The sequence below is a fragment of the Triturus cristatus genome, chromosome 7 (genome assembly GCF_964204655.1).
Source record: "Triturus cristatus chromosome 7, aTriCri1.1, whole genome shotgun sequence".
NCBI lineage: Eukaryota > Metazoa > Chordata > Amphibia > Caudata > Salamandridae > Triturus > Triturus cristatus.
Genome location: NC_140590.1, coordinates 838998102 through 839070190, shown reverse-complemented (window position 1 = coordinate 839070190; position 72089 = coordinate 838998102).

Genomic DNA, 72089 nt, shown 5'->3' with positions numbered 1-72089 from the left:
ATAAAGCAGGTGCCCGAGTTGAAGGACACTTTCAGTAACGCATTAATCAACACACAGTGGAGGCTAGGCAGGTGTGCTTTCTCCCCATATCTACCGTCAGCAATTTGCTGTAATCATTGATGGAGGTCTGTGCATCCATGGGTTTCTCGAGCACAATCCCTGTGTAGTTCCTGACACCAGGAGGTTCTTTCTCCTCATCTGCTGCTCTGGTCGGTCTCTGACCCTTTATAAACAAGAGGCATGTGAACTGCATAGAAGCCCCACACACTGGCGGTGTGCAACATCTTCCCGCCCTTTCCTCATTATGATGGACAGCTCACTCAAGGGACCCCGGCGCCCATCGGCGCGGTGGCAAAGTTACAGACACACATGGTCGCTGGAGACAACTCTTCTGGCCCTTTACGCAGCTGTAGTGTAGGAAAAGCACTATACATTTACCCAATGAGGTAGCACTTACTGATTAGCCAGTAGAAAGTACTCCAGTTGAGTAGAGGTATTGCACAAAACGGTGGCATCTTCTTGGATAAATATGCAGGGCAGGATTCATTCTGGCACGATGCTCCTGGCACAAAAGTTAAACCCCAACAGGAAGCACTTATAGTATTTGACCTTCAACTCGGGCACCTGCTTTATTTATATCTGTAAGTCTAACAGATATAAATAAAGCAGGTGCCCGAGTTGAAGGTCCAATTCAGTAACGCATTAATCAGCACAAAATCTCCGCGATCACGCAAAATTTCGCGTGATCGCGGAATTTTTTGCCGTTTCGTGATATTTTGCGAAAGGCACTTTCGCATATTCCGCCCACCCTTAGCAAGCACACAGAGGGGCAGCAATCTGATCATGGCGAGCAGGCCATCATCGAAAGGGTCATCACAATAGACTATGAAGGGCAGGAGGGAGAGGCAGGGGTATGGTCATGGAGAGTGGAGCACAGGAGGTGGGAGCGGGTAGTGAGATGACCATGGAGGGCAGGGGTAGTTAAATGGACCATAGAGGGCAGGCGAGAGGGGGTAGAGGCCTGCAAATGGAGAACTGAGAGCAGTTGGGTTAGGGGGCAGGGGCAGCAAGCTGACCATAGAGGGCAGACAGGAGGGGCCAAGGAATGCAGACAGAAAATAGATGGCAGGAAACAGAGTGTGTATGTTCAGCAATCACCAAGGAGGCCAGGAGGTGGAGGCAGGGTTATGCCGATGGAGAACAGAGAACAAGAAGGAGGGGAGATGGGGCAAATGAAGCAAGCTGAACACGGAGTGCAGGCTCCAGTGGGTTGGCAACTAGCAGGGGCTTGGCCTGTGCCAACCCCTTTATACGAAAGGCTGTTGACTGTGCACAGTAGAAGTATTGGCTGAATATATATTTGTTAAACTCTAGAAATTTATGAAAAAAATAAAAGATAAATAGACATTATAGTCAGGTATTGTAATACAATCTTCCCTAATATTTTTTAAAATAAAAAAAGCAGAAATGAATTGAAAATACAATGGCTAAATATAATTAAAGTAGGTATTGTAATAGGATCTTTGCTTACTTTTAAAAAAACAGGGAAATTCACTGCAAAAATCAAAGGTTAATGAAACTATAGCTTCAAGTGTTGAAAGGAGATAAAAATGGATGCTTAACAAAATAGAAAACACTGTAATTAGCCACTCATAGTTCAGTAAACTAACTATAACTTGCACACTCCAATACAACTCTTTTGACTGCACATATTACATCACTCATGACATGTTCAATGATATCCATTCCTTGCTGACATCATTCAACCTACTGCTGTTCAATTCAAGGTTCCAACTAGTACAGCCTTTCAAGTATGTAAATAACTGTTAGATGGCACAAAATCATGAAAATCATAAATTATATGAAAATAAGTGCCTTTGTAAAATAATTACACTGAAGCCCACTCCCTCTAAGCACAAGCGCCATTACATAGAAAGCCCCTATTCTGCTTCTCCTTCACCCTGTGCAGAGCTGTATATGAAGGGTCCACTCTATCTGCATACAAAAGCATCATTAGATCTCCATGCCTCTACTATGCACAGGTTGTACCATGTGCACAACTATTCGTGGAGGGATCACTACCTTCAGTTACACACCCCAATAGATGCCTAGGTACACAAGCTCTATTAGGTGGCTAAGCTCTACTATGCAGAGACTTTTCCCTGTGCACACCTCTTTACGGAGATGTCACTACCTTCAGCCACACACCCCAAAATATGCCTAAACCCCTTATACACACAGCCTTTGCTCTGTACACAGCTCTTTCTAGAGATTCTACTCCCATCAAACACCCAAGTCCCATTAGGTGACTATGTCCCTACTCTGCCCAGCTATTACCCTGCACACAGCACTTGATGGAAAGGCTACTGTTTCCAGCCAACCAAGGCCCATTAGATGGGCAAGACCCTACTATGCATTGCTTTCACCCTGTGCAAAAGTATTCGCAGAGAGCTCATTCTCTTCAGACAGCCAACACCACTAAGTGGCCAAACCTGTAGTACACACAGACTTCACTCCATGCAGAGCTCTATAAGAAACACCACACTCTTCAAAAACATAAACCTTTTTAGGACGTCAAACATGTTGGAACAAGCATTGGCATAGCCAATAGGTCTCGCCTTTGGGACCTTATAAGTGTTTAGCCATGCAACAGTTGCATAACTAAATACTTATAAGGTCCCAAAAGCGAGACCTATTGGCTATGCCAAGCGGACATGCGGCAGCGAAAGTGATCGCGATCGTGATCAAACGTCAAAGCGGTCACAAAAGTGAAAGTAATTGTGGTCATGCACTGTAGCTCTAGGCTGGCCTGGTAGCACTTTTTGGAGCCCTCTCAAAAAGTCTCGCCAGGCCAGCGCATGCGCTGGGTCAGGCGAGACCTAAAAAGGACAATTATTAGCAGTACAAAAGGCACAGATAATTTGCTGTAGATGAAGCATCTAAATACATTTCAGTGTGATAATTATATAGCAAACTCTCACACTCATGTGATGATGTCATCAGAGATGGTATCACTGATGCCATCAATGATGTTACTTCAAATGCCATTAGTGTTGTCATCAATTATGTCATGGAACAAGTGATGTAATATGTGAGATCATTAGCAGTGCATGGCGGGTGCACAGGGTAGCTCACTGAACTATTGTTGGCTTCTTTTATTTTTTGTTGTTTTTAAGGGCTAATTTTTAACTCATTTCAACACCTACCTGTAATGTCATTTTAACCTTTTTTTTATGAAAAAAATACAGAAATATTTTTTTAAACCTTTGAAATTCACTGAAAAATACAAAGGCTACAGAAAACTTTAGGTGAAAATTTCAGTTGAAACATATTGTTTTAGATCAACAAACCAGAATTTCTAGAGTTTTTTCAAGGTAAAGTAAGATGTCCTGCTCCTAACCTCTGGTGGGTGCCAATCCTCCACAGCACCTTTGGCCATGCGCATCATGGAGTTGGGCACAGGGCATGGCCTACGGCAAGGCCCTGCACCCAATCCCCCACAGCCCTACTCCCGAAAGCCACTCACAACGGGGGGTTGGGCGCCGGACCTGGCCAACCCCATGAGTGTGCACAGGTGACTATATGATGTAAAAATATAAAGGGTGTAATTTTATGTAAGTCAGACCTACCAGTTTTGTCAAAGGGTGAGAACACCAAAATATCAAAAGGAGGTTAATGAGCTCTATTAAGTGGTCAGCAACACATATGAACCAGACCTCTTGTCTTGGTAAAATTGTCATCAATAACCATAATCAAATGTATATTTTATAAATTTGCAAGAAGCACTGTTTTATAATATATTTTCAATAAAATATATATTTTTTAAACATAAACATGTTTTTGAGTTTTTTGTAAACATTTTTCAGGTCACAAAATGCAGCCATAGAACCGACCACAAGACGTTCCTGCACTCCATGTGAAGAGCTTGCAGTTTCAGCTTGGACTACTTAAAATGAATATGGTAAGCTCTCCTGAGATCATAGATTCAATGACTCAGAAAACTTACTGTGTTTTTATTGCTGCTAGGGACTGCTGCACTCCATGCAGACCTCTGCAACATTACAAAAATGCTTTTTGGTGCCCCTTTCTGTTCCAGGGGCCTCACCAGCATCAAATAAGTCTCTGGGACCTCTGGAATCTCTGGAGGGAGGCGCATGACCCCCAAAGAATGTATTGCGCCATCCCCCGTGCCCAGGCCTGCCCCAAGGTTTTGTTTCTTTTTCAAAAGAGGACATGAATCCATTTTTTCAAACGTTTTACTGTGAATCTGCAAGTTTGCAGTAAAATTTCAAAGTAAAAATATGTTTTTGTCCTGGGGGTCTCTTAGATGTCCCCTCCAGGCCTAGGGTGCCAGGGTGTCCCTACCCTGCCCCTATATGTTTTCAGGACTGTGGACTGAGTCTCTGGGTCCTAAAATGGCTTCCCTTCCATCATTGTTGATGTGGTGGCAGCCAATCAGATCTTATCTTAAGATCTGTCTGATTCGCAAATCTACATACATTTTGAACCTTAATTTCTCAAAGACTCCTTAATGGATTTACAACAAATCACAAAAGGAACACTTTCTGGGCCAAGATCTAGGTTTCTGCCAAATTAGGTACAATTCCATTTAGCTGTTTTGGCTGTAGCTGTGTCTAATTTTCCTATAGGCAATATGACTACTGACCTGCGAAATGAATCAGCATTCCTGAGCTGTTCATACCAATAAAAGGCTTGAAGCTTTGTGCTGGCTAATGAGTGCTTATTGCCGAATGGGCACCTTGGAGCAGAATGTATGGCCGGCAGCCCCGCCGCCGAAAAAAGCACCACCCCGTTACCCCTGAGGGCCACAGTGTTTGGGATACACCTGAATGACATTTGTGGCTCTGCCAGCTGGATTGAGAGCGGTGACGACATCCTGGGGCCCATCCCAGGGCTTATAATTTTATCAGCAGTAACATTTGCGCACCGTTCTGACTATGAGGCCCAGCATGCACAGTACTCAATCGAGCAGCCCACCCATGGGCATGAAATTAGTATAAAAGGGCGTGGCCAGAACGCGCACCCATTTCATTGTCAGAAGCCTCTGAGGAAGAAAACTTGAAACGTGTCAGGCAATATGACTATTGAGCTGCGAAATGAATCGGCATGCCTGAGCTGTTCATACCAATGAAAGGCTTGAAGCTTTGTGCTGGCTAATGAGTGCTTAACGCCGAATGGGAACCTTGGAGCAGAATGTATGTGCGGCAGCACCGCCGCCGAAAAAAGCACCACCCCCTTATCCCTGGGGGTCACAGTGTTTGGGATTCACCTGAATGACGTTTGTGGATCTGCCAGCTGGATTGAGAACGGCGACGGCATCCTGAGGCCCATCCGAGGGCTTGTAATTTTATCAGCAGTAACATTTGTGCACCGTTCTGACTATGAGGCCCAGCATGCACAGGACTCAATCGAGCAACCCACCCATGGGCGTGTAATTAGTATAAAAGGGCGTGCCAAGAACGTGCATACATTTCATTGTCAGAAGCCTCTGAGGAAGGAAATTTGAAACGCGTCAGGCAATATGACTATTGAGCTGCGAAATGAATTGGCATGACCGAGCTGTTCATACCAATAAAAGGCTTGAAGCTTTGTGTTGGCTAATGAGTGCTTATCGCCGAATGGGCACCTTGGAGCAGAATGTATGGGCGGCAGCCCCGCGGCCGAAAAAAGCACCACCCCGTTATCCTTGGGGGCCACAGTGTTTGGGATTCACCTGAATGACGTTTGTGGATCTGCCAGCTGGATTGAGAACGGCGACGGCATCCTGAGGCCCATCCGAGGGCTTATAATTTTATCAGCAGTAACATTTGCGCACCGTTCTGACTACGAGGCCCAGCATGCACAGGACTCAATCGAGCAGCCCACCCATGGGCGTGTAATTAGTATAAAAGGGCGTGGCCAGAACACGCACACATTTCATTGTCAGAAGCCTCTGAGGTAGGGGGCGTGGCTTGGAAGCCAAAGAAGATGGCCGCCGGATCGCGGAGCTCCTTACTGACGTGAAGACCGGACCTTCCACCAGGCTTCTTTTCTCTATCTTTGGGACGATGCTGACGCTGGCAAGAGGATATGAAACATAGCGCTTTCATTTGAGCCCATTTTCGACCTTCAGGGTGAGCTGTTTCACCCTCTTTCAGCGCATTTTCGTTCGCGCTCGTTTCTGTGGCCGCCATTTTGTTTTTTACCTCGGCGCAGAATGCTATCTCCTCAGTTTTGGCTTGAGGTCATGACTTTTGTGCTTTCTACCTATGCAAGGTCGCTCTTGTTGTTTTTCTGAAGACTTGTTGTTTATAAAGAACCTGTGCAGCATATTTTTCTAAATGCTTTTTGCCTCATCTCTTTCCTTTTTTCACTGACTTTCGTCATTTTTGGCTGGACTTCTGCGTTTAATCATTTGCGTATCCACGTTCCTCCACACGTTTTATATCTTATTGTGTGGTTTACTATGGCAAAAGCCCGTGCACTCCGTACTGGCTCTACTCTGGGTGACAGCACTATGATGAGTGATCCTAACCCTTTCAGTGTATTACAAGACAATACGGAAGACCCTGAAACTACACGCCTCAATGCCACTACTACTCAGTCTAATTTACCTCGTGGTAATCCTAAACAGTTACCTAAAAATTCATCTACCACTTCTACAAAACGTGTCAAAAAAGACCCGCCGTCTCCAACAGGCTCTACAACGACGTTATCCATGGAACTTCTTCTTCAAGAAATTCGCGCACTTAAACCTCATATGGAAGAGACCAACATTCGGCTCCAGAATCTTGAAGATAAATGGTTTCAAATGGAGCAACAGTCCTCACTGCTTTCTCAACGCGTTGATTCCATTCAGTCTGTCACGTCTCAAATACCTCCATTACAGTTAGAGGTCGCTCATCTCAAGTCTCAGATTGAGAATTTGGAAAATCGAAATAGGCGCAACAATCTACGCATCTATGGCCTTGTGGAAGGAATTGAGGGCTCCGATGCGCCTTCTTTCTTTCAGTCATTTCTACCAACCCTGCTGGACATTCCTGAATCTCCAAAACTGAACATTCAAAGAGCTCATCGACTAGGCCAAAACTCTAAGTTTGCTTCCTCTACTTCCAAGCCTCATGGTGTCATTCTTTATTTTTTAGAATACACAGACTTACTTAAAGTTCTCCATGCAGCCAAAAGTAAAGGGAGAGTGTCTTGGCAAGGTAATAATTTATTTTTTGCTCAGGATTATGCGAAAGCAACGGCTGACCGACGGAAACAATTTTTAGATATGAGGCCTGCACTAAAGAATCTCAATGCTCGTTATGGCTTGTTTCATCCTTGTCTTATGAAAGTCACCCCTAACAACAAAACTACGACTTATGAAGACCCAGCACGCCTACAAGCCTTTCTTGACTCTTGTATTGAAGACAGCATGGAAATTCCTCGTACTTCAAAGGCCTGAGGATACTTAAGACTTATAACCTATATCTTATAGCTAAACGAATGCTTTATCTATTCTAAATGTTGTTGGTTTATATTTAATTTTGTTCTTCTGTTTTTCGTCATTGTATGTGATCATAAGTTTCGTATATCCTTTGTAATTGGTCTTCCTTTCCCCTTTTCTTTATTTTAGAAACAGCAATTTATCGTCGTCCTTCCGTGATCATATCTCCACTGCCTGGATGGTGTCTTCGTTTTCCGTTTTGTATCGGAGTACCCCGCGTTTGGTGTGCTGTTTTCCTCATGGGCTTCCACCGTCCCCATTTGTCCATGTCTTTTTGTGGTATGTGCTTTATTTATTCTTTCATCTTGTTCTTCTCTACTTCTATCCTCCTTGTCTTTCCCCCTTTCTCTATTGTTTTTGCCCTCGCTTCCCTATCCTATTTCCTATGTTGGGCTTTCTGTTATTTCTCTCATATCTTGTACTTCTTACCTCAGTCTTGCCTCTTCTTCCCCTTTCTTTTTTCTACTTCAATTCTTGTAATAATTTATAACTTCTTTTCTTGTTCTTCCTTTCCTCATTATGCTCTATTTCCTAGCTTCTCAGTTTCTGTCTTATACCTTTACTTCTCTCTTTGGTGCTATATTTCCTCTTTAATTTGTTTAAATATGTCTACCTTTTCTCAAAGATTTTTTATGATACTTCCTTCTGGTACTAATTTAACGTGCACTGTACAGTTAGTAAACATTACATATGACTGTTTCTACGATAGTTGAAGAGTTAGTATTTATATTTAGATGACTTTAAATATTGTATCGTGGAATGTCAAAGGCTTGGGTTCTCCCATTAAACGCCAAAGGGTTTTATCTCATATTGCTAATTTAAAAGGAGATATTGCGTTATTGCAGGAAACTCATGTAACTGAATGTGAATTAACTAAATTGCGTCGTCAATGGGTAGGCCATGTCTATGCTTCGCCTGGTTCAGGGAAACGAAATGGTGTGACAATACTATGTCACAAACGTTTAGACATTCAACTTGTGAAGCAAGAAAATGATTCTGAGGGCAGGTGGGTTGTTGTATCATTACTGATTAACAAAATCCCCTTAACCATTTTCAATATTTATGCTCCCACAACTTTAGACAAAACGTTTGGCCTCATCTTCTTTCTTCTTTAATGGGCGGAGATTGTAATATGATTTTAGACCCCTTTTTAGACAGGCGATCCAAAGCCCGATTTTCTCCTTCTTCCATGCACAACCAGTTCACTTCCACTATTCAACAAAGATCTCTGGTAGACTCCTGGAGACTTTGTCACCCTACAATTCAGGAATACACATACTTTTCCCCGGCACATTCCTCCCAATCCCGAATTGATTATATTTTTATTTCCAAACCTCTCACACAACATATCTCCCATTCAGACATAGGATCCATTCTAATTTCAGACCATGCTCCAGTTACTTTAAGTTTAGATTTACTTCCCCCCAACAAAGGCACTAAACGTTGGAGATTTAATAACTCTCTATTATTAGATCCCAAATTTTCATCATCATTTCTGGAATTTGCAACCTTATTTTTTGCTGAAAATGACACTTCCCATATATCCCCCCAACTCATTTGGGATACTTTTAAAGCTGCCTCAAGAGACTTCATTATTTCATTCGTGGCCCGTAAACGTCGAACATCTATGCAGTCTATTCAAACACTTAATTCACAAATTAAGAAATTGGAACATTCTTATTATATAACAGAAAACCAATCTACGCTGAATGATCTTATTAAAGCCAAACTCTCTTTTAATAAACTCTCTACGGAATTTGCAAACCTAATTCTTTTAAAGTCCAGTGCTAAATACTATAACGCTCAGAATAAATCTGGCAATTTACTTGCCAAGTATCTTAAGGTTAAAAAAGAACGCACAAAGATCGATTCTATTGTAACGTCTAATAACACAACTGCTCATATAGATAAGGATATTCTCTCAGAATTTGTTAATTTCTATCAAACGCTCTATACTCCCGAGTTTTCGCCCTCCTTGGCTGACATTTCCCATTACTTATCCTCTATTCCCTCCCCGTCTCCCCCGGATGTTGATTTCTCCTCTTTGGACTCAGATATACTCCCTAATGACATTCTTAAAGCTATTCATTCACTCAAAAAGGGCAAAGCTCCTGGGCCAGATGGCTTTACCATGGAATTCTACGCACACTTTGCCTCTTTCCTGGTGCCTAAATTACACCAACTGTTTTTATCTTTCATTTCGTCTGAAAAATCTGAAGGCTCGTTTCAAGAGGCTCTAATATGTCTTCTTCCTAAGGACAACAAAGACCCTACTCTGTGTAAAAACTATAGACCCATTTCTTTGATTAATTTGGATTATAAAATTTTTGCAAAAATCCTAGCTCTTCGCCTAGATAATATCTTACCACGGTTAATTGGCAGAGAACAATCTGGTTTTATTAAAGGTCGCTATTTATCAGACAATACTCGTCTCTTTTTTAATGTTCTTAGTAAGTCCCATTCTCACCCAGGTTCTTTAGCGGCCATTGCATTAGACGCTGAAAAAGCTTTTGACAGAGTCAACTGGCAGTTTATTTTTTCCACACTCCGTTGGTTTGGTTTTGGTCCCAAATTTATTGCATATATCTCATTATTATATTCTTTTCCTAGATCGTTTATTTTAGCCAATGGCCTTATATCCTCGTCTTTTCCTCTCCATAGAGGGGTTCGTCAGGGTTGTCCCCTTTCTCCACTTTTATTTATTTTAGCGTTAGAACCCTTTTTAACAAAAATTCGTTTGAATTCTAACATTACCGGCTTCCCTTATGCAGACAGCAGTTTAAAACTTTCAGCGTATGCTGATGACATTCTTTTATTCATTTCAAATCCTCAATCATCCATTCCAGCCTTTTTATCAGAAGTCTCTGCTTTTGCTCTAGTCTCAGGATACAAACTCAACATTGACAAATGCGAAATTCTCCCTCTAAACAAATATTGTTTTCACGCTGATTTTGTAGATTCTTCCTTTCACTGGAACACTTCTAAAATTAAGTATCTGGGTCTATGGTTCACTCCCTCCCTTAAAGATACTGTGGCTCTAAACTTAAAAAACTTACAGCTCACTTTGAGTAACTCTACATCAAGATGGCATCCTTTATTCTTATCTTGGTGGGGCAGATTAGATTCGATTAAAATGATGTTAGTTCCGATAATCTTATTTTACTTAGCCAATCTCCCTGTTAATATTCCTAAATCTTGCTTCAAAAAAATCTATGGTATCTTATCAAAATTTTGATGGCAAAATAAACATCCTCGGATGTCCCTCTCCAAACTTAAACAGCCTAAACATATGGGTGGAGTCAATTTCCCTGACTTTTCTTCTTATCACACATCGTTTTTTCTCAAACACTCTTCGTTTCTACTATCTACAGATCTGGACACTTTTAATCCTCGTCCCTTGTGGGTAGAGTTAGAATCTTCATTTTTCCATCCATTCTCCTTTGAGGAATTTTTGTCCTTAACTCACATCCCATTGAAAATGTCACTTCCCATTCTTAAGAATGCCCGAAAAAATTTTCAGCCTCTTTTGTTTGGAGGTCTTGATGATCGTACCCGTTTTCTAAACTCCCCAATTTGGTATAATAAGCATATTAAAATCAAAAATAGGACCCTTTTTTGGAAAGATTGGCTAGCACTTGACCTTAAGTGGACCCATCAACTATTTCAAGAAGATGCTTGTATTCCCTTCTCTGTACTTCGCACCCGCTTTTCTCTTCCCTCTTCCTATCTATCGAAATACCGATTATTGACTTCTACTGCTTTAAATTCTTTTAATACCTTATCCTCAGTCCATATTCATACAACATCTTCTCCTCTCACACTTTCTTCTCTACGTACCCCAGCCTCGGCATCCTCTATTTATAAAAAATTAAGATCTACATCTCTTTCCCGTACCAAGTCTACAACGGAATGCAGTTGGGAGGTGGATTTGGGCATATCTTTTTCCGTTTTAATATGGGAAAAGATCTGGAATAAAATAAGGAAGTCGTCAAGAGCAGCTAATATCACACAAACTTTATTTTTTCTTTACAATAGACTCCTAATTACTCCGGCCAAACTACACCGTATAGACCCAACTATTCCTTCTACTTGCTGGTCATGCCCTGCCCCTAATGCAGATCTTTACCACATGCTCTTTACCTGCCCTCCTGTTCACGCTTTTTGGATCAAAGTTTGGCAGCAAATTAACAAAATTTTTCACACACATATCCCTTTTTCTTATGCTCATATTTTCCTAGGTAGTATCTCAGAGGTATGGTCTTCTCTCAGATCTTCCTCCTCTATTGTGGACTTACTTTTAGCCGTTGCATTTCAACAAATTACAAAATCGTGGAAAAATGCCTCTAACATTTCATTCCAAGCCTGGTGGTATGGCGTCTGCTATAATCACAGATTAGACCGAGCATATGTTTATCCAATTGCTTTGGCCATTAAACGAGACCTGTTGTGGTTACCAGTCACTAATTTCCTAAATGCCTCTGCTCGTGCTATACCTTTACATACTCCTTGTAATGAAGAAGTATCCAAGCCTCTGTGAATTCAATAGGAAAATTTAATTTATCTATTGTTAATATTTTAGTGTATAATGCACGTTTGTTATTCATACTATTTTTATCTTTCGCCGAAATGTTTATATACTGTATTCTAGTTATGATACCGCTGTATATCTTTTGATCTTCCCTCTCTTTCCCACTTCTCCCTTTCTATTTTTCTCTTCTTTCTTTCCTTTTCTTTCTTTCATTTCTCCTGTTCTATAATCAATTTTGGATTTATATTACGTTATATGATGTATTTTGAATTGTTATATTTCTTTTTTATATCCAATAAACTTTTTCTTTAAAACTAAAAAAAAGAAGCCTCTGAGGTAGGAAACTTGAAACACGTCAGGCAGTATGACTATTGAGCTGCGAAATGAGTCGGCATGACTGAGCTGTTCATACCAATAAAAGGCTTGAAGCTTTGTGCTGGCTAATGAATGCTTATCGCTGAATGGGCACCTTGGAGTAGAATATATATCTATATATATATATTCACTGAAAAAACCATAGGTTTCAGGGACGTTATAGTTAGGAATTAGCATTTAAAAAACCTTTGAAATTCACTGAAAAAAACCTAGGTTTCAGAGACTATAGTTAGTTGGACATTTGACTTATATAAAACCAGAGAAATTCGCCCGTTATAGTTAGTTGAGCTAACTATAACTCGCGCGCCCGCAATGCAATGGTGATGACGTCACATATTACATCACTCATGACATGGTCAGTGACATCACTCATGACATCACTGATGACATCTCAAATGACATCACTGATGACATCACTGATGACATCATCCAGTGAATGTGTGTTTCGGTAAAGTTTAAATATTTTTCATATATATCTATGCCAAGGTCTGTTGAAGAATGAGTGGATGTACAAGTGCCTGAATAGATTATTTAGTAGATGCATGACTGACTGTATAAGTCACTGATTGAACGTATGTTACTGAATGCATGGGTTAGTGACTAAACTGTGTGAATGTCTATATTAGTCTCTCAGTAGGTGTGTAAGCAGGTGCATGGGTTGGTGAGTAGCTACATCAGTGTCTATATGGATTATTGATTGATTGTATGAGTATCTGTATGGGTGTCTGAGTGTCCATGTGGGTGGGTGGGGGTGTCTGACTCTGTGCATACATGTCTGAATAGCTGATTCACTGGTTGTATACATTCAAAAGTGCATCTCGGAAGGGCTGTATGGGTAGCTGACTGTGTGTACAGGTGTGTTGATTAGTGAATTGACGTCTCAGTTGTATATATGTGACTAACTATATATGTTTTTAGACAGTATATGTGAGTGTTGGGGTGTATAATTGACTGAGAGACTTGAGAGAGAGTGATTGCAAGAGTGTCTACATACATGAATGTGTACTTGTATTAGTGATTGTATAACAGAGTAAGTATGTGTTAGTATATATAAATAAGGAGGTTGGTGTGTGTGTATATAAGTCAGGTGGTGTGTATATATCTGTATAGGTGAGTACATGGGTGTGATTGATTTTTGGCATGACTGAGTAGATGTGTGAGTAACTGTATGGATCAGTAGCACTGTGTGAATGTATGTATGAGTGGATATTATACTGATGTAATGATGAGTGACAGCACGTATGATTGACTCTATGAGTGTATGTCTAGCTTACAATATATAGATAGGAATCAGTGGATGGGTATCTAGTATTAGGTATTGGTGTGTCTATGTTTTCGAAAAGGGTAGTCTGTATTTTAGAGTATGTGTATCAAAGGTTATATTAGAGTGTGAGGAGGTGTGTCAGGCTATCACGTGGATGATGTCATCAGTGATGTCATCAGTGATATCATTTGAGATGTCATCAGTGAGGTCATCAGTGATGTCACTGACCATGTCATGAGTGATGTAATATGTGACATAATCACCATTGCATTGTGGGCATGCGAGTTATAGTTAGCTCAACTAACTATAACGGGTGAATTTCTCTGGTTTTATATAAGTCAAATGTCCAACTAACTATAACGTCTCTGAAACCTATGGTTTTTTTCAGTGAATTTCTAAGGTTTTTTAAATGCTAATTCCTAACTATAACGTCCTTGAAACCTATGTTTTTTTCAGTGAATTTCTAAGGTTTTTTAAATGCTAATTCCTAACTATAACGTCTGTAAAACCTATGGTTTTTTCACTGCATTTCAAAGGTTTTTTAAATATCGAACTACTATTGTGCTATTTGTCATTAGTACTGTTTTTTCTAACTTTTCAACTACATAAAATAAACTGCAAAACTGCTATGTAATGTAATAGATTTCACAAATTACTGTCAGTTTTTAAATGATACAAAATAATTTAACATTCAGAAAACAATTTTTCTCCCTTTTTTGCTGTCATCAGCTTCTACTTAACTTCACTAGTCACAGTGATGTCAATGTAGATTCATCATAAACAGCAGGGGGAAAAAACTATCAATTAGATTGTTAAAAAGAAACAAATCCCTAATTCTCACAAATATAATACAAAATCAACACAAATAACACATCCAATACTATTTCCAATCTTCAAATCTTACCTTTAATTTGTAGTTTCTGTTCACATTTTGCAATATGCCAAATAATGTATCAAAAATGTCGCTTTGAAATCATCCAGTATGAATTCCTTAAAGTTTCTTTACACCTTCCCACTAGGCCGAATTATGTATCTAAAATCTTTGTTTCAGAAATATCAAGTATGAGTTGGGTAATTCACAAGGCAATCTCGGTTTCATTTCCAAGTGTGTATCGTTGCAATGACTCCAACCATTATTACACTTTAAATAAACTTTATAATGTCCACTTGTGGTAGTACTTCCAGCATGGAAAACAATAGCAACTGTTGCAAAAGTTCTTCCAGAAATAGATACTTCACTAGCAACAAAATGTTTAATTTTGGTTTCCACTTTTCTTCCATTTGGTCTATAGCGTTGCAGCATTATAATCAAATATTTTCCGTATCTTTGTAGGCATAATGTAGATAGCATTGTTTATTTGTAACGAGAACAGATCATCTCGTGATCAGCTTCTTTTACTAATTTGGAAAATGGTACAGATTTGCAGTCAGGTATTGTCAAATATAGAAATTGTTCTCTGTCAACTATAGTGCTTGAAGTTAATGAACACTGTTCACATTTATGTTCCCATTTGTAAATGAGTCGAAATAAACTCTCAATCTGAATTCCTTCATCTTCTAGTACTCCAAGCATAACCATCAGAAATTATTGTGCATCTTGTTGTATATTAGCACTGAACGTTAAAGATCCAGTACATGTATCCAACAGTTGGCGAATACCAGAAGCAGAATGGATCTTACTTCTATCAGTTCTCGATTCTTCAAATAAAGTATAAAGTGCCGAACATAATCTTTTTTCCTGACTTTCCATAATTTCACCATAAACATCTTCAAGATAAAATATAACGTTTAGAATAACATTACCATAGCAGTTGACACCAGAAGCATTTTCTAATTGGTATCCGACAACATCATCACTTGTTTGTATTTTCTGTTTCTTTACATCTTTTTTTTTCTCTTGATTTTGTTTCTGCTTTCCAACCATAGTTGATTCTTCAACATGTTTGCGTTTTGAACACACAACACGTTTCTCATAAATAGGATATTCACCTAAACTTGGAGCATAAAGCCTTCTCAAATGATTATATTTTCTTACACAATTAACATCAGCACTAACCTTGTTCTAATCAAAATCAATTAAATACAAACCAGACAACGTTCTAACGCGAGACAATGCAATATATACCATTCCCTCTTTAAACACAGTTCTTCCTACATTTACCAAAGCATTATCTACACTTAAACCTTGAGATTTATGAATAGTTATTGCATATGCTAAACAGTAGGGAAACTGCTTTCTACAAACATACAAGTCTTTTACAAGCAAAAAACGAACAGCACAACGCGCAATCTGTCTTACCTCTGTAATCTGATCAAATTTAACTTTCAAGAATTCAATTCCATTTCTATTTTGATATTTCACAAATTCAACAACTTTCCCCATTGCTCCATTCACTAAACCTTCTTCTACATTCAGATTACGCCTCAAAATTACCCGACAGTTTAAACATACATCTAAAAAAATTTATAAGCCAGCAGTTTTTGATACAGACTTTTCCAGAGAATCCAATTTAGTATGTAGTTTTTCTGAAAGAAGAATTGGTATTCCTTGATGTTCGATTTTATAAATAGCTTCAATGTGAACAACTATTTCTTGATTTTCTAATTTCATAAGCTCTCTATTAAATGTATAACACTCTTCCACTGTAGGCATTAAGCAAACTACAGACTTTTTTTCTTTCATTTTCTTGTACATTAATTCTGCTGGTGTGTTTTCATTTGTAAACAAGTTCTTTAGTAGACGACTTTGAAAAGATTCTTTGCCATGTTTGCTTAGAATACTAATTCTTACATCTCTTAGAATGTTTGCATAATCTTCATCTCTTGCTTGTCGCATATTCTGAGTGAGTTCTTTATATTCAAAATTTAACCACAGAATCTCATTTCCAATACTTTCCAGAGATTTCTTTGTGTCTTCATGTAGAAGAGTTTTAAACACTGGTTCCCCTTTTACAGGGTTTAGTTGTAGCAGATCTCCAAATACAATTAAATGTTTTCCTCCAAAGAGAACGTCGTAATCTGTTTTTAATACTTGTTGCAATCTTATGTGTACAAAAACAAGCATTAAGTTTGAGACCATGCTCACCTCATCAATAATTAATAGTTTCATTTTCTTCAGCACTCTTGACACTTCATGAGAAGCTTCTCCAGACAAGTTCTGAAATTTTAATTTATTATCATGCTCAACTGGTAACATCAGTAATCTATGCAAAGTAACTCCTTTAACATTGTGTGCAGCTAATCCAGTTGGAGCTGTTACCACAGAACATAAATGTGAACCAGTAGTTTTTTGAAGATAACTGGTCAAAACTTTAATTAAAAAACTTTTACCTGTCCCGGCTTGACCACTGATGTACATCAGAAGAGGTTTAAAAGATGAACACACACATTTTTTTTTTCATGCACCAAACCATGTTCTATCTGTTCTCTCACTTGTACGTAAATATCTTTCTGTTCAACATTGACTTATTCTTCTAACTTTTCCAATGTAATATTCTCCTCGTGTGCTTGTTGCATTGCAATTTCGACTTCATGCATAGCAATCGCGGCTTCATTTTCCAATATTGGTTGTCCAAGAGGATCTTGACTACATTGACCACTACTTTGACCATCTTGAGAACTTTTTTAGCTATTTCAGCTGTAATAGCCTTTTCCTGTTCAACTTCAGCATTCAACATTTTTAAACATTTAGGGAGAATTGTACATGCAATGCTATCTTTACATGCATTAAAAGAATCTTCGTAGCAGTCAAAGTCTCCAAGTAATTCACTTTCGCTACACCATGGTTTAATGAGTTGGAGAAGTGCTAAATAGTAAAATTCTCTCTTATCTGGAGTGTCACAATTGAGTGTCCAACATATTAGTTTTAAGAATGTCTGTACTGTCTGGTTCATTTGCTGCTAAGTATTCAATTTCTTCTAATGATTTCAACACTCTATTCCGTGAGCAGGCAAGACCTAAACTTACCGGTACAAAAGGAGGTGGTGATGGACGGAGCATCAGAACCAATCAAACACTCACACCCAGTCAACAGATCTGGGTTTGATCCATCACCGTTCTTTAGCCCACTCTGCCACCCCAGTTCAGACATGGCCATATGCAAATCAGTCTGACCCTGTGCCTCATGGGAACAGTCCAGCCCGAACTGCCAAGCCATGTCTTCCCTGGACCCGAAACAAGCTTCCTAGGACCGGTTTCTGGCATTTCAGCCGTCTTCAGCCAGGCTTGCTTGAATCCAGTTGCAAAGGGAGCAAGGGACTCACGTCTGAGCATACCCTGCCAACTTGTGGCGAAAAAGCGGTACAAAAGGAGGTGGTGATGGACGGAGCATCAGAACCAATCAAACACTCACACCCAGTCAACAGATCTGGGTTTGATCCATCACCGTTCTTTAGCCCACTCTGCCACCCCAGTTCAGACATGGCAATATGCAAATCAGTCTGACCCTGTGCCTCATGGGAACAGTCCAGCCCGAACTGCCAAGCCATGTCTTCCCTGGACCGGAAACAAGCTTCCTAGGACCGGTTTCTGGCATTTCAGCCGTCTTCAGCCAGGCTTGCTTGAATCCAGTGGCAAAGTGAGCAAGGGACTCACGTCTGAGCATACCCTGCCAACTTATGGCGAACAAAGCGGTACAAAAGGAGGTGGTGATGGACGGAGCCTCAGAACCAATCAAACACTCACACCCAGTCAACAGATCTGGGTTTGATCCATCACTGTTCTTTAGCCCACTCTGCCACCCCAGTTCAGACATGGCCATATGCAAATCAGTCTGACCCTGTGCCTCATGGGAACAGTCCAGCCCGAACTGCCAAGCCATGTCTTCCCTGGACCGGAAACAAGCTTCCTAGGACCGGTTTCTGGCATTTCAGCTGTCTTCAGCCAGGCTTGCTTGAATCCAGTGGCAAAGTGAGCAAGGGACTCACGTCTGAGCATACCCTGCCAACTTTGGCCCAGATCTCTGTACTGGGGTGAATGTATGACATTGTTCTGCATTCTGTCCATCAATTGTTGTTTTTGCAAGACCATTCATAGCATTCATAGGATCCAATTTCTCGGTGGGAAAGCATTTTCAAAGTAAAGCTGTACAATTTTTTGCTAAGGCTTTTCTCTTGTGCTATTTCTTCCCACATTTGTTTCATCTCTGTTTTTTCTGATTTTGTTATGTACAATGTAACATAACGTGCAACAGCTATTGAGTTATCTGCAACATACTGGATGTCCATGTTCGCATTCCACATTTTTAAGATGACTGGATTGTAGTCATTGATATACTTTGACACTTCTGTTCTTTCTAAGTTGTAGGTATTCCTTGGAGATTTCCAAGTTATTGTGTGCCTTACAGAAGAAAAAAAAGAATTTACTTTTCCTTTACAAATGACTGGACGTGGAAAACCAAACCAACATTTGGTGTAAAATTTTTGTTTAGACTTGTATTTTCTTCTGCAGTACTTTCCACAACGCTGACTTTGGAAACGTAAAACTTGCTGTCTCAAGCTTCTATCTCCTTCTCTCAGAATCTCACATGTCACATACTGTTCAATGAAAGACAATACTGTTTCATCAGAATCAGTTCCAAATTTAGGTGCATCCTTGACCCATAGTAGCATATGTATATGAGGTGCACCTCTTACTTGATACTCCTTTCTCCAAAAGAAATCGGTAACTTCTCCAAGAGGTGGATTCTTTTTATTGCAGATAAAAGACATCATAGCTTGAAACCTATGATTAAAATATCTGCACACATTTACAGGATCCAATTAACACAGTTCACCAGGAGTCTTTATTTCAAAAAAATTTATATTGGAATTCACTTATCTTAGAAACTCAAGCAAATCTTCCCATGCATACTCTGCACAGCTAAGTGTGACAAACCATGTTGGTGTACCTAAGTTCCATAACATACACTTGAGTTCTCCATGACGACGATACCAATACTCATTTGTTCCACGTTGACATGCCATCAAATTGATTAACTGTGCTTCTAAATTTTCATCTGTTTCTTGAACTTTCTCCACAAATACTTTCACAGAAAGAAGTGATTGATGAACTCCGGTTTTAAGTATGTGGTTCACTGCATACGACAGAGAAGATAGATCACTTTCAAACAAAAGGTGAAATATGTATGGAATGCACTGTTGAAATCAAGGATCTTCAGAATATAATCTTGTTGACCGATATTCTGAAGCTGGAATCCTTACAGGTCAGTCATCATATCGTCCACCTTCTCCAGTAGGAAACAGCTGTGGAAAACAACGAGCTACCAAGCTCTGCTCCCATACACTCATTGGAGTTCCCTGTGCTTTTTTAATTTGAAATAACTCAATTCTGCTTCCTATTACTTCTTTTGAATGCAAAGGACATATTGTGTAATGTTCATAAATCTCTTCAGTCCTTGACTTGTCCACTTTCACTATTTGACCACTTGAAATTTCACATTCATCTTCTAAACTTATCACCTGTTCATCCACATTTACAGTTTTGTAATAAATATTGTTCTCTATAAGTTATAAGGTAGCCTCTTCAACTTTATTAACATCCACAAATTCTTGCCATATTTTCCGACCATTGGTTGGTACACCATTTACTAGAATTACTACTGCCTCATTTTCCTCTTTCTCTCCAGCAATAGTTTCAATATTTTTCTTAAAATCCAAAGGTAAGTACACCACTCTTCCTTTCAGCCCTCTTTGCAAGTATGTTGGTGGCAGTTTACCTGTTTTAGGCTCCTTCCGAATTATAGTTTGAAAAGGATGAACAGGTTGAATTAGAATTAGGCCTGGGCGGTAAATTCCGTTCCGCTCGCGGAATTTGCGGAATTTCGCGTTCCGCAGAGAACGCAAAATTGCCCAAAATTCTGCTTTCCGCGACTTTCGCAGAATTTTTTCTTGTTCGCGTTCTCAAAATGCGTGTTCGCGAGATATTTCTCCCCGAGCACGCAAACAGCAACTGTGAACAGGAAAAAAGCATCGCGAACAAGCAATTCCGCGCATTCGCGGAATTTCTGCATGTTCGCGGAGATTTTTTACCGTTTCGCGGAGATTTGGGTAACGCGATTACGCAAATTCCACCCACCCCTAATTAGAACTGACTCATATGGATTCAATTCTGCCAGTTCCTCCGGAATAGCGACTGATTCTAAGTTATTATGTACTGCTCTAGCAGGCATTTTCTTCTCAAATCGACTTTCCAACAACAAGTACGTTGCAAATTCTTCCCACTTACTATTGTTCTCCTTTTCACTTTTCAAATACAAATCAACATTCCTAGTTTGACTTTTATAATGAGTACGTCGATAACAAACACAAACATAGTTTGGTATTTCAGAGCACACTACATTAAACTTTCCAATTTCTTCTTCAAACTGATCAGTACTATTCACTTTCCCCTCTCCTTCAACATTTGTAATTGTCAAACTTTCACTTTCTATGGACTGCTCTTCTGAACCAAAATATCGCATTTCAATATCATCACACTTTTTTTGAACATCTGATAAAGAGCCATGTAAAAGACCTGTATTCAGTTCACTTAAACATAATGCAGGACTGTTTACATAGTACAGTTTCCTTACAAACCTCTGCAATTCTTAATGGTGTTCTGCTAACATCCTCAAGTGATAAAAAACACTTTTACACACTTTTCTTGAAAGATAAGACAGAGAATGCCCATGCTTCTCAGTATATTTTCTTACATTACATGGATCTAGTCCTTGCAACAACTTAATCTTCTGTTTAATACTTTTCTGTGTACATTCTCATAGCAAATTTCGCATTATATCAATAGATTCCTGTTGAATACTACAAATACTGCTACAACCCCACTTATACACAGGAGCTTGTGTACGTTTCCCTTGCACTTCTTCAGCTATTAACTCTTTTGCACTTTTACCAACCAATTCCTCTTTTGGAAGGGGACAACCATCCTGAACTTCGTAGCAACAACCTCCAATATCAACTGTATTTTTCTGGAAGTAACTTTCCTCATTAAAAAAAGGCTCACTAGTAGAAGTATGTTTCCAATGTCCACTAAAGATTTTGCAAAAGTTGGTTCTGTTCACAAGTCTTTTTCTTCTACTTTTCTCTTTCAACACTTTGATTACTTTATCCAACACTTTGATCCTCTTCAAAATCACAATGAATAACTTCTGTTTTAAAGTGAAAGCAGTATCCACTATACTTTCAAAACGCTGCTTTTGTTTGAATTGCAGCACTTTCTTTTTATATTTGCAGCATGTTTTCATTAAATTCTGAATCACTCCAGTTCGAAAAAGTCTCTGACGAATGTCTTGAAATTGTTTTTGTCTCCGGGTAACAGGCACTGTTTCTTTATCATGTTTTCTTTTCCTGGTATTTGAAATTGAAGTCTCCTTCTCCTTGCTTGAAAAATTCTTCTTTTTCCTTTGTGTGATGTTATTTTCATTAAATGTTCGTAATATTTTTTAGAAATTGTCTAGTGTTTTTACCAGAAGAAACTGTTTGTGTAGTACTCTCATTTTTTTCTAATTGAAAATCTTTCCTTTTCTTCAAATATATATATTTTTTTTCTTGTCTTTTTTTTCAGGTTTTTCTAGGCATTTTCAAATTTTAATCCAAACGAAATAATTTTCTGGAGAAAAAAAAAAGATTCAATTATTTTTTACATCAGTTCAATATATTAAAATAATAACATACAATTACATAAGTTCTACTGACGGCTTCCAGAGGCAGTGCTGCAAGGTGATGGAGCAGGGCAGGGGAGCAGTAGGATGACGGGTAGTGCCATAGAACATACAGCAAGTATTTATTTAATTATTTACATACACCTTTATAATTTACATGTAACTCCACTACCTAGTACTTTTCACCTCTCCACCGCACCCCACCACCCCACAGCACTCCCTCTACAACCCACCGCAGACAACTTTATAGATAGTATTTTTAAAAATTGTAATCTATGTACTTAGGATGATATTATCAACCAAACGGCACACAGAAAAGTTACCATTATTAGCCTAACAATTTTATCTACAACTTCGCAAACATAACACTGCACCCAAAGCTTCAAGTGGGGGGGGGGGGGGGGGGGTCTGTGGGGGTCTGAGCACCGGCAGTTTATTTTTAGGGGCCTCGAAGCGGATCTATATGGGGCTCTATTTTCGGGCCTCGCAAAGGTAGTCCGTTGTTTTTTTTGTTTTTTTATTGGACTGTAGTAAGACAGTGAGAGCATGCACATTGCTCACTACTGAGAAGTGGAGACATCATGCCAGGTGAGTCGCGTTGTAGGAGAAAAGAAATCCTTTAAAGAGAGCCATTTTCTCTCACGATTTCCATTCTCTTTTTGCAGCGCAGGAGCAACATCATCGTGGCGTGATTAGCAGAGAGACCACCAGGCTCGCAACACCCATTGCCCCGGACTTCCTGAGACAGCTTCCCAATCGCACAGACAGAGCCGCACCCGAGTACTTCACAGCTCTTCAAAAGACCATTTGCTTGTAAATGATGCTCTGTTCTTTTTCACGGCTTTTTAGAGCCCCTACAACCCCACTCTGCCTATTGCTGAAAGAATTTTGCTCTGGTTGCGCCTTTGGAGACGACCACACGCAGCCAACTCCAGCACAACTTTGCTGCCACCTTTCACAGTGTCTTGTTGTAGTGCTACGAAAACACACGCTTTGCTGGCTCACTTAGGGGCATATTATCAAGAACAACGTTAAAATTATTGCCACTTTAGCGGCAGGAAACTGCCGCTAAAGCAGCAATAATGAGCTTGATAATATGCTCTTGTGAATTCCCATAGGAGCCCAGCTTCACACCAGAATTCACAAGGGCATATTCTCAAGCCCATTATCACCGCTTTAGCGGCAGTTTCCTGCCACTAAAGCAGCAATAATTTTAACGCCGTTCTTGATAATGTGCCCCGTTATGTTTCTAAATTAACGTCTTACACTGAAAAGCTACTTTACATTTCATTCGCTGGATCAACCTTTGTTTAAAACACCACCAGAGAAGGGTGGTGAACTATGGTCCACCAAGAGCAACTCAAAGCTTTCTTGTTCTTTATCAGAAACATCTGCCTGTCAATGATTATCGCCAGCCTTTTCGGCCCCTTAAGAGGCTGGGTGGAAGAGTATAATACGCGGTATTTAGGATCAGGGCGGAGGGTGCACGGAAATAAAGATGGATAGTTGAATCAAGTGCGAGTGGATGGATGGCCAGATGGATGAATGGATAGCTAGATGGATGGATGTATGGATGTATGAATGGATGGAAGGATGAATAGATGCATGGACCAGTACTTAGGATAGACGGGATAGATGTGTAGGATTGGTTCTGGGACAGATGTATGTATGGATATATGGGCGTATGACTGGATGGATGGCACAGTGCTTACCATAGGCGAGTGGGCTAATAGATGCTTAGGATAAGCGCAGGGACAGATGTATGTATGTATGTAGGTAGGAATGTATGAATGAATTGAAAGATGGTTGGATGGCACAGTGCTGAGGATGGATGGATGGAGGGCTTTAAGTGGGCTGGCTCTGAGCACTGGAAGTTATTTTCAGAAGGCCTCAAAACGGGTCTCTATCGGGCTCTATTTTCGGCCCTTACAAAGGTAGTCAGTTTTCATTTTTTTTTTTATTGGACTTGTTAGACCTGTCAGCCCTGGGGTGGTCTTTCCCTGTATTTTTGCCCTTGCCTAATTTTTTTCACCCTCTTTTTCGTTGGCCTTAGGTCTCCGAGCACCTTTCCACTGCTAATCAGTGTTAAGGTGCAGGTGCTCTCTTCCCCCAATATGGATGCCACAGGCCCCTGCTACTGCTGAGTGGCCTTTATAGTAGCACCCTAGTTGCCAGGAGCTGGCTGGGACCCTACAACATTGTTGCGACACCAGCCCGCCTTTTTGTCCTATAGCTAGAGTGGGGAAGGTCCTGGAACTTGCTAGAACTTTCTAGAAGAAGGGTGGGGTTTACTTTTGCCGCCTTAGAGGGTGGTCACCTGACCTAGGGATACTTAAGGAAAGGAGGGAACATTGTTAGTCAGTTGGGGCGACGCAGACCTGGGGGAACCTACGCAGGAGTTTTAGGCGGTAGGGCCTAGTCAGGGACCTATGCCACTGAAAGTGACAGGGCTTAGGTGCTGCCTTTTAAGTTGAGTGAGGGATCCTGCACTAGCCCACTGATCTGGCCCAGCGGGAGGGGAACCCAGGGACAACCTACCAAGCCTGACTGGGAACTCCCTTCAGTCACCAACTCAACCTACCCCTCCCCCACCCCCCCAAGGAAAAAAACTGCTAAGGGCGCCAGATCCAACAGGCGCCAAAAGGACAACAGAAACTTACCACAGAAACTTACCACAGAAACTTACCACAGAAACTTACCACAGAACTGCTGGGGGATCGACCAGGTACCTGCGCTGTGCCACTTCTGCGCTCCCTGATGTCACCTGGGCCCCTCTCTCTAGCTTGTTCTGCCACTGGCGTGTGGCCTGCCACCTCCCAGCCTACCTGCCCTGAGCTAGGGCGTCATTGTGGGAGTAAGGGGGCGCTGGGCGCCGAATAAATCGCCACCCCCCAGGCTACAGGCCAACCTTTAATTTCAGCCACCCCCGCCAGGGATACCAAGAAGGAACAGCTCACCGCTGCAGCCCTGGGCCGAGTAGATTATCCCCTAACCTCCACGGGGCCCGCGGGGAAGACCGGGGGCCCGCCACGACTAAAGACGTCCGCGCGGCGCCGCCCGTAACGGGGAGAGGGCCGCCGTAGGGTAAAGAAGGCCGCGCTCGGCCTGGAAGCCAGCCTCCAGCATCACATGATGGGTGCGGGCTGCCCGACGCCGCCCCCGCTGACTTCTGAGGCAGTAGAGGCCATGCCCCCGCAGGCCACGCTGCCAACGGCGGGCGCGGGCGCGCCTCAACCCCCAACCACCTCGCTGGTCCATCGCTGCTGGGGTGGCCCTCGACCCAGACATCACCGGGAGGCCAGAGATCCCGCCGCGAGGTCCCCGCCGGCCCCGGACAGCGCCGGGTAGAGTGTGGACTGGTGGGAGGCTCGTGAGGAGAAGGGATCCCCTCCCGATGGAGAAACCGGTGCAAGGGCCTAGTGATGGCCGAAGATACAGGTAATCCCCGGGGAGGAGGGCGGGAGGCCCACGCGGCCCAGAGCACGCTCCTCCCCCGGGGAGATCTATCGTGGAGCCGCTGAGCCCCCACTGCCACGGGGCGGTAAGAAGCGGGCCACGGCCCCCGTGACTATGTGCCTGATTTGAGGGACAGGATATTTTGGGAGACACTGGTTCCCTCATACTCCGGCCTGACGGCGAAGTACTCCAAGTAACGGCCAGAACTGAAGTGCTATTGAGTTGCCTCGTGCAGCGCTATGTTCGAATGTCATGACCTAAAGCGCTATTGATTGGTTATGTGCAGCGCTATGTTTGGATGCCAGTCTTGGAGCGCTATTGTTCTGCTATGTGCAGCGCTTTCCTTAGGGGCCCGTTTTGCAGCGCTATTGATTGGTTCTGTGCAGCGCTATGTTTAGATGCCAGTCTTGAAGCGCTATTGTTCTGCAATGTGCAGCGCTTTCCTTAGACGCCTGTTTTGAAGCGCTATTGAGGTGCTATGTGCAGGGCTTTGCTTAGGTGCCTGGTTTTGAAGCGCTATTGATTTGCTATGTGCGGCGCTATGTTCCAATGCCATGTCATGAAGCGCTAATGAATTGCTATGTGCAGCGCTTTGCGTAAATGCTGTGTTTGACGCTCCCCAGGATCGCCAGGTGCTGCGCTTTGATTCCATGCCAGGTTTTGCTGTGTTAATGAACGGCCCAATGTACTCCTAATGAAATGCTTTTGATTCTAAGGTTGATCTAGATAAAGCTATTTGGTTTTAATCAACATACTGGTGTGGTGTCAATTATTGCGTGCGTTCCCTGTCTCAGTGGATGTGTGTGCTGTATGGTCACTTTACACGTAAGCCTTTGGGTGCCTACCTGCTCGAGTCACGTTACCCCCAGAGGGCCTGGTGACCCCCGGTCCTACATGACTGCAGTGAGAGCATGCACATTGATGTGCGCATGCTCATTTTGTTCACTTCTGAGAAGTGGAGACACCATGCTAGGTGAGCCACGTTGTAGGAGGAAGGGAAATCCTTTAAAGAGCGTGTTTTCCAAACGTAGGATAATTGGAGGGGATTTTCTTAAGCACACAATGCTAGTTATCTTGATGTAGACCACGCCCCTACTTGGATAGCCCATACCCCTTTAACAAGTTTGCCCCGCCCCCAGTTTTGTTTTCCACTTACACTTAAAGCCCTGACTGCACCATTGTAACAAAGAAATGGTCCAAACTTCCATTTAAATGTACAATGGCACGAACTTTCATCATTTGCCATCAACGCTGGCAGCCTTCTACCACAGTTCAAGAGTGTCTATCAGCACGAAGATTTGTTATCCACAGAAATGTTGTGTGATTTGCGTAGCTGTCTGCTGGAACACTCATCACCAAAAGGTATTAAAACATGCAAATTTGCGAGTAAAACATATACCATACTATAAAGCGGTTCATAAATGGGCCCAGTACCACTACACCACCCTCATCCCTATTCTTGCTTAACCTTAGGAAATCAAAGAAAGAGCCCCAGCAAACCTGGCAGAGTCACTATAGCAATACAGGGACTTAATTTCAACAAGTGTCTGCCGGAAAGCTCAGCAACAAAAGGTATTAAATCATGCAAATTTCTGGATAAAACATATACCATGCCATAGAGCGCTTTATAAATGGACCCAGTGGCACTACATCACCTTTACAAGCTACACATGTGCACGTTACAAATGTCAGTGTTATGATCAACAACATACCCACCTCTCCCACCCCCACCCCTGCGCTTGCTTAACCTTACGAAATCAAACAATGAGCCCCAGCTCTCCCGTTAGCACCACTATAGCCATATATAGACCTAATTGAAAACAGGTGTCTGCCGGAACGCTCATCATCAAAATGTATTGAAACCTGCAATTTTGCAAGTAAAACATACACCATACCATAAGGCCGTTTATAAATAGTCCCAGTACCACTACACCACCTCCACACCAGCCCTTGCTTAACTTTACACAATAAAACAAAGAGCCCCAGCAAACCTGGAAGCGCCACTATAACCATACAGAGGCTTAATTTCAACAGCTGTCTCCCGAAACACTCATCAGCAAAACTTATTAAAACATGCAAATTTGCGGGTAAAACATATACCATGCCATAGGGCGCTTTATAAATGGTCCCAGTGGTACTACATCACTTTAAGTAGCTAGACATCTGCATGTTACTAAAGTCTGTGTTTTAATCACCAACATACCCACCTCCCCCACCCCCACCCCCGCCCTTGCTTCACCGTACGAAATCAAACAGAAACCCCCACCATTCCCAGTAGCATCACTATACCCATACACGGGCTTAATTTTAACAGGTGTCTTCCGGAACGCTTATCAGCAAAAAGTATTCAAACTTGCAAATTGGCGGGTAAAACATAAACCATCCCATAGCACGGTTTATAAATGGGCCCAGTGGCACTACACCACCTTTACTAGCTAGACATCTGTATGTTAATAAAGTCGTTTAAACACTCTGTAGAGTGTATAGCAAAGGGTGGGGAAGAGTAAACAAAGTTCTAATTCCCAAACTTTTGATATACCGTCCCTTTACTATATGTATATTAAGGACATTAAATGGAATGAAAAAATTGACGAGTGTCTCAAAAGGGATAGAGAAGCTGAGCACCGGTAAAACCCGGACCACTTAAACACCTACGTATATTCAGCACAGGGACACAGCCTGACAATTAGTATCACTTATAATCACATGTAGTTTAATAATGTCAAGAAAGTCATATAGAAAATATACCGAATATTTTCATTTCTTTTTTATCTCTCACACATTTATAAAACATCTCTTCTAAAGAAACACTCCCCAACCACTTCTATTTCATGTGAACAGACAATCATTAATACGTTTACTACCATATATTTTAGTATATCTACCTTTTTATTATTCACTAGTCACAAACTACTAAAACTGTTAACTATACCCAAATGCAAACCAGAAACCATGTTCATATTATATGTCAACCTATGATCAAATGATTCGAACTATGCGTACAAATAAAAGGAACGTATCACTTTTACTATCAACATCTCCTCTCCATGTAATCTCCAAACACTGTAGACGGCCTCACAGTACAACAACCTACCTAGATTTTTATTCAAATCTACCTCTCACTGTCAGAAATGAGACCACAACCTATCCACATAACATTTCTGGGTTTGGTTTTATCGCTTTTAACTTAATAAAACATACATCTCCTACCCACCCTTCCCCACTACTTCCACAAAAAGTATAATTTGCAAACGTGGTACATTTTGTTTATCTCACCTGAATACATTAGCAAACCCAAATTAACGCTGTATCTCATTTTCAAAACCATACAGTCCTTTAAAGATGACAAAGTACATTTCTTCTTTGTGAAAAATTCCTAAACATATATAAAGTACTTATTTAACAACAGGTCAAACTTTATGCATATTTTATAACCAATATGAAACACCACACTTTACTAACAGTATATTATTTTGAAATAAAAAATACTTTCATATTTAAAAATATCACCTCAAATACTTAATCACTACTACAGAACACATAACACACCTTGTTCATTTCTACCTCACCTTTGTAGTTGGTATGCAGATTTCAAATGTCACACAGGCATGCAATTCTTTCTTTGTCACACAGCACATGTAATGCACCACTTTCATCATGAATGGAACCAGTACTGGCACAATTTCGCTGTTGCTCCACATATAAATACATGTGAAGAACAAATCAGAATACTTCATTCCTTCATCGACATTCCAAAACTTATCTCCATTGGTTACTTTTTAATTTTCCTTCTGAAAAGCTACTTAATATTCCGCGCCACATACAGGTCAGAAGTTCAACCTATTTTATCACCATACTTTCTGGAACATTCTACGACACCTGCGGGTTAAAAGTTCATGATTTTTTCAAATGTAACTTTTTTTTTCCAGCATATTCTCAAACATTTAACAGCACCTGCGGGTTAAAAGTTCATCATTGTTTTAAGTTCCAAATGTACCTTCCAAATGCAAGTAGCACGTCTGGTTGAGCTGAGCACATTTCATCCTATCGTATTGACTCCACGTTTAGACTGCTCTTTATTAACCAATGACAAACATGCTTTTTCATGCAACAAATATGCACCCTAGTTTTTAGTACCCAATGCTTCTTATCTTCCAATCAATTATTGTTTTCTGTGGGAAAAAAAAGATTTTTCCCCATCTTTAAACTTACCTCTTACTCTACCAAGGAACTGCATGAGCTACAGACATCTTTCCATACCTTCCAGCCATACCTTCAAAATGCTAGTGTGGATCGTAGGACATAGCTATGTTTTCTGGTGCAAGAGGTATGCAGAACAGAGACGTATTGACTTAGACCTAGGTTTACAAAATGTGGACATTAAATGGTTTGCACAGAGAGGATTAAAGTGGCACCAATTGTGGGGTTTTTTGCAGCGTTTTATATAGCGCTAACTTGACCCGAATCCAATCAGGTATCAGAGCGCTTTACATAGCACCAGTTACGTTACATGAGGACACACATTCATTTTTTTGTTAGGAACGGGGAGATTAAGTGATTTGCCCAGAATCAAAGGATGTTTTAGCGTCATTACCGAGACTCGAACCCAGTTCCCCCAATTCCGAGGTCGAGCGCCCTAACCGTTAGGCCAACTAACGCCCTGTTTGCATCTCCAACACGCTGACCTCATGATTGTGCATTGTGGTGGAAACGACCTAGGCACATTGACTGGGGTAGGTTTGGGAATGCTAATGAAGGACACCTTTCGACAATTGATGTTGCTTTTGCCTCAAACTGTCTTTGTATATTCCAATAAATGCCAAAGACAGAAGTAGAAATGGTAAAACCAATTTTGTTATCAGATTGAAAAATCTAGGAAGAATGTCAACAAAGCTGTGTTTCTATACCTCAGAGACCATAAAATGGGGTCGATCTACAACAACAACATACGTTTTGATATGGCTGATATCTACAGAAGTGATGGAGTACACTTCACAGATCAGGGAAATCGAGTTTTTCTGAATAACCTGAAGCTGTGCATCCGCACTTATATGTAGCTCCAACTAAATAAACACAAGGGCTCCTTTTAGAGCCACCTTATAACTGGCAACTTAGGCTCGCTATTTTAGGGCCAGGTAACGGCAACTCCCGCACCCTCGCAAAAATGTATTCTCCACACAGCTGTGGCACAGCGGCCACACCATCTGACTTTGGAGCACAGAGCTCTCGCTTTGATCACCGACTCTAGCGACAGCTCAGGATAGCACCATGTGACTCTGAGCAATAGCTCACTTAATTTCCACGCCGGCCCCCAGCGCCTGCAGACCCGTACGAGTGAGTAGTTTGCACTTTACAAATACCGCATTGATTGGAAACGGCAGAATTGAACTTCACACTCCCTCTGTTGCACCCCCAATCACCCTACAGAAGTCACATTGTTTAAAACAAAACTTCCTCCTAGTACGTATGCACACATGCTGAGACTACTAAGACAGGTGTGCCGAAGAGGACAGAAAACATGAGCAAGCTCGTGCTCGTAACGCCTCAGTCAATCAGATGGCAGAATTCCCAAATATCGATACCTGTAAATTTTGATATTTCTCAAAAACTACTGAACGGATTTACACCAAATAAACAAAAGCGTGCTTTCTAGAGCAAGACCCTTCTCCTTGCCAAATTTGGGGTAATTCCGTTCACCCGTTCGACCTGTAACCTTGTCTAAAGTTTCCTATGGAACTTAACATGGAGAAAACACCTTTTGGGACCCCCCTTTTTTCTCGGCCCCCCTTGACGAATCACCCCTAAACTTTCAACATAGGAGCTGATATGAACAAAGAATTAGTTTGGAAAATTTCATGAAGGTTCATCAAACAACACCAAAGTTATAAGCAAAACAAAAAATGTCCTTCCTATGGAAACTTGGTCCTAACTATACCTACCTACTGGCGACCACCAGTAGGTTATATATATACATATATATATATATATATATATATATATATATATATATATATATATATATATATATATATATATAAATATATATATATATATATCAACCACCAACTCCAATCTTCGACCAAAGAAAGGACGCCGACACCAACGACTTTCACTGAATTCACAGGTTTAATGATTGCATTCCTTTGCTACGCGTTTCGGCATCACCTGCCTTAATCATGCAATAGATTATTGTATTTTAACCCAGTGTATGGGTTAAAATACAAAATCATAGGCTGCGATAGAAGGTCACATGGTTGATTTCACCAATCACTGGCTAATTAACATAGAAGAAAGACTTTTTTGTCTGGATACAAGCAATCATGCTAAGTTCCCATTTTTTGTCCAAAACAAAAACTTTATCCACACAGCTAATGAACAATTCCCACTATTCTTTCATAGTTGGTGAGTCATCTAATGCATCTTAGCTGTTAAACACAAGTTCAAGAGCAAAGATTAATATCAAAAAATATATATTTCTTAATAATTGCTTAAAAAATTGATCATACAGGCTTATATGAGCGTGAAATAATGAGACATTATTTAAACAGAAATTTCATCACGAATTTCTTAATTTAAAAAACGGCATGTTCTCAGTAAGACTATTTCCATGTAAACATTATTACAAAGATAAAGTGCATAGTGCTTCTCTCCTAATGTGCAAATAGGGTGCAAGTGCAAAAAGGTGCTAAAAGCCATTTCACGCATCGCATATTAATAAAATCTTTGCTCAGTAGGTCCTAGGCACAGTGCCCAACATTCCTGACCTACACAAAAGTTTTTTTATGTTAATAAATGGTTATTTCACATTTCTCATAGCCAGTGATATAGTTATGACATAGTGTCATCTTTCAACATACAATCTCAGCCAGTGAATTGATTCTTAGTTTCCAGAATAACGTTATTAGGCCTTGAATAGTACCCAGCTTATTATTTGTTCTGTTTCCCATGATTTATCTTGTCGGTATTAACAGCTCTTCAGTTTAACTTTTATCTTAAGGTCAACTGTCATAGTATAACTTCTTTTTCATTGCATTCTCCAATCGCTTAATTTTCTCTCTGTGAGTTATTCTCGATTGTTATACATATCTGAAAGGCAAATCAAATTAAGAGTTTTAAAATTGCAAGAGCTTCACAATCGGTGCTTTTTTAAGAGGAAGATGGGGTGTCATATTGATAAATAAAAATATATATATATTTTTTTTAATTTTCTATCCTGGATAGGTCAATAAATAGTTCTTTGTTGATATTCCATCTTAATGAGCTGTTTTAAGGATTTATACCTGTCGAGTGGTTTGTTATATATATATGTACACACACACACACGCCCATACACACACACAGACACACATATGCATAAATATATGTGAGCATGTGTGTGTGTGTGTGCGGGTGTGTGTGTGGGTGTGTGTGGGTGAGTGATTTCTTCTAATCCCTTAAGTATGCTTGACAAACTGTTAACATCACATACACTATCTCCGTAGTGCGGTCCACATGAATGGTTTGTCAAACCACTGCTTGTGCTCACACCAGAAGTATTTTCTTTTAAGAAATAATGTAGGGACATGAGGGAAAAGCTTTCCCTAAACCTCAAAATTGTTTTTCAATCACTGTGACACATAATTTACCCAGGCACCATGCTGTGCCCCTACACCAGATTTGCATGCAGTGTAATGCAGCAGCCGCAAATGCTGCACTATGTCAGAAGGAGAGAGCAGGAGAGCGCCATATTTACAGTAATACGGCCCTCTCCTCCCCTCTCCCTAGCGCTGGTGCAGAAATATGCTGCTGTGTGCCACAGACACACATTTGCACCATAGTGCACGGGTGTCTCCGTGAGTCTAACATAGGTTTTGTACTGGGAGTATAACCTTCTAGTGCAAAATACCTTACTTAGAATAACTTGAAACCTTTTCCCACTTTGTAGGTGTGCTGTACAGTGCTGCACGCACACAAAGTTGGGAAAAAATGAGAAATTACAGCATTTCTCCTTCATAGAGACTATTTGAAATAGGCACTATTTAAACCCTGTCTACTTTTTTAACTGTGGGTGGTTGCATGGGAACGCCCATGCAGCACATATGATACGCCCCCTTGGTGCTAAGTAATGCAAATACGTTACTTTCATGTTATTTTCCAGCGTAAAACAGGTTTTAAGCTGGAAAGTAAATAGGTGAAAAAATATTTTGCGTTGTTTTGCGTCACTTTTGTGACGCAAGAACGGGATTAAATCTTAGTAAACAGACCTGAAAGAGTTGAAGAGGTTGACAACTTTGGGGCATATTTACATGCCCCTATCGCCACAGGAGAGTCACTTGTTCCGATGTTCCTGTGGCGATAGGGGCTTCCCTTTATTCACAAGACGGCATTAAACCACTTAACGTGGCTCAATGCCACCTTGTGAATAATGCCTCGTTTCACGCTACACTTAGCATGAAAGGGGTGGGCAATTGGTGTTACGGTGGGTGGTCCACCACAATACCCATTGATTTTAATGCTGCCCCATATTTCAAGGGTGGCGTAAATATGGGACAGTGCCAAAATTAAGACAAGGGAAAACCTGGTCTTACCATGGTGAAACGAGGGGAAATGCTTTATTTCTCCCCGTTTTTGCTGTTCTATGTGTGCTGCATTGTACAGCACTCATAGATACAGCAAAACACCATGACTGATGGTTTATGTGCAGGAAGGTGTCCCTTCCTCTACATAAACAATCATTAAAAAAATGACAGTTTGCAACTTGTATGTGTGCTGCAATCACACAGAAGTTACAAATCACCAATGCTGATTGTTTATGGGCAGGAAGAGACACCTTCCTGCCTACAAACAATCTTTCCCTGCAACGCAGGCACCCATGCACAATGGTGCAAGAGAAAGGCAGGATGCACCGTATTCTCATGAAATTGTCGGAGCGCAGCATTAGCCTTCTTGGCTTAATGCCAAGCTCCGACAGTTTCCTAGTAAATATGCCCCTTTATTCTATAGCATTACCCATCCCAAAATGCCAACTGCTACATACACCGTATCTTCACTAAAAATATCTTCCAATGCCAGCCGCGATGCTACTGCTAGAACCAATATCTCATTACCATTATCCTGCCACATCCCACATCTGTATTTCCTTGAATACCCCCTGGATCCCTTGGGAATCCCAGGAGAGTTGGGAACTTACTCCAAAATAATTATAAACCCTTCAAGAGTGAAGTTCTGTATGTGAAAGCCAAAGATTTGCGAATTAGACCCGAAGCTAAAACCTTTTTTTTTTCTTGCAAGCGTTCAAGCATAGGTTTGTTCTTCAGGGCTAGTGAAGGATTAGGGTACCGGGCCTAAGTGGCTGGAGAAGATAAAGGGGTGTGCAGCGCCAGGAATACAGAATTCCCTCTGCGTGCAAGCAATGTGGCACAAGAAAGATTACAGGAAGGAAAATATTGGCAGGAAAGTGCACTGAGATGTTTTTTATTACATAATATAGCACTACAAATGTCATTTACTATTTGCGTATCGTATTCGTCTATCCATCAAGGAGGACAGTTATTATTACAGAAACGCCTGGCAGCGCCGTTTCCTCGCAGAGCTCGCGGCCGTCGCGCATAATCAGCGGATCTCGCCTCCCGGATCTGCTGGCTGGTGAGCAGGCATCCATTGTCGCAGCAGCAGGGGAGAGGTCAGCGGCGAGCCGCCATACGCGTAATGCGGGCGAATTTTCTGCCAGTCAGTATCCATGAAAGGTCTGAAGCGTAGCGGCAGCGCAGTCAGGTACGTCACGTGCCAAGATTATCTGACGTGTGACCAGGCTCAGACGTTTCTAGGCCCAGTGACTGTCACGTGCATTGTTCCGGCTTGTCGTGCTCACACAGCACAGCATGGAGTAGGCCTGGGCAAAAATTTCGTTCCGTTCGCGGAAATTGCGATAATTTGACATTTTTGCGTTCCGCGGAGAGCGCGAAAATGTCAAAAATTCCGGTTTCCGCAGCTTGGCGATAATTTGTTTCTTGCTCGCGCTGTAAAATGATACATTCTCGCGCGCGCGCGATCGCCTTACCTGAATCCCTGCGTTCGCTGACAAGTTTTCTTGATCCGGTCGCGTTCTCCATGAGATGTTGTATTGTTTTTAGCCATTTGCGCTGTCTCGCGACAGTTCGCGCCCGCAGTGACGTCATGCGTCGCGCGATCACGTCTTTCTTCTCGCGATCATGCACCGCGAGAACAACTCAAAACAAGATGGCCGCGCCCGCAAGCAACCACATGGGTAAGTTGGCGACCCGCAACCATGCAGAAAATCTCGCGAACGTGCCGGAAAAAAACTTCCGCATCTTCGCGATATTTCTGCTTGTTTGCGATAATTTTAAACATTCTCGCGATAATTTGCGAAGGTTAATTCCGCAAATTCCGCCCACCCCTAGCATGGAGGCGGCATTCCTTGCATCTTAACAATTATGACAAGCTCCTACACAAACTGACCCAGCTCACATTTACCCGCGCTGCCTGCATATAACATACGATAGCTGCCACCTCTTTTGATGGCTTCTATTTTAAAAATACTGATAAAAACCGGCGAAGGTGGAAAACCTAAAATATGAGCAAAAGCACTGGAGCGTTTTTCGTGAAGCAGCGAGCGACACTCTTACTGGGCGACGCTCTGGGACTAGGCCTTAGGTTGAATCTACATGGCAAGTCTAGTCCTAATCGTGAGTGCTTCTCCTAGCTACTGGTCGCCTTGGAAAGGTCCAGCTCTCCCCAGTGGCCTACTGGCTAGAACTGCCAACCCTGGAACATGGTAATGGGCCCAATATGGCGTTTGGCTGGATCAAATGTGACAGAGTACCCACTCTGCTCTGTCAGTGCTTAATTTGTGAAAAAATAAATGCTGGGGCTCAAAGAAAAGAAGCCCCTGGCTGTCTCTATCTAAGGTCAGGGTGCAGAATACAAGTCTCAGTCTGCATAGTCTTGATTCCACTTCATGCCTCTTTAATCTTCTACCAGACACTCACTGCCTCTTTATCTCAGCTTTAGGTTCTTTTTCATCTCTGCTTTCACCCTTTGCCATTGTTTTCCGATCTTTCACTTTCTTATTCTTTACTCCTTTTGTGTTTTTCTCTCTCCTGCTCTGAATCAAAGTTTGCTGAGGAAAAAATATTTGGCATTCCCCAAAAGTGAGTGCCGGTGGGCCCCACCTACAATCACCAGATTGAGCTAAGCATTGGCCCGCCTGTTTTGTTATGAGTCGGGTGGACCTTCATCTTTCTGACAGCAGAGTCATGGCAGCAGCTTACTCTGATTGGCCAAGGTCAGGACTTTAAGTGGGCCGGGTCTCACCGGTGCTGAGCGCCAGCAGTTTTTTAAAGGAGGCCTCGAAACGTGTCTCTATCGGGCTCTGTTTTGTGCCCTAGCACAGGAGATCCGTTTTAACCGGACTGCAGTGACAACAGGCACATGGATGTTCGAGTGCTCACACTGCTCACTTCTCACTAGTAGAGAAGTTATGGCATGATGTCATACTAGGTGATCGTTGAAGGGGAAGGGAAATCCTTTAAAGAGAGTCATTTTCTCTCTGGATTTCCCTTCTCTTTTTGTAATGCAGGAGCTGCAACATTGTTGTGGTGTCAGGGCTTTAAGTGGGATGAAAAAACTGGGGGTTCCCTCAAAGGGGCGTGGCAGATGTAATTAAAGGCATGGCTTTAAAACACTTAAGTTAAAAATCTGTGCTGCGCATAGTGTGCCGCCCGGCTTGTATTTTGCTGTTTCTGTCATTGCATTCATATATGTGATACAAGTAACATCATACCTACAACAAGCCAGGACTATAGGCTTTGTCAATGGTTAATAGTTGTATAAGATAAATAAGCTGCAACTATGGCTTGTTACATATAATATTGAAAAAGCTTCCACTTGAAGCCCTGGTGACACTACCACAATGTTGCTGCTCGTGCGTTTTAAAAAGGGAAGGGAAATCCAGAAAGAAAATGACTCTTTAAAGGATTTGCCTTCCCCTACCACGCTCACCTGGCATGACATCATGCCGTAACTTCTCCACTAGTGAGAAGTGAGCAGCGCACATCGATGTACTTGCTGTCTTGAAACGGGTCTCTATCGGGCTGTTTTGCGCCCTGGCACTTATTTCCGGACTGCAGTGACAGCAAACTGCTGTCACTGCAGTCCGGAAAAAAATGGACCGCCTGTGCCAGGGCTCAAAAGAGAGCCCGATAGAGACCCGTTTCGAGGCCCCCTTTAAAAAACTGCCGGTGCTCAGACCCCTTGAGACCCGGGCCACTTAAAGCCCTGCGTGTTGTCACAGAGGCTTTAAGTGGAAGCTTTTTCAATATTATATACAAGCCACAGTTGCTGCTTATCTATCTTTTGCAACTAGCAACCATTGACAAAGCCAATAATCCTGACTTGTAGGTATGCTGTTACTTGTATCAGATATCTGGATGCAATAACAGAAACAGCAAAATGCAAGTCGGGCGGCACACTATGCCAAACACAGATTTGTAGCTTAGGTGTTTTTAAGCCACGCCCTTTATTACATTGGCCACGCCCCTTTGAGAGACCCCCTAGTTTTTTCACCCCACTTAAAGCCCTGGCCAAGGTAATAGGGGCCATTGGGCTAGGAACATCAGACCACCGCCCAATTACAGCAAACAGTCTCATTTTTTGTTGCTTTGTAATGCTGTCCATCATTGCCCAGAAAAACCTGGCAGTCTCGAACATACAAAAAAAAGATCCCAATATGCTGGGAAAAAACTCCCAGGAAGTGGGGGGATTTATTTTTTTGTTTTTAAATATCATACTCCCATTGAAAAATAAAAGAGTTTAGTGGATGGTCGCCTGAAAGACGGACACAGTAAAGACCACCATTCTCTAAATACAACCCCTGTGTTAGAAACTCGGCTCAACATTCTGTGATTCTGGGAGAATCACTTAATCTTCCTGTACGTAAAAACATGAGTAAATAGTCTGATTCTGTTCTAGAGCGCTCTAGTGCCCTCGGGCCATGTTAGTGCTTTGAAAAAGCTGCAGAGTGAAACTGTCCATCTAGTAATATCAATGACACCAGCTGAGAATGGCCTAGGAGCTGGACTGTGTGTTAAGATTTCACGGGTGGTGCTCACAACTAGAAGCAATGTCCTTATTACACAACGATGGTGCAGTCGCTGTAAAGCGTATGCAAATTTCAATGTCTCGAGTTTGAACCCTTGCCATGCCTACTCCCCCTTTCATTCTTCTGAAATTGATGACTCTGTTATAGACCAACGAGAGCTGCTATCCGGCAGTGAAAAAACGTACATAGAATGATTGGATCAGTAACAGCTGAGAAAACTTTCTATATAGAGCAGTGGCTGCCAATTAAAAAGTTTAGGAATCCATCGAGCCAGTTCATGTAGTTTGTGTGGTGTCCATTGCCAGGGGAAACCAGGAGCGAAGTCAAGAAGAAAAGTTAATATCCATGTTTAAATCGACCCAAAGTACAGGTAAGAAGTTCAGCAGCATTCACAGTGCGAGTACAGATTCTGGCTGGAAGGGATGGACTCGAAGCTGATCAAAGTATGCTATCAAAATTCGCAGAGAGAGTGAAATACAGTTTTTCATGGAGTATGTGCTGTAGGTTGAGAAGGCCTCGAAGTCCACAAAGAGCCCTATGGGAAGATGTAAGGTTGGCAAGTAGTGTATTGCGTGGATGGCTTGTGGCTAGCCCTACCTATGGCATGCACACATTTATATTGCTACATATCCGTGCTGTGGCTTGAAGTGCCCGGACCTTGTTGTGAATGGTACCTGGTCAAGGCATAATGACTGCCTCTTTATTTTCCAAGTTGAAAAGACAAATCCCAAGTGGCAGTGCTACTGGCCATCGAGTCCTTCTTTCCTTCGGATCCAGAAGGTCCAACTGGACTGGTAAACAAACGCTGCCACATGTAGGGTTTGTGCCATACTCGCTAACCTTAACACAGAAGGGCACAGCAAAGCCTTCCGGCTCGCTATGAACAATTTACAACGAGGCAGATCAGTGTCACAGTGGATCTGGTGTTTCAGGTTGTTATATATTTTTCTGAACTGTATAGTATTGTATTTCCTTTTTAATTAATGTCTTGCAATGATTTTTACCAAATCGTGCTAATAAATAAATGTGAAATTTGAAAATGGTCACTTTTATGCTGTCTTTGTTGTTGAATTTGAAATTTGAAATGTGAGACAGATCAGCCACCGGGACAGTCAAGTCACTACATTAGGTAATACTCCCACCGGTAATCATAAATACTTCTTCGAGTCATTCTTAGTCCTAAGGGCCCTCTGTCTCTCTACAGTGAGGCTCCAGGTAGTTTAATAGCATTTGGAAATAGGGTACCATGACCCTCTCCTTTGCACCTAACAGATTTGAAACCTTTCCTAATGTGCGAACATTACAGAAGCTCAGGACTAACAGGTTCTGTGAGTGGTGGTGAATAGTTAACCCCTCAGTATCTCTTGTAGCAGCAGCACAAATAATCAGGCAAACGTAATATTTCTGAGGAGGAATCTAGGTTCTGTCTAGGTGTGTATGATGTTCTCCTGACAAGCACTACCTGCCGAACCACAAAGTATGGGCCACATGTACATGACGTTTTAGCTGTCGCAAAAGGAGAATCGGGCCATTTGTAACTGCTAAAGAGTCGTTTGGCATGTACTAACCCTACTTTGCGAGATGGTAGCCTATTACCTACTCGCAAAATAGGGTTTGCGAGTCAGGGGCATTTCAAGGATGACCCTTCCTAACAGAGAGTTGAAGGGGCATGTATGAATGTTTGCGACCATATTTCATATTTCCCATTCGCAAACAGGAAGAGGTCCCCAAGGGACCTCTTCCCCTTTGTGAATGTGGTCGCCAATATTTTACAAGAGCAGGCAGTGGTCCCACGGACTAATTATTAAAAAATGAAAAAGTAGGGGGCGTGGCCAGGGAGGCCAAGATGGCGGTCGACCCTTAGACGAGCTCCTGTAGACCCAACCTCATCCTGCCTCATCCTTCCTGACAGCAGCATTCCCCAGCCGAGGGGACAACAAGATTGCCATCTGGGCCCCCCCAGTGACCTCCAGAAGTGGCCAAATGCCACTTCAGTACCTTCTGCTAGGCTGTCATCGACCTGGTCCTGCTGTATCATGGGGCGCTTGCGGCAAGGTGGGTGGCTGCCATGGCCCGTGCCGGTTCTGCAGCTGCCTGTGGTGCTGCTCCGGACCACTGAGCAACTTCCCCGGCTTTCCTGCCTCCTGGGGGCTCCTGACAGTAGGGCTCTCCCCAGTTATGTCTTCCCACTCGCGGCCCACCCCTGTGTGGTCCAGCCGTGCATGGCCAGACGTGAGAGCAGATGCATGTAGCTGATAAGGGAGCAGCTTATTGACAGCGAGCTGGCCCAACCGAGGACATATTAAGAGCGACTGTGAGTCTGGCTGTGCCTGCACTGGGGCTGCTGTGTTGCCAGGTGGTCAAACCCGCCTGTCCGATTTGGGGCTGAAGCTGGACACTGAGTGGGCACTGAATTCGATCTGGAGGGACCCAGCGTGAACTGGGGGGGCGGCCCTCTCCCGGCGGGGCTGCAGCTGAAGGCGGGGTCGCTGTCAGGGCTTGGGGGCTCCACCATCCTACACGAGGCAGCGAGGCTTGCTGAGGGGCCTGAATTGGTGCAGGAGAGTACTTTTCATGGATCCTCTGTCAACTGCACTGGAGTGTGCGCATGCAGGTACTGTCCTTGCCTCTCTGTGCACCACGTAGTCCTCCCGGGCCCCACCTGTGACCTGGGGTCCTTGCTTCTTCCACGATCTGTATGATAGCGGGGGATACTTGCTTTTGGAGATTGTGGTGGCTCCTTCCCCTTCCTGGTGTCTCTGGCCCTATATGAACTAGCCACGACCTGTGCTTGAGCCCCATCCCTGCTGGTGCCCACTGGATCTGTGGGCTGGCTAAGGCTGTGCAATTGGCGGGGGTTGGCCGGCAGGCTGACTGCTGGTGACACCTGGGTGGCCCTGGGGAGCTAGGCTTGTACTGCTCTCTTACCTCTCCCCTCCCCATTGTTACCGTACTGTTGGGCTCCCTGGCTCCTAGATCATGGGCCGTGGGAAGTTGCCACTGCAAAAGCCCGCCCAATCTAAAATGGATCAATATACAGCCCCCGCCTGATCCTCAGTATAATGATGCAGCTCCAGTGGCGGCCCCAATTGCAGCAGGCTGCGAATGACTTGGGAATGATTCTCCAAGCCATGAGGGACTCCAGGGAAGCTGTGGAGGGAAAGGCATCCGGGTGGATCTCTCCTTGCTGTGCCAAGATCTGGGCAATATTGTAGACAGAACGATGGAGATGGAGACGTGAGTCTCCTCAGCTGAAGACAAAATTACCTCTCTCAAGCGCCAGTTGTCCTAGCTCACCACCTCTGTACAGATTCTGACTGAAGGAGCAGAAGATGTTGAAAACAGATTAAAGTGTAACAATCTCCAGCTTATCAGCCTGCCTGAATCCTTAGAGCCTCAGGGCCTGGAAGGGGCATTGGAGGACTGGTCTAAATCGTGGGTCCCCGGAGGTAGGCTGCCAGCTTTGTTTGTCATTGAAAGGGCCCACTAGTCTCTGGCGCCAAAGTCTCCCTTCCCCGGCCTGTGATTCTGCGATGACTTAATTTCAAAGCCTGGGACTAGGTTCTGTAAGGAGCCCGCGCTCAACCTGAACTGGACTTTTCCAACTTGAAAGTCCTCGTTTTCCATGACTATACAAGAGTGGTGCAGCAACAACACCGCTCCTTTGATGAGTTAGTTGTCAGATGTTTTGGGGTCTCTCAATGCTAACTTCACAGTCGGGAGAGCAGGAATATGTGATGCTCACAGCTGTCTCAGAGTTCCCTTTTCAGTTCATATTTTTGAAGTGAGCACCAAATCAATGGTACAGTTGACTATAAACTGGTTACTGAAAAACTGGGTGGGGGCGGCATCTCGCGCCTGTACAAGACCCTAGTGGGCAATATGCCAGACCCCTTACTTACTCTCAGGGCCAGATGGGAGGAGGATTTGGGAGCTCTAGACAATGACCAATGGACAGAGGTGAAGATGGGCCCGCATGAGTTGGCCTTCTTCATGATCCTGAGTCTAATCCAATTCAAATTTTCCATTAGATTTATTATTTCCTAGAGAGCTTTGGGGCATGGGATGAACCCCTGGGCCGGAGTGTCTGCGCTGCTATTATTCCCCAGGCTCTTTATACCATGTGTTGTGGGAATGCCTGGTGGTGTGGAGATACTGGTTGGAGATTAATGACAGGATTGGGCGGGTAATTGGTCATAGGCTGGAGCTGAATCCCAAAGTTATGCTGTTGTAAGTTATGGATGAACTGGGCGAGACCTGAACCACATGCACCCTCCTGGCCACGGCGTCCGTGATGGCCAATATGGACCTGGTCCAGCACTGGAGGGACAAATCTGCGCCACAATTCCACCAGTGGGTGAGGGGATGGATTGCTGTGTGGCAATGGAAAAACTGGTTTACCAAGCATGTGGGGACCCCCACAAGTTTGAGGGCATCTAGGCGCACTGACAGAGTAGTGCTTTCTTTGACTGAATGGTCCCTGGAGACACCGGATGGGCACACTGATCCTGGGCCGTCACAGACTAATTGCTCCCCTCCTTTGTCTGACTTTCTTGTAACCATCTGAGAGAGCCATTGTGTACCACTGTAGACCTCATCTGATGTTGCCTATCTGGAGTGCTGTTAATGTGTTACGACATGCTTTCTACACACCATTCAGCATGTTGTTGCAGAGTCACTGGGTCTACATATGTGACTGTGTTGTTAGTTTTTGTTTTTGTTATTATGTAAAGAAAAAAGAAAATCAGTAAAATGTGTTATTAAAAAAATCAAGGGTACAGTGACACCCCACACCGAATTACACCCTAGAAACACTCAGATCCGGCTAATAAACGTCCCACACCTTGACACAACCCACAAAACATCATAAGACACAGGCCTGGATTGTTATGCATATATACAAAGCACCATGTTCAAGCCAAGCAATGGGCACATAAACCTCCAAATAAGTAAATAAATGGAGAGTCTTTCTGCATACCACTCATACACACCACATCCAAGATCCGGCTTACTTTCCTCTCACACTAACTCACATAAACCATTTTGAAACTTATTAAAGATGCTCCTTACTAACTGCATACAGTTATCAACTAAATAACATACACTATCAAATGATGATGGAATATATGACGTTACAACGCATGCAATTACAACGCATGCTTTTACAATGCAGTCGTTACATCGCAACTACCATTCCATTGCATGATTTTACAATGCATTTCATTACGACCCACTTTTTAAAGCTAACATTACAACGCATTCCATTACTACACATACCATTACAATGCATTCCATTACAACGCATAATACTTTTAGGACAACTGTAGGGTAAGTGTTGGATAGTGTAGGGGTAAAAATTACTATTCCCACTCCAGTGAGTGCAACAGTAGGGTAAGTGTTGGAGAGTTGTAGGGGTAAAAATTACTATTCCCGCTCCAGTGAGTGCAACAGTAGGGATAGTGTTGGATAGTTTATGGGGAAAAATTACTATTCCCATGTACCCCAAAACCCATACCCACCCTAATACTAAAAAAATCTCCATCACTTACCTTATAATGCTTTGAAATGGCATGCGTTGTAATGGCATGCGGTGCAGTGACATTCGTTGTAATGGCATGCATTGTAATGGCATGCAATGTAAAGGCAATTGCGTTGTAACAGTTGCGTTGTAACAGTTGCGTTGTAAAGGTAGGTCGTTGTAATGACTGCATTGTAATGGATGTTTCCCATGATGATGCCTCATGTTGCATTGATGGCCTTCCCAAATCTTGGAAAATCGTTCCCAGGTCGAGAACAGTGGGCCCTTATAGGTATTATCCCACACAGTTGAACACAATATCACAAGAGAAAATCACAAAATTGAACGTCATCTTATGCACAAACTCGAGGGTTTACAGTCCCAAATGACAGGTAACAAACCTGAATAAACACTTGTCATAAATGGTAAAAATAATGTCAATTTCTTAATACATCAATCAAAACTTAAGAATAACATCATAGCAACACTTACCAAACTGCTGACAAATAACAAGGAAACCCACCATTTACTGTGTCCAATCATAAATCTCCCTTCATTTTCTGAGTAGGCCCAGCATAGAGCACAAAATTAAAGGCCATCTTCAGATCGGCCTTCCCCTCAAACCTGCTCCATCTCACATCAAATACATTTTTAGAATGGTTTTAATGTACAGACAGGGTCAAATGTGTATCGTTTTGCACTAACAATGTGCTCAAGATCAAAAATAAGCAATGATCTTTTCCCTCTCTCACCATTCTCACCAGTGACCGCATGTACTAAAAATGAAAGCCAGTGGTAGGAGCGGAGGAAGATGAATGAGAGAAAAGAGAGACATAGCACTTCATAATCTGGCTAATTACTTCTGGACGGCAGCAGGCTCTCTGCAGGACACAGAGGCATCCTAAGTAACCTGCACCAGAATACTGAACATACCTGTAATCATGAAATGATAAACCTCATTAATGTCATATGGTACCACCTAAAGAATTAGATTCGCATTATGGAATACTCAACCAACACCAACCTTTAAATTCAGATCAATAAACTATTTGCCCGTTCCTTTGTTTCCACCCACTTCTGATGTAACTAGTTACTATGGCCTCATGTAGGAAGCCTAATACCGGTCGGTAACGGACGATTTTCGGTAATTATACCGTTACCGACCGGTATTTTGGCTTTTGAGATATAGGGGGAGTATTTCATGATTCGGTATTTACCGAATCGGTAAAATTACCGAATCGGTAATATTACCGATTCGGTAAATTTACCGATTCGGTAAATACCGAATCATGAAATGAGATGTAGGGGGAGTGTGTGGTGGGTGTGGGGATTCTTTATTTACCACCAACTAAAGGTTGGTGGTAAATGACGAATAGGTGAAAAAAAGCATTTTTGTGCACGTTTAAGTGTGCAATGTGGCAGACATACATGCCCTTAGGGCATGTATGTGCGCCACATGTGCACACATGGCTGAATCAGGGGTGCAACAGGGTGTCAATGTGACACCCTGCCACCCTTGCATGTGCTCCCCCATTACCGAATCGGTATTTACCGATTCGGTAATGAGGCATACCTTCCCATCAATGGGAAGGTATGCCTCATTACCGAATCGGTAAATACCGATTCGGTAATTACCGAATTTTTCCGATTCGGTAATATTTACCGACTCATTACCTACATTGCATTTACCACTTCATAAATACCGAATCGGTATGATTCGGTATTTATGAAGTGGTAAATGCCAGCCCACCTACATAAGGCCCTAAGTTTTATAAAAACAAGGAGGAGGAATTAACCACACCCCTTGACTATTTTAAGGACTCCTGGGTCATCTGCACGGCTCAGGACTCAAACACCAATCCAGGTTCAATATGAACTGTTGGAAAATGTACCACTGTACTCTAAACAAAGAGGCAAATGCTAATAATGCAACAAAGGGATTTCACAACTCATTCCAAATGAGTATAGGTAGATACCACTCTACAATTTACCAGTTTAATGCAACCCTTCAAAAGGAACATAGCTATGAAGATCTTAGAATAATGTACCCCTAGCCCAAATCTTACAACCCAAAAAATCTGAGAAACACACACCATGATATGTAAAAAAGTACACTCTATCACACACTTCACAGCATAGACTATCTTGACTGTGCAGGCTGCACTCTACTCTACTACCACAAGACATAAAAGGCTTTTCTAAAAGACCGCTACCATATTGGTCCCCCAAAAAGAGTAAATACTAGATGTACGTTTACACTGGGCACAAACCTGGTCACAATTTGCGACATGAATTTTACAATTATTGTGGAAGTCTGCAAACTGACCTATGTAGTAGTAGGTCAGTTTATAAAATTCCTAACAGGAGTGGGTCGTGATCTGACCTACCTCATTATTATTCATGAGGTAGATCGCATATTGACATTTACTCTGATTGGTCACAAACACAAGGATGGTGGCCTATAAGGGTCACCTGGCCACCATGTCTGTGATTTCATGTCAATAATATAAACGTTTTTTTTAAAAATAAAAATGGGCTGCTTTAAAAAATACTTTGAAAAAAACTACAAACATGACGGTAACACAGCATAATTGGAGGAGAGCTGTTTTACTATTCTCACTCCAACATGTAGAAACATTGGGGAACACAGTACATTAGGATGAGGGCAGATTTGATATTCTGACTTTAAGGCCTACAAAAAATGTGGTAACACAGCATAATTGGAGGTCAGCAGATTTACTAATCGAAGTCAAAGATGTACAAACATCGGACTAACACAATAAATTGGTGGAATTCCAGATTTATTATCCTAACTCCAAAGCAAACAAATATTGTGCTACAAAAATTGAGGTAAGAGAAATTTGGGAGGATTATGGTTTATTATATTAACTTCCCACATTAAATAGAAATGTTAAATAAAATAAATATTTTAATAAATTGTAATCAATGTCTAATATATATAATTCTAAAAATATGATAGATAAGTTGTTTTTAAAGTCTTGCATTATCATTAGTTTATCCAATTAATACCATAATTGTAATAAAATATTCACTCATTTTTTAATTTATTATTAAAATGTTATTTTAATAAATTAATTCAGAATATATTAACATTTTTTAACTACTTATTGTATACTTTTCATTTTTACAAATTAAATACATTTAAAATGAATACATTAATGATTCCCTCAAAAATTTAAATTAAATTCTTTATCAAATTTATTTAAAAAAAGTTAATAAATTAATAAATAATGAACAATTTCATTTAACTTTATTTTTTCAATACATGCAACCATATTCCCCTACAAAAGTACAATTTCATTAACAAAAATGTAGTTAGTAGTTTAGTTTAGTTTATTTTATTTTGGGGAAGATACACCCATAAAATTGTACATCAGGACTTTACGGACTTTACCACTTTTAATCAGTGGTTGTGCTCTCTCCTTTAATAGTGGTACAATTGGCTTACATCCAACTGCCACATTTAATTTACTTATAAGTCTCTAGTAAATTGATACTAGCTCTATCCAGGGCCTGTAAATTAAATGCTACAAGTGGTCCTGCAGCACGTATTGCGCCACCCACATAAGCAGCCCTTTAAAATATGTTACTGGGCTGACATTGGAGTCTGGATGCAGTTTTAACCGGCCTTTTAAAACAGGCAAAATAAACCTTTCACCAGGCCTAAACTTTCCTTTTTTGATACATATAAGTCACCCCGAAGGTAGGCCTTAAACAGCCAAAGGGTATGGTGCCATCTATTTCAAATGCTGGACATGTACTTTTACGTTTTAAGTGTCCTGCTAGTGAAAAAGTCTTACATTCTTTTTCACTACTACAAGGCCTACCTCTCCCCTAGGATAACATTGGGTGTCCTTGGTACATTTCATAAGTGATGACTTTGGCTTGGAAACAGGTAGACATGTCTTGTTTACTCTCAATTGAATTGTAATGTAAAACCCTCTTTAAAGGTAAAGTCGAATTTTAAGTCACAATTCTGAAAATGCTACTTTTAGAAAGTTGGTATTTTCTTGTCCTAACCATTTTGTGACTGCAACCTGTAGTCTGTGTCTCATGACTATGTGTAGTTGGCAGTTGGCCTTTGTGTATTCTTTCCAGACAGCATGACAAAAGGGGACTGAGTGTTGGCAAGATTGGACATGCTGATCTGATGGGAGGGGCGGAGCTGTCAACTACTTCGTGTGCACTTCAATGGAGCTGCCTCAGCACACTAACACAAAGAAATTCACATTAGCCTTTGGTGTCTCCAGACATCCTGGGACCAGGGGAGACAGGAAGTAAATTCTGAGCCAGGTGTGGGGGGGAAGTCTAGACGTTCCACCCACTTAAAAGCTGGACCCAGGTATAAATATTGGATCCTCAGACCAACTCTTCGGTACACTTCTGTACCTGTGGATACCACAGAAGAAGAACTGACCTGCTGCCACAGGACTACTCTGCTGCCTTAGGCCTGCCCTGTGGTCTAGAATGGAAGACGGGATATGCTCCCTTCATCCCAGGCTACCTGAAGTGACTCCCAGGATCAGCTGACTGACCTCCTGTTCAGAGCTACATGGACATAACAAGCTCCAGAGGCCTCGCCCTGCTGAGTAGCTCTGCTGACCAAACTGGACCTTTCTGGAGCTGCAATTGGGCCTGCCTGAACCCTTCTGACCTCTACTAGAGTGAGTCTGTGATCCCCAAGAGGCTCCTCCTAACGTCCTGGGTCCTTGTTTGGCATGAGAGTGCACTTCTCTGACTACAAGGGAGAAATCCTGAAGTTTTGGGATCTTCACGAATGCAAATTTTCTTGTTCACGCCAAGATCTTGTTGCCTTCGATGGCTGCCAGGGCCGGACTGGCCGTAGCGGGCACCGGGCAATCCCCCGGTGGGTCGCACGGGTGGGGGCCAGTTTTGGGCCCCCGAGGGCCGTTTTTGTTACAGGGCCATTTTTGCAGCATAGCTGCAAAATCATCCCTGTAACAAAATCGGCCGATAAACGGCCCTGGCAAAGAGCTCGGCGCCATCCCAAACCCCCGGGCAGGGCCTGCCGAGCACTTTGCCAGGGCCGGTTTTGGTTCCCAGTCCAGCCCTGATGGCTGCCAGCGTGAAGCTCTGGTGAACACGACTCTTTGCACTACAGTGTCCATCAGCGAGGACCGGCAACACGAGATCTGCACTTCACGCTACAGCATCAGCAGCCCATGGTGATTGATGACGCGAAGCTCCCAGAATGACCATCTGCGGCGCCTGACAGGATTACCATTCACAACACCAGGCCTGCTCTTTGCACTACAGTGATAACCATCTGCAACACTCTTTCTACTCCCTGCGGCCTCCTCCACCATCAATTAGACTCTTTGTGCTGTACTTTGAGAAGGTAATTTTTCAGCAAGACTAAGCTGGTCCCTGTATCTGACTCATGCTCCATCGTGGTCGGCCTGAACTTGTGACTCCCTCGGTCTAGCATGACCAGATGACAGTGAGTGGCACTTTGTGCTTTAGGTGCAATACTTACCTTAAATCTTTGCAATGACACATCTCCGGTTCTACTGATTGGGGTTTGTCGTTTTGGTGTCAAATAATGTATCAAATTGTACTCTATTTTTCTAAAATGGTGTGGGATTTTTTTTCTCATGTGTTTTCACTTTATTACTGTTTGTGTGCTGCATAAATACTTTACTTATTACCTTGCAATTAAGCCTGACTGCTTTTGTGCCATGCTACCAGAGGGTTAAGCACAGTTTAAATTAATGACTTTTGTGATTAACTCTGAAAAGGATTGTGGCTGTTGCTTGAGTAGAGTTTCCCTCAACCAAAACCCCATTTCTCATCTTGGTGTTCAGCGGTGGGATACAGTGCTTGTGTTAGTACACTTCTATTCAGTGATTTGGTGTTGTACTAAAATACTATTATAAATAATTTGATAACATACTTAAGCTCTTTTTTTTCTTTTTAAATTCTCATGCCTCTTTTTTCTCCAAATTCACTTCCATTCTCCCTGACTTTGTGCATTTGTGACTCTGCCTATGGCAAGCATAGAGTTTGAGCTCAATTATCTGAGGAGCTACACTGTGGCTGAGCTCAAAGTATTTTCCAGGGTCGGTAGCAACATCCCAGCCCACAACCAGACAGGAAAGCAGAAAGGGGAATCAGGCTGCAGATGGCCGAATTAAAAATGAAGGAAAAGATGGCTCTGGAAAAAAGAAGCTGACTCAAGAGCCTAAGAGAACAGGATCTTAAAGCTTGTCAAGCATCAGAGTCCAGTAGTAATGCTGGTAGCAAGTCTCAAGTACTAACTGGAGACAGGAGGATCCCCAATCCCATGGAAGTGTTGCCTAACTTTGTTGTGGAGAACAACATATATAGTGGTTTGTGGCCCATGAGGTTGCCCTAGAGATGCACAGGGTCCCTGAAGAGGGTTGGGGGAGCAGTCTCTGGAGGCACATTCCTAGTGAAGGAAAAAATGCACTGTTAGCCCTAGAAAAAGAGGATGGGCTGAGATGTCCCATCATGAAGGACACTTACCAGGAAATACGGTCTTACCCCAGAGAGGCATAGACAGAAGTTTAGGAATGGCCCAGAAGTTGCCCCAACGGTTATTTTATGGACTACTTTTGCAAGGTATTGGATCGCTGGGTGAAGGGCAATGATGCTCATGATTACAAGGGACTGTACAATTTTCAAAAGAGTGCATGTTCAGCAAATGTTTTCCAGAGCTGTGCCAACACCTAGTGGACAGGAAGCTCATTGACCCCAGGCAGCTTTCCAAGGAGGTGGATCACTGGCTTAGCTCCAGAGTCCACTAGAAGATACTTGGGAGTGAAACCACAAAGGGTTGTTCAGGTGACCCCAGCAGTGTGAGGTAGAGGTTCAGGGAGACACAGACAGGTTCCAGAGTAAGGCAGAAGGAAAAGGTTCCCATGCGCCTTCTGAGAAACAGGGAGGAGCTTCTGGTCGGCGGGGGCTCTGAGTGCCCGATTTATAACACTGTTGCCTTGAGCGTTCCCGCTTAGGACACAAGCAGGGGGACACTGTCTGTCCTAAGAAAACACCTGATGGGAACTCTACATGGGTGGCCAATTTGGCCTTAGGGGGAAGTAATCCTCAGGGGCAGGTGGTATAACAAGCCATGATCTCCCTTAGGTGGGATTAAGACTCAAAGGGTAGGCTTGTGATCCCAGAGGGTGGGAGTCACTACTTCCATCAGATCACAGTGAATGGAATCCCTGTCACTGTTCTGAGGAATGTAGGTGCCAGCCAGACCATGGTAGCTGTAAGGCTGGTTTCCCAAGGTCAGTCAGTATACTGGACAGGTATGTAGGGTGACTCAGGCCCATGGGCTGCATTTCCTCTGTCCTATGACTCTGGTGTACCGGGAATGGGGATACAATGACCCAAAGGAGGGTCATAGTTAGTCTCCAGATGCCCATTGACTGCATTCTGTGGAATATATTACCACTGGCATTGGAGGAGCTGGGGGGGGGGGTAGGAGGCTGCATATGGTGCTGTGAAAGATTTGGTTTCTAGGGGTCCTTCTTCCACAGGGATAGTACAGATGGAGGGGCATGAGGTGGAAACAGTCCATAGTGGGTGAACCAGTGGATCAGGGGTTGCCAGACCTGAGAACAAAACACCATGAGACTGGCCCTGGTGAGGCTACTTCTGACCTGGAGGTACTCACTGCGCTGTCACAGAGACAGAGGGCCAGAGGCCTGTACTAATCAGACCCTTACATGACACAGACCTAGTGTGCCAACCTTGAGGGGTATTCCCCTAAAACTCCAGGCTTGTCAGTCACCTGTTCAGCCTCAGAGTACAGACCCTGGGCTGAAATGCCTGTCTCAGGATACCATCCTGGAACTGGTGGCAGGGTGGGTAGAAGTAGGATGCCTAACACTCAGAGATGTTGCCCTCCACTCCAAGAAACATCAGAGGTCAGAGAATCCTGGATGGCCTGGCACTTGACACTGATATCTGTCAGTGGCTTCTGTCGATTGCTGACCTTATGGGCAGAGCTTTTCCTGGGCTGGGAACAAAACTCTGAACCAAAGGCAGGAATGGACCTCATTACTTTGTTGACTATAGTAGTACTATCAGCCTTCTGGGATGCATCTGTGACCAAGTTAAGGTTGGAAGCATCACAGATGGGGTTCACAGGTGAGGAGAAGGGTTCTCCATGGTTAGTCCAGTAGCTTAGGAGAGTGTAGACAGAGGGTTCCAACTAATTTTAAAGGGCATAGAAGTTGCAAGTGCCACTACAGAAGAGGCCCATTGTCCAAGATCTATCAACTAAGCAGGGAAGCCCATAAAGGTAGTTGTGAGAAATTGGGTTGTTTGTTGCCTCAAATGTGACCTCTGGTCAAGCAGCAACCACAATCCTTGTCATGGTGAGGCACAAGCCACCTGAAATTAACCTGTGCTCAATCATCTGGTAGCTTGGCATAGAAAAGTCAGGCTTAACTTTGAGGCAATGTGTAAAATATTATTGCAACATTTCAAACAGTAATAAAGTGAAAAACACCATACAAAAAGGACCCCAAACTAAGTTAAAACAGTAGAGTAATTTTTTATCAATAAAACAAGACCAAAACAAAATAATTCAATAAGTAGAACTGGAGATACAAGGGTTTTAAGATTTCTGTGAAAATTACGCCAAAAGCACAAAGCACCAACTGTGATTACCTAGTCCCGCTGGACTGGGACAAAGTAACAAGCGGAGGCTTACCGTGATGAAGTTCGGGCCAGCTACAGGAACCCTGTTAACCCCAATGAACAAAGTACCTTAGGTTCTAGTTGTGGAGCATTGAGAGGTTTCACGCCGAGGATGGATCCTGCAGCCAAAGTGGTGCGTCAGCTCTGAGGTGTTGCGGTGCTGTGATATGCGGCCCTGCGTCATCGCCGAGGACAATTGGTGAGGGCTTCTGATGGGAAGTCTGGCTTCAACACTGTGTCTTGCAGTCAAGACGATGAGTCGATTCTGCTGGCTTCCCCAGATCAGTACGCTGGACAGGTGTGTATGGCGACTCTCTGCAGGGTCACCCCCAGACTTGTTGCCTCCACCCTCCTGTTTTCTGAAACGGTTTCTGTTGCTCTTAGGATTCTGTGAACTTTACGACAGATTACCATTGCTAAAGCGCTTGTGCTCACTCTTTTAAACATGGTAAAATTGACTTACATTCAATTGTCACATTTAATTTAATTATATGTACCTAGTAAAGTGGTACTACATGTACCCAGGGACTGTATATTGAATGCTAACAGTGGTCTTGCAGCACTTATTATGCCAAATACTTAAGTAGCTGTTTAAAACATGTGTTGCATTGCTTAAGGGAATATTATCTTTTGCCTAAAATGGACAACTGCATTTTTTAACACCACTACTGTGGCTGCTCCTTCTGGTTGTTTGAATATGCAGACTGCCGATTTCGTAACAGTTTGCAGTACATATTGGTAGATGTTGTCAGTTCATTGTAACTTCCTCACATACATATTGGAATATTTGACCTCTGCCGCCTACAATATTGGTTGGCTGTCAGAGGGCATCTACAGGCTTTCAGTGGGCACCTACTGTACGTATACACTATTTTTTCAGTATCTTTTTTAACAATTGTGCCCCATGCATCTTTATTCTTGTCCTGATAATGACCCCTTACTAAGATATGGGTCAAAACGTTGCCGACAACCACCCTGCTCCAAGAGCCTCTCATTTATTTACCTCTATGTGCAGAAATCCTTTTGTTCTTCTTAAACTTTTAATTCTTCCATATTATATATGCACTTATTGTTTTCTTTCTGCTGCTCCTTGATTTTATTGTGATCACCTTTATCGCCGTGTACAACATGTTCCCAAAAAGCCTTTGCGCTTTAGAAGTGCACTCCACAAGAAAATGTTCACCTGAACCTTTATTTCAGGAAGCGGTTTAAACAGCCCAAGCAATTAACATCCCTACGCGTTTCAGTGCCACCTGCACCTTAATCATGGGGTTTCGGCAAGCTGGAAAAACGGGCATTGGATTACCATATATTTGACCCTTTCAGACATGTGTCCTCCAGTGAACAGCATGCCGGGAATGGTAGTCCCGATTCTTCCCCTTTGGTGGGGTCCGTTTTTTCAACAATAATTCATCTGCCACTGTTAAGTTATTCATAGCCCTCCGGTGGGCTTAACAGTGGCAGATGAATTATTGTTGAAATAAAGGTTCAGGTAAACATTTTCTTGTGGAGTGCACTTCTAAAGCGCGGAGGCTTCTTGGGAACATGTTGTACACGGCAGCTTCAGCCGTGAGAGGTTGCACCGCCGATAATACCGGAGGAAGGTCTGTGTGGCTGTGCATTGTCGCAGCCTGTTCCAGCACGAGGAAATATGCAATTTGGGGAAGCGGTTTGATGGACCTGAAGCCCACCGGAGGGCTATGAATAACTTAACAGTGGCAGATGAATTATTGTTGAAAAAACGGACCCCACCAAAGGGGAAGAATCGGGACTACCATTCCCGGCATGCTGTTCACTGGAGGACACATGTCTGAAAGGGTCAAATATATGGTAATCCAATGCCCGTTTTTCCAGCTTGCCGAAACCCCATGATTAAGGTGCAGGTGGCACTGAAACGCGTAGGGATGTTAATTGCTTGGGCTGTTGAAACGCTTCCTGAAATAAAGGTTCAGGTGAACATTTTCTTGTGGAGTGCACTTCTAAATCGCGAAGGCTTTTTGGGAACATATATATATATATATATGAATATTTTAATATACTTATATATTTTAATTATCTACTGGCGGTCGCCAGTAGATAGTTATAGTTAGGACCGAGTTTCCATAAGAAATCTCAAAATTCTATTTTGAATAACTTTCGCGCCGTTTGACGAATCCTCGCGAAATTTTCAAAACTAATGGGGCGCTCCGCTCAGCTCCTACCCCGAAAGTCTCGGGGTGATTCGTCAAGCGGGGGCTGAGAAAAAAGGGGGGTCCCAAAACGCGTTTTCCCCATGCATTTTCCCATAGGACCTTTAGGCGAAGGTACAGCCCGAACGGCTGAACAGAATTACTTGAAATTTGGCAAAGAGGTAGTCCTCAGGTCAGGCATGTGCCTTTTGCATATATGATGTCAATCTGTTCAGTAGTTCCTGAGAAAATTGCATTTAAAAGCACATAAATATCTATATGCGCGCACGGTGCGCGCACCGTGCCGTGCACGTGCGTAATTCTGATTGGTGGTTACATGTCAGTCAACATTCGAATCGGTCGAAATCAGGAAGTGTCGGACGCCATTTTGTGTGTGACAGTAAAAAATAAAGGTGGAGAACGTGAAAAGGGGGCAGGGTACAGAGTTCCTGACCGCCTAGCTTTTGTCAGGGGGTCCCTGAAGGACCCTAAAGGGTGAAAAAAACATTTTATTTCTCGTTAAAAAATCGCGGGGTGCGCGCACCGTCGCGAGGTGCGCGCACGGTGCGCGCACGGCGGAAAAAACCCCATAAAAAAATAGAATTAAAAGTCAAATTTACGTTTTTAGATGTTAGGTGGCTCTAAAAAGAGCCGTTGTGTTAATTGAGGAACAGAGGAACAAAAAAATGACAAAATTATAGGATGCTGCATGTGTGCTGCTGTATCTTGCTCTCTATTAGGGGAATGCTGGTGTCCCCATAAGAGAGAAGAGCATTGCACACATTGCACCGTATATGCACCCTCTTGAAAAGAGGGTGTATATCCGAGGAACAGAAGCAGGTGAAGCTGCCGCCGCAGATGAAGTGCTCGGCTGAGCTGCCGATGATGTGCTCAGCTGAGCTGCTGCGGATGTGCTCTGCTGAGCTGCTGGAGGGTTGTCTCTAGCAGCTCGAGCAAAAGCCACAGGATGTACTCCTTTAACGTGCCTGATCATAGTGAAGATACTAAAAGAGTATTTCTTTTTAGGATCTCCTCTTGATAAGACAACACCACAAATAGTGCAGGTGACTTTTGGAGCATTCACCTTCTTCTGCCCCTCTGGAAATCTAAAAAATTGCCTCTGTCTCACAAGGGTCTCCTGCTCACTCCCAGAAGATGACTGCTGCTCTGCCATTCTCAAGTACTGGAGTACTGGAAAAGCTGCTCAGCTCCTTCTCCCTGGGAATCAGAAGAAATAATGAGGGGAGTGGGTGTGGTGTTAGAAGTTTCTGGAACTGAAACTACTATAAACCAATGAAAAGTGTTGTTTCTTAATCAAATGACCTGAAACTACTATAAACCAATGAAAAGTGTTGTTTCTAAATCACATGACTTGCCATGCGCGCACGGTGCGTGCACGTAGCACGCGTGCATGCGCGTATGCGCACGGAGCACGCACGCATGCACGTACGGAGCACTCGCGCATGTGCGTACGGAGCACGCATGACGTACGCATGCGCACGTGGAGCACGTACGCATGCGCACACGGAGCACGTACGCATGCGCGCACCATGTGCGCACCATGCGCGCATGGTGCGCGCACGGTCAAAAACCCATAAAAAAAAAAAAAATAATTAAAAGTGTTTATAAGTTTATAGAAGATAATAACTATGCTGTTCAACTTTATCCAAATTAAAAAAAAAGAGCTGAGCCATTCCATATTACAGGATAAAGTCAATCTATAACTATATACATAGGTAGCTTATTGTAAAATAAATATTTAAAAAATATAATAATACATTCATAAATTAGCATTTACAAAACCTTGCAAATTCACTTAAAAAAACCATAGGTTTCACACACGTTATAGTTAGGAATTAGCATTTAAAAAATATTGCAAATTGACTGAAAAAACCATAGGTTTCAAACACGTTATAGTTAGGAATTAGCATTTAAAACACCTTGCAAATTCACTGAAAAAAACATAGGTTTCACACACGTTATAGTTAGGAGTAAGCATTTAAAAACCTTGCAAATTCACTGAAAAAACCATAGGTTTCACACATGTTATAGTTAGCTGGACATTTCACTCGTAAAAAACCAATGAAATTCCCCCGTTATAGTTAGTTCAGCTAACTATAACTCGCGTGCCCGCAATCCACTGCTGATGACGTCACATATTACATAGATCACTCATGACATGGTCAGTGACATCACTCATGACATCACTGATGACATCACTGATGACGTCATCCATGTGATAAATTACCACATCTTCTCACACCCTAATATAACCTTTGATACACCGACTCAAAATTTCAGAGTTCCATTCTCAAAACCATACATACTGCAATACCAATAACTACATACCCACTTATTAACTCTTAGGTCTACATACACCTCCACTCATTCACCTGTACAGTCACTCATACTTACAGTCACTCCATACAAGACTATCATATGCATTTATACACCTATATAGCCACTCACACACCACCAATCATCCATAGAGGTACTCTCACACCTAGTCAGTCATGCAAATAATCACACTCCCATTTACTCACCTATGCGGTTATACACACTCAAGTTCACTTACTCATAAAAATAGTACCACATTCTTACGCTCTTATAGAATCATTGATACAAGCACACACTCATCCATACAGTCACTCTCACATCTACCCACTTATATACTCATACACGCATATATACTGCCTTTCAAATATTTAGTTAGTCACAAATGTACCACTGAGATATATATTCACTCACTAACACACCCATACATACACTCACTCAACCATACAGTCCATCACAGATGCACTCTTAAAACCATGCACCCATAGAATCACCCATTCACACATCTAGTCACAGGGTAACACACACCCTACCCACACAAACACTCAGGAACTCATACAGATACTGAGACAAGCAATCAATAACTCATGTAGACACTCATATAGCTATTCACAAAACCATGCAGCCACTTATACAGCAACATACAGACACATACAGACATTTACACAGTTTAGTCACTAGTCTGCAGTAAGATACATTTAATGACTCACTTAAAGAGTCAGTTACGCACCACAGAAAATCAGCCATTTACACACTTGTACACCCACTCATTCTTCAACAGGCCTTTCCCTATATATATTAAACATATTAAAATTGTTCAGAAACACATACTCAATGGATGATGTCATCAGTGATGTCATCAGTGATGTCATTTGAGATGTCATCAGTGATGTCATGAGTGATGTCACTGACCATGTCATGAGTGATGTAATATGTGACGTCATCAGCAGTGGGTTGCCGGCGCGCGAGTTATAGTTAGCTGAACTAACTATAACAGGGGAATTTCATTGGTTTTTTACGAGTGAAATGTCCAGCTAACTATAACATGTGAAAAAACCTATGGTTTTTTCAGTGAATATATATATATTACCTACTGGCGGTCGCCAGTAGGTAGTTATAGTTAGGACCCTGTTTCCATAGGAAATCCGCAACATTCTATTTTGAATAACTTTGGCGCCGGTCGACGAATCCTCGCCAAATTTTCAAAATAGGTGGGGCGCTGCGCTCCGCTCCTACCCCGAAAGTCTCAGGGGGATTCGTCAAGCGGGGGCTGAGATAAAAGGGGGGTCCCAAAACGCGTTTTTCCCATGCATTTTTCCATAGGACCTTTAGACACAGCTACAGCCCGAACGGCTGAACAGAGTTACTTGAAATTTGGCAGAGAGGTAGTCCTCAGGTCAAGGAAGTGCCTTTTGTAGGTTTGGTGTAAATCTGTTCAGTAGATTCTGAGAAAATAGCCTTTAAATCAATATATATATCTGAGCCAGCTTACGGTGCGCTTACGGTGCGCTTACCGTACGCGTACGGTGACGTGCGCGAGCGCGATTCTGATTGGCTGTTAGTTCTTAGTAAACATTCGAATCGTCCGAAACCAGGAAGCGGCGGCCGCCATTTTCTCTCTCGCACTCTTAAGCGGAGAGGAAAAATAAAGGCAAAAAACATGTAAAGGGACTGTTTAGACAGCTGTTTACCATCTAGCCATGACTAATGGGTCCCCACAATTACCCTAAGGTCAAAAATTCATATTATTTTTTTTACGAAAAATCGCCGATTACGCTTACCGTACGTGTACGGTAAAAAAAAATAAAAAATAAAAAAATATCCAAACTCTCCACACCCCGTGTGCAAATGGTGCCCGAAGGGCACCATTTGTGCATTGCATATGATTTCCTGTTGTAAATTAAAAAAATTACCTTTCACAGAGAAGCGCATAATATGTCGTCCATGTGCGCACGGTGCGCGAAGCGCATCGTGCGTACATGGCCCATCCACGGCACTAACTGCGTAAAGTGGGCGCGCGGTGCGCAAAGCGCACCGCGTGCTCACGGTGCGCGAACTGCGTTAAGTGGGCGCGCACGCCACGAATGGCGCAAAGTAATTTAGCATTTAAAAAACCGTACATACGTATGTAGTAAATGTAAAAACTTACCTTTCACAGCGAAGCGCATAATATGTCCTCCATGTGCGCACGGTGCGCGAAGCGCATCGTGCGTACATGGCCCATCCACGGCACTAACTGCGTAAAGTGGGCGCGCGGTGCGCAAAGCGCACCGCGTGCTCACTGTGCGCGCACGGTGCGCGAAGCGCACCGTGCGCGCACGGAACGAACTGCGTTAAGTGGGCGCGCACGCCACGAATGGCGTAAAGTAACTTAGCATTTAAAAAACCGTACAAATTCACTGAAAAAACCATAGGTTTCACACACGTTATAGTTAGGAATTAGCATTTAAAAAACCTTGCAAATTCACTGAAAAAACCATAGGTTTCACACATGGTATAGTTAGCTGGACATTTTACTGATAAAAAAACCAATGAAATTCCCCCGTTATAGTTACTGTAGGCAACTATAACTCACGCGACCGTAATCCTCTGCTGATGACATATGTGTCTTTATGAAAAAAATATATTTTTAATATATGTATAGCTAAAATTTAATGGAAGAAGACATGGGCAAATAAGTGTCTAAATACAGTATTAGCATCAGCAGAGGATTACGGTCGCGTGAGTTATAGTTGCCTACAGTAACTATAACGGGGGAATTTCATTGGTTTTTTATCAGTAAAATGTCCAGCTAACTATAACATGTGTGAAACCTATGGTTTTTTCAGTGAATATATATATATATATATATATATATATATATATAATGTATGTATATATATATGTGTGTATTACCTACTGGCGGTCGCCAGTAGGTAGTTATAGTTAGGACCACGTTTCCATAGGAAAACCTCAACATTCTATTTTGAATAACTTTGGCGCCGGTCGACGAATCCTCGCGAATTTCTCAAAATAGGTGGGGCGCTACGCTCCGCTCCTACCCTGAAAGTCTCGGGGGGATCCGTCAAGCGGGGGCTGAGATAAAAGGGGGGTCCCAAAACGCGTTTTTCCCATGCATTTTTCCATAGGACCTTTAGAACGAGCTACAGCCCGAACGGCTGAACAGAATTACTCAAAATTTGGCAGAGAGGTAGTCCCTAGGTCAAGGAAGTGCCTTTTGTAGGTTTGGTGTAAATCTGTTCAGTAGATTCTGAGAAAATAGCCTTTAAATCAATATATATATCTGAGCCCGCTTACGGTACGCTTACCGTACGCTTACGGTAAGCGTACGGCGGCGTGCGCGAGCGCGATTCTGATTGGCTGTTAGATCTTAGTAAACATTCGAATCGGCCGAAACCAGGAAGCGGCGGCCGCCATTTTGTGTATTTCACTCTGAAAAAAAAGAGTGAAAACAAGGAAAGGGGGCAATGAGGAGAGTTACAGACCCCCTAACATTTGTAAGGGGGTCAAAGAAGGACAGAAAAGTACAAAAAAAACATTTATTGATTTTAAAAAAAATCACGGGGTACGCGTACGGTAAGCTTACGGTAAGCGTACGGTAAAAAAATAAAAATAGATAAATGAAAAGCAGATTTAAGAGTTTAGAAATTAGGGAGCTCTAAAAAGAGCTGTTGTGTTTATGAAGTCATTTTTTTAGTGGTACCTACAAGTAAGTACCGATGCAGAGTCTAAGGTTCAAGAGGAAGACTCTGTTCCCTTCATCATTGAAGTGCACACCATCTCCTCTATAAATGTCTTGCATGTCATAACGCAAGTTGTTGTGGTAAATGGCACCCATACCATAGTCACGGAGGAAAGCAGAAACAGATTTGTTGACGTGCTTTCTTGCTTTGTCAATCTGTGGACAGAAATGATTGGACCAGTTCCATTTTTGCCTTTGGCATATGTTGGAAAACACAAAGGCAGTTTTAGGGAAAAGTGTAAACAGTTGTGCAAAGGTGTCCTTCATAAGCATTTCTAGACCTACCCCAGTCAAAGTGCCTAGGTCATTGCCACCACAGTGCACTAATATGAGGTCAGGGTGTTGGATTTGAATGAAGGATTTCACCAATGGCATCAATTGGTGCCACTTTAACCCTCTCTGACCAATCCATTTAATGTCTACATTTGGCAAAGCAAGGTCTCTCACCATATCTGTTTTCTCTGCAAACTTTTCACTCCAGAAGACATAGCTGTGCCCTACAATCCACACTGTGAACATCTTCAAAGGAGAACTGGATGCACTCAGGAGGTGTCTTTCAGTAGAATGGCAATATGAAAAGAAAGACAGTTTGGAAATGGAGGCATACATATTTTTTTAAAACAAAAAGAACTGATTGGCTGTTTCATACCATTCTAGAATAAAAACTAGGCTGTATGTGAAAATTAATAGAAGCATGTTTTGTATTGGTACAAAAAAATGTGTAACCAAAGAACAGTACTATGGATTTGCTGTTAGGTTTGAAAAGTCAAGCACTCTTGCTCTGTGGAATTGAAACATTGTGTGTCGAACTTCTGACCTAACTGCACACAGCAGTGTTCCATGAGCTGTTGCTATGGTAGCAGGCAGAAGTCAAGTTGGGGGAAGGGTACTAGGCAGAAGTCAAGTTGGGGGCAGGGTACTTTTGGAAAAGGGTTGGTTTTCAACCAATAGAAATGTGTGATTACATTTGAAAAAAAGGGGGAAGCACTGAGATTTGAAACTTACATGTATATGTGTGGAAAAATAGAGGGAAAGTTTGCCATTATCTGGTTCTGCTGAGAGGAGAGAGGTGAACACAACAGAAATCCTGGCTCTGATATTCTGCTGTTTGAGTGTCACATTTCTTTCACAACTAACTAATTTTAAAGGTGAGTTTAGAGTTTGAGAGGGGATGTATGTGGTAACTTAAGAAATGAATAATAGAAATGGGAATTGTTTTTGTTGTAGTTACACAGGGTGGTTTCATAATGTGACAGTGTGTAAAAGTGATTTACACTTGCTCCGAAAAAAAAAAGAGCAGTAAGTGTGCTTTCAAATTGGCAAAGAAATTTCGTTTTGGGACTAATGTGAAAACATGACTCTGTGTGCATAGAAGAATTATAGGCAGAGATTTATTGCGTCTTGCTCTGGTGATTTCACAGTTGCATTAGATGGAAAGGGGGAGCGAATTTTTTGGGGAAGAAGCAGAGGCTTAGCACACACCCATGTGCTTGCCATGTATAGTCATGCACAGTATTTAGAAGCCAGTGGGGTTTTCAGGTTTAAGTCTGTAATGCAAATACATTCAGCATCACTAAGGCTGGTTGCCCTTGGTGGAGTGTAGGCAGTCACAGAGAATGCACATGGTGGTGGTCTGAAAAAAAACCAGCTTGGACACGTGCAATTAAATAAATCAAAAATAGTGGTTTCATAATGTGTCAGTCTGTAAAAGTGATTTCAAATTGTAAAAAGAGATTTTCACTTGGCCCGAAAAAAAAAGAGCAGTAAGTGTGCTTTCAAATTGGCAAAGAAATTTCGTTTTGGGACTAATGTGAAAACATGACTCTGTGTGCATAGAAGAATTATAGGCAGAGATTTATTGCGTCTTGCTCTGGTGATTTCACAGTTGCATTAGATGGAAAGGGGGAGCAAATTTTTTGGGGAAGAAGCAGAGGCTTAGCACACACCCATGTGCTTGCCATGTATAGTCATGCACAGTATTTAGAAGCCACTGGGGTTTTCAGGTTTAAGTCTGTAATGCAAATACATTCAGCATCACTAAGGCTGGTTGCCCTTGCTGGAGTGTAGGCAGACACAGAGAATACACATGGTGTTGGTCTGAAAAAAAACCAGCTTGGACACGTGCAATTAAATAAATCAAAAATAGTGGTTTCATAATGTGTCAGTCTGTAAAAGTGATTTCAAATTGTAAAAAGAGATTTTCACTTGGCCCTAAAAAAAAAGAGCAGTAAGTGTGCTTTCAAATTGGCAAAGAAATTTCGTTTTAGGACTAATGTGAAAACATGACTCTGTGTGCATAGAGGAATTATAGGCAGAGATTTATTGCGTCTTGCTCTGGTGATTTCACAGTTGCATTAGATGGAAAGGGGGAGCGAATTTTTTGGGGAAGAAGCAGAGGCTTAGCACACACCCATGTGCTTGCCATGTATAGTCATGCACAGTATTTAGAAGCCAGTGGGGTTTTCAGGTTTAAGTCTGTAATGCAAATACATTCAGCATCACTAAGGCTGGTTGCCCTTGGTGGAGTGTAGGCAGTCACAGAGAATGCACATGGTGGTGGTCTGAAAAAAAAACAGTTTGTACACGTGCAATTAAATAAATCAAAAATAGTGGTTTCATAATGTGTCAGTCTGTAAAAGTGATTTCAAATTGTAAAAAGAGATTTTCACTTGGCCCTAAAAAAAAAAGAGCAGTAAGTGTGCTTTCAAATTGGCAAAGAAATTTCGTTTTAGGACTAATGTGAAAACATGACTCTGTGTGCATAGAGGAATTATAGGCAGAGATTTATTGCGTCTTGCTCTGGTGATTTCACAGTTGCATTAGATGGAAAGGGGGAGCGAATTTTTGGGGGAAGAAGCAGAGGCTTAGCACACACCCATGTGCTTGCCATGTATAGTCATGCACAGTATTTAGAAGCCAGTGGGGTTTTCAGGTTTAAGTCTGTAATGCAAATACATTCAGCATCACTAAGGCTGGTTGCCCTTGGTGGAGTGTAGGCAGTCACAGAGAATGCACATGGTGGTGGTCTGAAAAAACAGCTTGGACATGTGCATTTAAATAAAAGAAAAAAAAGTGGTTTCATAATGTGTCAGTCTGTAAAAGTGATTTCAAATTGTAAAAAGAGATTTTCACTTGGCCCGAAAAAAAAAGAGCAGTAAGTGTGCTTTCAAATTGGCAAAGAAATTTCGTTTTAGGACTAATGTGAAAACATGACTCTGTGTGCATAGAGGAATTATAGGCAGAGATTTATTGCGTCTTGCTCTGGTGATTTCACAGTTGCATTAGATGGAAAGGGGGAGCGAATTTTTGGGGGAAGAAGCAGAGGCTTAGCACACACCCATGTGCTTGCCGTGTATAGTCATGCACAGTATTTAGAAGCCAGTGGGGTTTTCAGGTTTAAGTCTGTAATGCAAATACATTCAGCATCACTAAGGCTGGTTGCCCTTGCTGGAGTGTAGGCAGACACAGAGAATACACATGGTGGTGGTCTGAAAAAAAAACAGCTTGGACATGTGCAATTAAATAAATTTTTAAAAAAGGTTTCATAATGTGTCAGTCTGTAAAAGTGATTTTCACTCGGCCCGAAAAAAAAAGAGCAGTAAGTGTGCTTTCAAAATGGCAAAGAAATTTCGTTTTGGGACTAATGTGAAAACATGACTCTGTGTGCATAGAGGAATTATAGGCAGAGATTTATTGCGTCTTGCTCTGGTGATTTCACAGTTGCATTAGATGGAAAGGGGGAGCGAATTTTTTGGGGAAGAAGCAGAGGCTTAGCACACACCCATGTGCTTGCCATGTATAGTCATGCACAGTATTTAGAAGCCACTGGGGTTTTCAGGTTTAAGTCTGTAATGCAAATACATTCAGCATCACTAAGGCTGGTTGCCCTTGGTGGAGTGTAGGCAGTCACAGAGAATGCACATGGTGGTGGTCTGAAAAAAAAACAGTTTGTACACGTGCAATTAAATAAATCAAAAATAGTGGTTTCATAATGTGTCAGTCTGTAAAAGTGATTTCAAATTGTAAAAAGAGATTTTCACTTGGCCCTAAAAAAAAAGAGCAGTAAGTGTGCTTTCAAATTGGCAAAGAAATTTCGTTTTAGGACTAATGTGAAAACATGACTCTGTGTGCATAGAGGAATTATAGGCAGAGATTTATTGCGTCTTGCTCTGGTGATTTCACAGTTGCATTAGATGGAAAGGGGGAGCGAATTTTTGGGGGAAGAAGCAGAGGCTTAGCACACACCCATGTGCTTGCCATGTATAGTCATGCACAGTATTTAGAAGCCAGTGGGGTTTTCAGGTTTAAGTCTGTAATGCAAATACATTCAGCATCACTAAGGCTGGTTGCCCTTGGTGGAGTGTAGGCAGTCACAGAGAATGCACATGGTGGTGGTCTGAAAAAACAGCTTGGACATGTGCATTTAAATAAAAGAAAAAAAAGTGGTTTCATAATGTGTCAGTCTGTAAAAGTGATTTCAAATTGTAAAAAGAGATTTTCACTTGGCCCGAAAAAAAAAGAGCAGTAAGTGTGCTTTCAAATTGGCAAAGAAATTTCGTTTTAGGACTAATGTGAAAACATGACTCTGTGTGCATAGAGGAATTATAGGCAGAGATTTATTGCGTCTTGCTCTGGTGATTTCACAGTTGCATTAGATGGAAAGGGGGAGCGAATTTTTGGGGGAAGAAGCAGAGGCTTAGCACACACCCATGTGCTTGCAGTGTATAGTCATGCACAGTATTTAGAAGCCAGTGGGGTTTTCAGGTTTAAGTCTGTAATGCAAATACATTCAGCATCACTAAGGCTGGTTGCCCTTGCTGGAGTGTAGGCAGACACAGAGAATACACATGGTGGTGGTCTGAAAAAAAAACAGCTTGGACATGTGCAATTAAATAAATTTTTAAAAAAGGTTTCATAATGTGTCAGTCTGTAAAAGTGATTTTCACTCGGCCCGAAAAAAAAAGAGCAGTAAGTGTGCTTTCAAAATGGCAAAGAAATTTCGTTTTGGGACTAATGTGAAAACATGACTCTGTGTGCATAGAGGAATTATAGGCAGAGATTTATTGCGTCTTGCTCTGGTGATTTCACAGTTGCATTAGATGGAAAGGGGGAGCGAATTTTTTGGGGAAGAAGCAGAGGCTTAGCACACACCCATGTGCTTGCCATGTATAGTCATGCACAGTATTTAGAAGCCAGTGAGGTTTTCAGGTTTAAGTCTGTAATGCAAATACATTCAGCATCACTAAGGCTGGTTGCCCTTGCTGGAGTGTAGGCAGACACAGAGAATACACATGGTGGTGGTCTGAAAAAAAAACAGCTTGGACATGTGCAATTAAATAAATTTTTAAAAAAAGGTTTCATAATGTGTCAGTCTGTAAAAGTGATTTTCACTCGGCCCGAAAAAAAAAGAGCAGTAAGTGTGCTTTCAAAATGGCAAAGAAATTTCGTTTTGGGACTAATGTGAAAACATGACTCTGTGTGCATAGAGGAATTATAGGCAGAGATTTATTGCGTCTTGCTCTGGTGATTTCACAGTTGCATTAGATGGAAAGGGGGAGCGAATTTTTTGGGGAAGAAGCAGAGGCTTAGCACACACCCATGTGCTTGCCATGTATAGTCATGCACAGTATTTAGAAGCCACTGGGGTTTTCAGGTTTAAGTCTGTAATGCAAATACATTCAGCATCACTAAGGCTGGTTGCCCTTGCTGGAGTGTAGGCAGACACAGAGAATACACATGGTGTTGGTCTGAAAAAAAAACAGCTTGGACACGTGCAATTAAATAAATCAAAAATAGTGGTTTCATAATGTGTCAGTCTGTAAAAGTGATTTCAAATTGTAAAAAGAGATTTTCACTTGGCCCTAAAAAAAAAGAGCAGTAAGTGTGCTTTCAAATTGGCAAAGAAATTTCGTTTTAGGACTAATGTGAAAACATGACTCTGTGTGCATAGAGGAATTATAGGCAGAGATTTATTGCGTCTTGCTCTGGTGATTTCACAGTTGCATTAGATGGAAAGGGGGAGCGAATTTTTTGGGGAAGAAGCAGAGGCTTAGCACACACCCATGTGCTTGCCATGTATAGTCATGCACAGTATTTAGAAGCCAGTGGGGTTTTCAGGTTTAAGTCTGTAATGCAAATACATTCAGCATCACTAAGGCTGGTTGCCCTTGGTGGAGTGTAGGCAGTCACAGAGAATGCACATGGTGGTGGTCTGAAAAAAAAACAGTTTGTACACGTGCAATTAAATAAATCAAAAATAGTGGTTTCATAATGTGTCAGTCTGTAAAAGTGATTTCAAATTGTAAAAAGAGATTTTCACTTGGCCCTAAAAAAAAAAGAGCAGTAAGTGTGCTTTCAAATTGGCAAAGAAATTTCGTTTTAGGACTAATGTGAAAACATGACTCTGTGTGCATAGAGGAATTATAGGCAGAGATTTATTGCGTCTTGCTCTGGTGATTTCACAGTTGCATTAGATGGAAAGGGGGAGCGAATTTTTGGGGGAAGAAGCAGAGGCTTAGCACACACCCATGTGCTTGCCATGTATAGTCATGCACAGTATTTAGAAGCCAGTGGGGTTTTCAGGTTTAAGTCTGTAATGCAAATACATTCAGCATCACTAAGGCTGGTTGCCCTTGGTGGAGTGTAGGCAGTCACAGAGAATGCACATGGTGGTGGTCTGAAAAAACAGCTTGGACATGTGCATTTAAATAAAAGAAAAACAAGTGGTTTCATAATGTGTCAGTCTGTAAAAGTGATTTCAAATTGTAAAAAGAGATTTTCACTTGGCCCGAAAAAAAAAGAGCAGTAAGTGTGCTTTCAAATTGGCAAAGAAATTTCGTTTTAGGACTAATGTGAAAACATGACTCTGTGTGCATAGAGGAATTATAGGCAGAGATTTATTGCGTCTTGCTCTGGTGATTTCACAGTTGCATTAGATGGAAAGGGGGAGCGAATTTTTGGGGGAAGAAGCAGAGGCTTAGCACACACCCATGTGCTTGCCGTGTATAGTCATGCACAGTATTTAGAAGCCAGTGGGGTTTTCAGGTTTAAGTCTGTAATGCAAATACATTCAGCATCACTAAGGCTGGTTGCCCTTGCTGGAGTGTAGGCAGACACAGAGAATACACATGGTGGTGGTCTGAAAAAAAAACAGCTTGGACATGTGCAATTAAATAAATTTTTAAAAAAGGTTTCATAATGTGTCAGTCTGTAAAAGTGATTTTCACTCGGCCCGAAAAAAAAAGAGCAGTAAGTGTGCTTTCAAAATGGCAAAGAAATTTCGTTTTGGGACTAATGTGAAAACATGACTCTGTGTGCATAGAGGAATTATAGGCAGAGATTTATTGCGTCTTGCTCTGGTGATTTCACAGTTGCATTAGATGGAAAGGGGGAGCGAATTTTTTGGGGAAGAAGCAGAGGCTTAGCACACACCCATGTGCTTGCCATGTATAGTCATGCACAGTATTTAGAAGCCAGTGAGGTTTTCAGGTTTAAGTCTGTAATGCAAATACATTCAGCATCACTAAGGCTGGTTGCCCTTGCTGGAGTGTAGGCAGACACAGAGAATACACATGGTGGTGGTCTGAAAAAAAAACAGCTTGGACATGTGCAATTAAATACATTTTTAAAAAAGGTTTCATAATGTGTCAGTCTGTAAAAGTGATTTTCACTCGGCCCGAAAAAAAAAGAGCAGTAAGTGTGCTTTCAAAATGGCAAAGAAATTTCGTTTTGGGACTAATGTGAAAACATGACTCTGTGTGCATAGAGGAATTATAGGCAGAGATTTATTGCGTCTTGCTCTGGTGATTTCACAGTTGCATTAGATGGAAAGGGGGAGCGAATTTTTGGGGGAAGAAGCAGAGTCTTATCACACACCCATGTGCTTGCCGTGTATAGTCATGCAAAGTATTTACAAGCGAGTGGGGTTTTCAGGTTTCAGTCTGTAATGCAAATACATTGAGCTTCACTAAGGCTGGTTGCCCTTGCTGGAGTGTAGCACTGTGGACATGGGCTTTTTAAAAAATCTGAAAAGTGGTTTCATAATGTGACAGTTTGTAAAAGAGATTTTCACTTGCCCAAAAAAAAGAGCAGTTTGTGTGCATTCAAATTGGCAAAGAAATTTTGTTTTATGACTATTGTGAAAACAAATGTAGTAATATATTTAAATACAATAAAGGATTTTTTTTTTAGTTTTTTTCAGGTATTGCTGAAGAACAGTGAACAAAATTTAAGATGCCTACAAAATCTCGAATTCAAAAAACGCTAAAAAAAAAACTATATTTGAAGACAACTGGAGGACCAAAGTTAGTAGAAGATGCTCATGTTGGGAAAAAGAAAAAATCTTCTGGTAAGCAGAAAAAACAATTTCTTAACAAAATATTCAAAACAAAGAAAAATGTACAAAATGTCTGTCCTCGGAAAAATGTAACAAAACATAGAGAACAGCAAAAAATTGAGAATTTAGTTAATGCAAATAAACCTTCTGCAATTGAAAAGTTTAACATAAACAGAAAAACAGCGTTTAAAGAGATACGTAGAAAAATGTTTCAGAGAAGAGTTATGTCCAATTTGATAAAGGATGTAAAGAAATATAAGCAAAAGGCAAAATATTACAAGAGAAAAAAAGAAATTGAAGCCATTGCAGCAAAAGCATTAGAATTAAAAAGGAAACTATTCATATTAATTTTGAATAGGATGCGTACATTAGATAAAATGGTTAATGTACTGAAATCACAAAGCAAAAGCAAAAGAGTAGTGAACAGAACAAACTTTTGTAAAGTGTTTTTAGGAAAGTGGATGCATAGTTCAAGTAGTGAACCTTTTTTTAATGAAGAGAGCTATTTTCAAAGTAATAGTTTGCTGCATGCAGTTGACACCAGAGGTCGTTCATACGAAGTAAAAAATGGTTGCATAATGGAGAAGGAGATAATGGTTCCAAGAGATGAGGTACAAGTGATGGCAGATGAGGCAATGGGGAGACGTCCTAAAGCCCCAGTGTACAATTGGAATTGTAGTAGTATTTGCACTGTGCGTCAGGAATCTATTGACAGATTTCGAGAGTTTCTAAGAGAATATAGTAAAAAAAGTGTAAAACAAAAGATTAAGGTGCTTCAAAGTCTGGATCCATGCAGAGTGAGAGAGAATACTGGTTTGCAGGGTCATTCTCTTGCTTGTCTATCTAGAAAAGTGTGCAATAGTGTTTCCATCATTTTAGGATGCTGGCTGTTCATCATACTGAAATGAGAAAGTTTGTGAGACGGTTGTATTTTGCCAAAAGTCCAGCAATAAAGTTAAATGAATTGAATAGGGCTCTGTTCCGAGGAACGGTATCAGATGTAGAGAAGGTTGTTGATGAAATTCAGTTTTGTTACTTTGGTCCTGAACAAAACAGTGCAGAGAAGGACACAGTAAATGAGGCAGAAGTGGAAGAGAATGTAGAACCCTCTGTAAGTAACACATTTAATGATCACATAACAAAATTTGCAATAGTCTCTAATGAAAGACCAAATGTTACTTGTATTTGTTGCCGCAGAACTCATTATAGAAAACAAACTAGGAATGTTGATCTCTACAGAAAGAGTGAAAATGAAGATAATTATAAGTGGATGGATTTTGCCACATATATATTTCTTGAAAATTGTTTTGAATTGGGTGAAGATCAGCGTATTTGTAAATACTGTTACAACAAGTTAGAGGAAAATAGAATGCCGACCAGAGCTGTACATAATAATTTAGAATTGGATGCTATTCCTGCTGAACTTTCTGAATTAAATACATATGAGTCTATACTCATTCAATGTGTTCATCCGTTCCAGACCATAGTACGTATGGAGCCCAAAACTGGTAAATTACCTCCTTCAGATTTACTGAGAGGTTTAAAAGGTAGAGTGGTGTATTTGCCCTTGGATTTGAAAAAAAATATGGAAACTATTGATGCGGATACTTTGGAAACTGAACCATTAATTATTCTGGTTAATGGTGTACCTACAAAGAATAAGAAGATTTGGCAGGAGCTGGTAGATGTGCGGAAAGTACAAAGAGCAAATTTGTATTTGAAAAAAAATAACAAATGGTATGAATCAATTTATATAGAAGAAGAAGAAGAAGAAGAAGATTTTCAAGAACACACAGAAACACCAACTGGACAAATTGAAAAAGTGGACAAGTCAAAGGAAGAAGAAATTTATGAACATTTTAGCATACATCCTCTCCATTCGAAAGAAGTTATGGGAGACAATATTGATCTCTTTCAGATGAAGAAAGCAAAAGGAAATCCCGTGAGTGTATGGGAGGAGAGCTTGGAAGCTCGATGTTTTCCCCAGCTGTTTCCTAAAGGAAAAGGAGGACGATACGATGAACGTCCAGAACAGATTCCAGCTTCAGAGTATCGGACTACAAGACTATATGCTGAAGATCCCAGATTTCGACAAAGTATTCCTTATTTGTTCCATCTTTTATTTGAAAGCGACTTGTCTGCACTGTCTTATGCAGTAAATCACATTTTAAAAAGTGGAGTACATTTACAAAATGTGTCTGCTAAGGATTTTATGGAGAAAGTGCAGCACCGAGATGATCATTTGGAAACACAACTGATCAATCTGATGGCTTGTCAGCGTGGGACAAATGAATATTGGTACCGACGCCATGGTGAACTAAAATGCATGTTACGCAATTTAGGAACACCAACATGGTTCCTTACCCTAAGCTGTGCCGAGTACGCTTGGGATGATTTACTGGATTTT